The 72089-nt window shown below is 30.9% G+C and overlaps 3 protein-coding genes across 3 annotated transcripts; all 3 read left to right on the top strand.

Annotated features, from left to right (window-relative positions):
• The first annotated feature begins 15961 nt into the window (after window positions 1–15961).
• LOC124370949 (putative gustatory receptor 28b) lies at window positions 15962–19031 on the top strand. The gene is made up of 3 exons (XM_046829255.1): window positions 15962–16030; window positions 18666–18755; window positions 18893–19031. Exons 1-3 carry the CDS (start codon window positions 15980–15982, stop codon window positions 18959–18961), a joined length of 210 nt encoding a protein of 69 aa, XP_046685211.1. The 5' UTR covers window positions 15962–15979; the 3' UTR covers window positions 18962–19031.
• A 36592-nt stretch (window positions 19032–55623) lies between these two features.
• Window positions 55624–62335, top strand: LOC124370948. The gene is made up of 4 exons (XM_046829254.1): window positions 55624–56068; window positions 57438–57712; window positions 58386–58454; window positions 62267–62335. Exons 1-4 carry the CDS (start codon window positions 55624–55626, stop codon window positions 62333–62335), a joined length of 858 nt encoding a protein of 285 aa, XP_046685210.1.
• Window positions 62336–66698: 4363 nt separating this feature from the next.
• Window positions 66699–70347, top strand: LOC124370951 (putative gustatory receptor 28b). The gene is made up of 4 exons (XM_046829257.1): window positions 66699–67282; window positions 68375–68443; window positions 70037–70126; window positions 70264–70347. Exons 1-4 carry the CDS (start codon window positions 67013–67015, stop codon window positions 70330–70332), a joined length of 498 nt encoding a protein of 165 aa, XP_046685213.1. The 5' UTR covers window positions 66699–67012; the 3' UTR covers window positions 70333–70347.
• The last annotated feature ends 1742 nt before the right edge of the window (window positions 70348–72089 follow it).

The following is a 72089-nucleotide window of genomic DNA, read 5'->3' on the forward strand; positions in this document are numbered from 1 at the left end:
ATCACCAGAAGATATATTGGTCACGTTCTATAAGAATAAGTATGGATATTTTACAATGAGGTGATATGTTGATCTTGCATCACCAGAAGATATATTGGTCACGTTCTATAAGAATAAGTATGGATATTGTGCAATGAGGTGATATTTTGATCTTGCACCAGAAGATGTATTGGTTATGTTCTATGAGAATATAGATATTGTACGATGAGGTGATTATGTTGATCTTGCACCAGAAGATGTATTGGTTATGTTCTATGAGAATATACATATTGCACGATGAGGTGATGTGTTGATTTGCACCATGAGAAGATGTATTGGTAATTTTTTATGAGAATATAGATATTGTATAGATATTGGGGAGTGCCGATGGCCCAGTGGACTAAGACGTTGGACTTTGGGTCTGAGTTAGAGATAGCGCTGGTTAAAATCCTGTCTGTGACCGTTGCACTTTTTATTCTGTTTTATAAGATCTTCGCACAGGCCAGTGGCCCATGAGGACGGGCAGAATGGCATACAAGGAGATCGGCTTCTCCTTTAAAAAAAAATTGTACGATGAGGTTATATTTTGATCTTGCATCACCAGAAGATGTATTGGTCCTGTTCTATTAGAATAATTATAGATATTGTTGTTCCAACTCTATGTGCATGACGCTTCAATCAAAATTCACGTAAGTATTTGGGGTTTAACTTCGGTTTTGTGTGCTTCTTACTGCATGCTGTATATCTATATACCATGAGATTATATGCTGATCTTGCATCATGAGAAGATCTATTGGCCATGTTCTATAAGAATATAGATATTGTACCATGAGATAATATTTTGCTCTTGCATCATAATAAGTCTGTTTGTTGGTCATGTTTTATAAGAATAAATATATATATGTAACGGTTGGTGTAAAACAATTATCATCTTCTGTTTATTAATTTACTAAAATTCGTAATACCTTAAAATTGTAAATGTTTAGAAAGAAACGCACTTGTTATACATATAAGTATATAAATGTCAGTTTACTTGAATTAATAAAATATATAAGTTAAAAATAATATACAGAAAGTATTGAACAAACTTATAACACTCCCTTAAAGCTATGTAAATCTCATTAATTGATTCTCTAGAACACAATATTTTTTATTATTATTTTTATAAGCATCCAGAACTTATAAGGGGTTGAATCACTCTGTTGGTTCATTTTTCAATGTATAATTAATTGAAAAAATAATTATAAAAACAGAGATCAACAACTAGTATTAGGTATACAGAAGTCATGAATAAAGATAAAAGATACCCAATTTTTGTGTATTAGTTGGTATGCAGTATAGTCTTGACCTAGCGTTAAACTTTTTTGGGGGAGATAAAGCAATATACTGTAGTTAAAATAAAAAATAAATAAAGTTCTATTCCACACACCCATTAAAATATTATTCAAATTAACAATGTGCGTTTACTCAACAAATTAACAACTCTACGATTTATTGAAATTGAAAACTAATAGCGTAATGTACATTAGTTTTTAAGTACGAGTTATTATAATTTATTAATGAACCAGCATCTTCAGAATAAATGATTGAATTAATTAAAGTTGTAAAGGTATACATGTGTAAAAATATAATAAAGCTTAAATGATATACAACATTTTATTCTTTATCATTTAAATACTTTTATTCTATTTGAAATATTGAAATAGGTGGTTTTTGTAAAAAAAAAATTTTACTCTGTTAAACTCAAATAACACACACGACTATTGGTATTATTGTAGAAATAACATAACTTTACAATCCATTTTTGTGCAAAGACAGGCACAAGATCAATTTGTAAATATTAGATGAAGTTTTTCTGCATGACTTTTTTGCATGGTGTGATTGTGTATTTTATATTTTTAGACGTTTAAAACAACAACATAGTTATTATATTATTTAATTCTAACAGAAGTTCCTGTGTGTTGATAAAACAAAGTAGGAGCATTAATAGGTCGTATTTAACAATAAAACTGTATATAAACTCGTATAACCCAGCGATGGCAAAAAAGGAAGTTTTTGATGTCTGATATTTCTAGAAAAAATGTAATCAGTTCATATCGTTTGATGTGACAGAAACAGGTGTCAAAAGCCGTTGTCACCTGCGTCGATTAACGAGTAATAGCCTTCTTTGATAAGTACCCAAAGCAATCGACATCATGAAAACTGAGATAAAGACTTTACGATTTGTTAATTTCGGACAGTGGAATTATTTTAAAAGTGGCATTAATATATATTTACACCACGATCTTCGTATTACATGTGTGTCATAAGGCATCTCGGTTTCGTAATAAATGCAACTACTTATAACAAAATGCATTTCAATACTTGTATACAAAGTGCAGTACTTAAATGAGAGGTATACACAAGTTAAAAAAACATCATTTTCATTACCTTGTTGCATTAACTTTAACTCTCTTCTCTCAAGAACTAATAGTTTCATAAACTATCTTTCATATTTACCTTCAGATAATAATGAATGCTCTCAATTTTTACTTATTCTCTTATGAGAATACAAAGTTGAACACAATGTAAATACAGTTTGGAGGAGTTGCTTTTAATCTTTTCGAGACTTATTCACTTTATAACATCTATATATATACATGCGAATGTTTGTTTGTATGTTCCGTTATAACTCTGGAACCAATGCACGAAACATCGTGAAATTTTGTACAGTGATTCTACACGTTCCTGGAAGTAGCATAGGTATACTTTTAGAGAAGTGGCTGTTTCGCTGTTTGTATGTATGTCCTTAATAGAATCGTAAACTATTTGACCTATCATTATGAAAATTTGTATGTATATTTATTTTTCGACGGAGAAGGTTTATATGCTATGCCTATAGATGTATCTCGCCACCAGGCGGCACTGAAAAAGTTACAAGTTTTTAAATTGCCTGTACACTATAAACTGCGATTACGAGACAGTTAAGTATATTAAATAGCGAAAAAACTATTTGAAGGCGAAAGCTTTGATGTATATTTGTCTTCAAAATACATTTCTGCTTGAACTTAAAGCTTTAGTGTTAGACCACTTTATAATAAAGTACATGTACGTAGACAATGGCTATAAACATACACTTTTGACAGAGTTTCTTGATCGTGGCAACAATACAAACTCTACATCGTCGTTGGAAATATAATTCATTTGAACAAGAAGTGCACATACACGGGCAAAGCTTACGAAAAGCGTGCGAAGCCGCGGGAAACAGCTAGTTATATACATTCTTTAAAACTTATTCTGACACTGAATATCCAACTTATTTTAACTACAGTATATTGCTTTATTTCCCCCAAAAAAGTTTAACAGTTTAACTGCATAACAACTAATACACAAAAATTGGGTACTTTTTATCTTTATTCATGACTTCTGTATTTACTCTTATGAAAAAAAGCTTTGGAAAGTTAGTGACTGAAGTTTGTATTTGCAGTTGCCTTTATAATAATACCCATTTCAATTTACTTAACAGACAACTTGAACTACTATAAAAATCGTTTAAGTAAGGAATAAAAACATATTTTTAATTGTTCTTGAGTTAGGTTATCAGCAATAAAGAAAATATAGAATGGAAATATACTTACTAATATATAAAAAGTGCAGACTATCGTAAAGAAATTAGCTGAGATAAGGTTGGTTAGTGAGTGTTATATTTAATAAGTTGCCAAACATTTTTTTAGTGCAATGATACTGTGCTGAGTAACATATTTGTCTTTTAATAAGGCGTTTTTAAACCAACCAAAATAATTTCATATTGCTGAAGTAACATTGGAATTTTTGAAACCCATAGTGCAGAGATATTCTAATATAAAAACGATGTAAAAACTCTCATGTGGAAACGATGTAAAGAGGATCATTTGAGTATCTTCCAACTGACTGTTATTGGAACTGTTCAGACGAATATTGTTCCAGATTCCAGGAGTCGAGATTGTGACAGGGTCAAACGCTGTACTAAGGTAAAGGTGTACTGGAGCTGAACTAAATATTCGTATTCAAGTGGATTTCAAATCCCAAAAGGTACATTTAGTATGACATATTTCGATATTAATTGAATTTCGTTGATTCTATTGGTATCAATCAAACATGTATATATAATAACAGCCTTATATACCTAAATATCATAACAAAAACTCAAAGATTTTGTAATAAATAGTAGTATTACAGGCTAAGATGAAATTTTGAATTTTCCGGTCTAAAAAATGGATATTCAGTGTCGTAATAAGTTTTAAAGAATGTATATAATGTTATAAAGTGAATGAATATGTCTCGAAAAGATTAAAAGCAACGCCTCCAAACTACATTTACATTGTGTTCAACTTCTTTAACTCCCACTGCTACAATAAATCTAACTGCTTATATAAAAAGGAATTAGTTCAATTCTTGAGTTTAAGTGGTAAATAGGAATATACATGACATTTTATACTGTGAACTTGGTTTCGTCTTAATTATAATGTGTAACTTGACAAATTCAAGTTATCACCTAGGTAATTTAATCTGTTTCCAGAAAGTACAGATGATCGTATAAAAGCTGAAAGCCGATTTCCATAGATTAAGCACACAACCTACTTTTTCATAAAATTAAAAAAACATTTTTCCTTACCTAAGAAAAATTGAAAACACAAATAAAGAAGTATCAATAGTATGTTGTTAATAATGATTGCAGGGGAGTAAATTGGATAATTACTAAGAAGTATATTGGTTTGGTATTCTGTTTTACTTGCAAAAGACGTATTTAAATGATTGCTTGTTTTGATAGTTCTATTCATTATAATAAAACTCAATGTGAAATTACCAAATCCGCACACAACAAAACAATAAGTTTTAAATTGGTTATCGTTAGTATCGTTAACCAATTTTAGATGTTCCTCTAAATTGGCAGCCGTTTCCATAAAAAATGAATTAGTTGATTTGATATCGTGGTCGACTGATCCGGCAATTTACTAGAGTATAGAACTTAATCTACCCCACACCACCGCAAAACTATTTCAGAGAATTATACTGATGTTACGTAATTTAGCAATCATTGGTTTACACTCATTTCCATTACGAGGTATTTTATTTTTTCCGCTTCTTGCCACACATTACTTGGATTAATATTGAATATCAATCAACTAAATATCAGCAGTTAATAAACTGCGCACGGAAATTACCTAATCGAATTGACAAGAAAGTAGAATAATAAATACAATACTAGTCAGGCTTTCGTGGAGTGTATATCAGGAAATCAGTTGCTATATTTAAACAATGATGATAAGTTTCATTTGTATGATTGTTTTTACACATGTCTGGACCTAATATTGAACAGCAATTGCTAGCAATAACAAGTGGCTAAAAATCACACGAGTTATAAACCTCGTAATACACAATGACAGAAAAGTTTAAATCCTGCGGAAAACATATTTTAAATACAAATAAATTCAACTAATACAACAAATATTTCACAGAAAATGAAAAGTTTCCCCAAAATGATGCTTAGCTTTTGCAGAGTAGTCGGAGGTCTGCCTATAAAATATACCTCAGACACCAGAAGAAACAAAAGAATCACATTTTCTTATGTAGCATTCATGTGGAGCTCAGCCTTTTTTGTGATACAAGAGGTACTCACCAGCATCGTCCTGTGCATGTATTTCCTAGGCAAACTAGAGGGTCAGTCATTGCGGACACTGAGTAGAACCGCTGATATTGTGTTAACACTGGACGTGGTCTCCCTACAAGTAGTGGTGGCTGTCGAGTTTCTCAGCTCCGCCTGGAAGTACCCAAGACTTGTCAGAGTTTTTGCAACTCTGGAGCGCGTCTATTGTGGTCTCCAGCACAAGATACCAGAGGTTAAAGCCGCAGTAAAGGTTTTGGGAATCTGTGCCGTCACAGCAATATCAACCACCATATATGAGAGAATTGGCTCAGTGATAAATGATAAAATAACGGCTGGACGAATAAGTTCATTCGTGCTATCATTTATTCCGATGATTCTGATGCACTGCTCTCAAGCTGCTCTGTTCGTCCACTTTACACATGTCACTCAAAGTATTGCAAAGTCCTTCAGAATGGTCAATACCAGAATGGAAAAAGAAATTGTCAGTTATATACTTGAAGGGATTGAAACAAACCACAGTCTGCCCGATGTTAACGTTACCCATCCAGCTGGTAAGCTTCAACTTGCTAATGGTGTTTTAATTTTGCATGATACGCCATTAACTAAAATTTTTTTATTTAATTAAAATATAATTAAAGAATTGCGCAAATTGGTTCTAGACACAGCTTTTGTCACCTCAACAGGTTACTGATTCAGTGTTTAAATATATTAGAACATTACGTACGTCCACGTTTACTGATAACTGAGAACCAGGAATATTAGGTCCTGCTATTTATAAGATTTTCACATACGATAAACAAAACTATTTGTAATTGTTAGTTAAGCAGCAAGCTGTCATTTTCTCCCAAACGTTGGCCAATGAGGCGGTGATAGTGGAGTAATGAGAGAATGATGGGGGGTATTTTCCCTTCGTGAGACCAGGCATGCCTGTGATATTTTCTGAAACAAACATTTTGAAAAATCTCATATGTTTGCTATTTTTTCACCTTTTGAACATTCTCGAATATTTGGATGAGTTGTAGTGATGGGATAGTTACATTTTCAATAATGTAAGATCTGAACCTTAAATACTATATGTTGCTGAGTATAAATATTGTTTCTAAAAAGGTTTGAATTGAATATTAACCATTTTCAACTATATTTATTGTGCATTCGCAACTATATTAACTAAAATATTCAGGTCAATAGTTTATAAAATTTTAAAAACTTAAAATTTCAAGTACAACAAACTTTCTTTTAGATCATACATTTAAATAGTTTTACTGGAAAAGGTTGTGTTCAACATTTTCGTTGATATGTCCCTTAAAAACCTAAACCATGACATAAGTCATGGTTATTAATATTTGTTCCGTAAATATGTGTGATTTACGCTCTTCAAATCACAATTCCATATACAGCTGTAACGGCATCCAACCAACCCGTCGTCACATTAGACCATATATGCTAAATTTGTGTGTACAAAAGATTACGTTTATTAGGATACTACTAATATCGTCATATAATAATTTCGCTACGGCTAGCATTCAAAATGTGCCTTCAATTTTATTCATTTCACTTTAATTGATCTTTACAAGCTACAATACGGATTTTCCATCGTAAAACAATACTTTATTTTCTGCTAAGTTGTATATCCTCGACATTTATCTCAATTAAAAAGTAAATTCGTGCATAGTTTATGCTTACACACCCTCCTAATTTCCAAAAAATACACATTAATAAAGGATTGAATTAATTCGGAAAGGTAAATATTAAAAACCATGACATTCACATACAACTGATAAGTGAACTATAGGTATCTTTTCAACAGAGAGATAACCCATAAATTACAAATCAAATGTAGAATGTTCTTGCAAAAATGTGAAATGTAAAAAATGATAAATTGTGTAAACATACTCGTACACATTTTTTTTATTTTCAGGCAGAGCATTTTCCAAGATAAAAAACTGAGGACTCTGATGAACACCTACTGGATGCTGTGTGACGCCGTACACCAGGCTAATGTATTCTACGGTGGTCAGCTGATGGCTGTTATTTTCCCCGCATTTATCCACATTACTATCAAGTTCTACTTCTTGTTCTTGATCGTCACAACCGGTAAAGTGTTCTTAACTATCTCTGAGGGAGCCTGGATCCTAACCTACATCTGCTTCCTGGTTGTGTTGGTTAACTCCAGTACAGACGTCACTAACTCGGTAAGTTTTACATTGATACAATTCTACTGAAACCGTTTATTTAGTTTTTGAGCTTGACTTACTTTCTAAAAATAATAAATTTTAAAAAGACAACTACGAAATTGTTTTGTTTTTTAACTTCTCGAACTTCCCTGACGTGATATAATGCATTACATATGATTATGTTTTAATCTCTGGAGATTTCATCAAACAACAAACATATTCTGCCCAAATTGATATAGACTATAAATTGATGTTTTATTAACATTCAAGTTCATAGTATAAAAGCTGCAGGGATAAGTATTTCCAATACATCCCCAGTTAGAGACCCTAATATTCCAAATCTATTCAGCATATCAGGATTTAACGTAAGGATAAGAATTCCCTTCCAAGCCTTCAAGGAAATACATCAGAGATGCTACGAGATATCTCCTCAACATCCATTCAGGATCTTAGATCACTCTTAGGAATATTCGATTATGTGACAGATAGACAACTTTTTGAGTGGATGTGGGGACTTCTCCAAAAACTTACTGATATGAGATTTACCTAGAGAATTCTTATCATACTCGCAAATGTGCTTGACGACAGTCTTGTTTGAGTCAATATACTTTCAAGCCAATTACGATGGAGTTACTTTAATTGTAAAATCATAGGTAAACCTTTTATTTATATATACATGGTATTCTTCTAGGCCGATGAGACAGGGCAGATTAATCAACAAAGACCTTGATCCAATCCTGAGCAAACAGGTAATTGTGATAATACTTTAATTAATATAGCTATCGCTACTTTCATTAAAGCGCAAATTCATAATGGTAGTATAATAATATCCCTTAACATAAAGTTGAGAAGCCCATATAAGCTCTTAAAAATAAAGAGTTGAGATTCTTTTCGAATGAATATACCCTAATAATAATACAATTCTGAATTTCTTCAAATTTAGTAGCCTTAGTAGCTACATTTTGGAAAAAATAAAATGTTTCCATACTTCAATGATTATGTTTATTAAACTCTTTAAATTAAAATTAAATAAGTTTTGTTTGGTCTTAGAAATTATCAAACATTACTATCAAAGTATTTTAAGACATATATAGATTTTCCTTAGAGGTTTAGAATATAACATAACATGTATTTTTAACCATAACGTGATTAAATATAAACTATCTAGGTAAGAAATTAAAATAAATCTAAAATTGTTACTAACATTTTGATAGATTGTGTACTGTTTTACAGCTAGAAGGGTTTCTCTTGCAATTGCCTCATCACAACGCAAGATTCTCTGCTCTTGGGTTTTTCCAGATCCACAACGAAACACTAACAGGGGTAAATAACTACTTTTGTAGTAAAATCTCTTGTCGTTTTAGTGATGTGTATTGTAGCAACGTTGTATAGGTATTGTAAATTTAAACTCTTACATGAATATTGAAATAATTACTAATATTTTTGTTTATTATAGGTTTCTCAAAAATTTTTGTACAGGAATACATTTTAATATTACAACAATGTGTCTGAAAAGCGTTGGAAATAACATTAGAGTAATGTTTAAATTTATGAAAAAACAATGTCAGATTATTGAAATTGAATAAAAACTGTAATTTATTTTGTATTTATTATTTATGAATGTATTTTTATTGGTTAGTTTATGTCGCACGAGTAATTTTTAATTTTAAGAAAATACTTACAAATGTGAGTTATATCTTGTAAAATCTTAAAATAGAAGTTTAAAGCAAGTTTGGAATATTCTGTGATTTAATTTACACTTTAGACATTTTTAGAACGATCGTGTTTTAACTATTTTTAAGATTTTGTGTTTTTAATTAATAGTTAACTATATTTATACAGAAGCTAATAACAATAAGACAACAATTTTCATCTCACTGAAGTCTATCTCTATCTCTCCACTACAACATTCTTTCCTCTACAGATATATTACCGAATAACATAATAAATCCTCGGCTACCAAACATGTTATACTATAGCATGTAGACAGACAATAATTAAGTTTTCTGTTCTGTCTGTACAGATGGCTGGAGCGGTGACAACTTACCTGGTGATACTGATCCAGTTTCAGGCTCCGCCAACATCTACTTAGAATTTTTTTCCAAATATTTCCATATAATAGACTAGAATTACATATAGAAACTTGTTTTATTTATGGAATATTATACTAAGTAGTCAATAAAAATTCATTGCATATTAGATTGCAAAACACGTTATTAATTTTGTACTATGAATGAATACATTTAGTACTACGTTTTTTAATAGAAGACGTAGCACATTGGAATTGATTGTTCTTGCAATAACTTACGTGTGAACTCATAAGTGTTTAACGAATTCCTATATTTGTTATTTATTAAACAGGTTATATATTTTATTACTAAATTATTTTATTTTACAATACTTAGTTTGTATATTCAAATGAGTATTAAATATTGCATATAATAAGATCAAAGGTTTAAGATGTTACATACTATTGAAAATCCCTCTCCATTTTATTGCGATGTGCTCTACAGGGTATCATAGGAACTTGGTAGGAGACGGTCAAATCAACTAAAGCTTACCTATCCTTAATAACCTGTACAAAAAAAGTTACACTCCTAACGATCCAAGGATCGAGCAGAATTTCTTATTAGAGAAGTAAAGTCGAAGGGAGATTTCCCCAGATTCTGGCTTCCAATAAACAACAAAAAAGTCATTAGTGTAAGAATACATGAATTTGACCATCGTCATTATAACGGAAAAAACTAAACAAAATAATATATAATAGAACAAACATTAACAAGTGCAGAAACTCAGCCTAGTAATGTTCTTTAAATATATAAAAAGATGTGTTATTAGTTATTACAATTTAAACACAAATGTGAAAAAAGAAGAGAGGTTAATTAAAAGTAATCTATGAACAAAAAATACAGTCTATATAGTGTAATGGTCAGTATTCTTGCCTGAAATTGAGAGATCCGGATCGAGTACCGTCAAGCAAGTACTTTTTGTTTATCAATCTTTCTTCCAATCAAATAAGGCAAAGTACCATACATAAACGTAATTAGTGCATATATCAATGAATACAGTTATAGATATCTCCAAAGTTTAAGGACTTCATGCCATAATAGAGCTTATTTAAACTTAATAAAGCCCAATACTTTACAAAATCATAAGAAATAGAGTTAACAAAAGCTTAAAAAATACGAATATCGTGCGAAAGATTCAAGCCTCGTTAGTTCCAATTTCTTATTAAATAACCTCAGTAAAAATACACAGTTAAGAAAACCATTATATTTCAGTTTGCTATGAATATGAAATTGTCGGTTAACCACGGTTCTAAGCATTACACTCCAAAAATGTTATGTTACGAGGGTTGATGTCACAAAGAAACGTAATACGATATAAACAATTTTTACTTTCTTTACTAATTTCTTTATTCTGTATTTCTGTATTCCTAATATAGTTACCCATACGACAAACGTGTCATTTTCAATGCCGACTTACGGGAAGTAGAGTTAGAGTTACAACAAATTTCAACCTTCTAAGTAGCATTATTTTACAGTTATCGTGCGTACAGACAAATATAAATCTGATTTCAGCATTAACAACCGGTGTTAGAGGTTTTGGTAAAGCTTCAGCTAATAAGGCAGAATCTCTTTTGTCAATAATCAGTAAATTACAACAGTACTCCTCTATTCGGCTCCCTTCAAGGTCAAACTGAAAATTGGCCTAATTGATAATAAGTGCGTGACCTATTTAATAATAATTTATTCCGAATAATAAATCACCAAAAGGAAAATAAAATGTTTCACCAGGAGCCTTAATAGAGTAAATATAGAGTAAAATGCATGATAATAATTCAATTCATTAGATGGACACAATTTAATCAAAACCTTCCTCTAAGTTGAAAACCATTACAACAATAGTCATAATTGATGGTTGGGCACTTTCATATTTTGAATAATAAATATTTAATTATATTAAAGTGTGTTATTTTTATTATTTTCTTCACACACAATAGTTGCCCTAACGATACGTAATTGGCTGGCAAACAATAATCAACGATGTGCCTACGCGTCAAATATACAAGAGTATTGAAGGAAGCATATTATGCACAACTTGGTCTAGACTTATGTCAAGTCACCTACAAGGAACATGAATAGTTTTCCTAGTAAAATGCTAGATTTTGTCGATTTGTTGGTGGTCTGCCACTGGAATATACTTCAAGTACTACAGGACTTACATTTTCGGTTACAGGAGTTCTGTGGAGCTGTATCTTAGTTCTACTGGAAGAATTATTACCGAGTATCGCTCTGTACTGGTATTTCAATGATATACTTGATGATAAGTCATTGCATCCATTGGGAAAACCACTGATGTTGCAATGACATTGCACATAGTCTCTCTACAAGTTATGGTGGCTGTTGTGTTCCTCAGCTCTGTCTGCAAGTACCCAATACTCATCGACGTCTTTGACACTCTAGAACGAGTTTACATAGATCTTCAGCAAAAGGCAACAGAGGTCACGGCTATAGTGAAGTTTTGGGGAATCTGCATCTCTGCATCATTAGTAGTCACCTTCGTTGAGCGAATCTCTATGACGAACGGTAGGCTAACAGTTGGCCTAGTAATATCCTCAGCCGTTCGATTAACCTTGGCGGCACTGATGTACTGTTCCCAAGCTGCTCTCTTCGTCCATTTCACACATGTCGCGACAAGTATCGCAAAGGCCTTCAGAATGGTGACCGATAGGATCGAGAAGGAACTCACGAGTAACATAATTGAAAGGATGGAAACAACACACAACCTGACCAATGTTGACTTCACTCATTCAACACGTAAGGGTATATCAAATATACAGTAATCTGTATTATGAAAATAATAAAAGACATTTCGATCTAACCAGGAGAGAGCGCCTGAAAAAACTACTTCAGAGGACAAGCACGGTCCTTTTTTCAGGCGAGCAATTTTTTAATTGGAAATAAACTAATTTAATTTACTTAAAGTAATAAATTTAAGTCATAAAGTATTCATCTTTTTTTTAACTTATACTGATGGCAAATGTCAAAAATCTAATCATGCTTTCAAATCATACTACTTTGTTAACAATAACTTTAAATAACAATAACAATTCTTGAAATGAATAATCTTGTTTCATGTTTAATCTAAGGACAAAACTAATTATTTATTTTAAGATGTTGTGTACGTACTCTGATAATTTGTATGGGTATATACACATTTTTATCGTAGCTATTGATATTGATTCCAGTTTTTTCTTGTAAACGTATTTAATAATAAAATATTTTTATTTATAATATAAATATCTGAAAAGTACCAACTATTAATAGCTGCTAGTATTTAAAAATAAATAGTTTTATCCTGTGAGGATACATTTTTTTATTTTAATTACACATCTAATCACATTAAATGCAACAGCACTTTTCTTTATTTTAAACTGTTTACCCACCATTTTATTTTAAAGTTCTAAGTACAGTTAACTCGATAATTGATTATTCGATTAAATTTATTATAATATAGTGTACGTATTAATTCCCGAGTTATTTAAGTGTAAATCTTAATTTATATTATTATCTTTTTGATAACACCTTATACATTTCTTTCTATAAAACTTTACACACACACATAAATATAAGTGTCCTACAATAATTGTAGGAAAATAATTAACTATAACTATTATAGTTAATTTTGTAATTCTTTATTCAATAATTCTCACTGCTCCGTTATATTTTTTTTATAAATAACATAAATTTATCCTATTTTGTAACTTCGTACAAAGGTTTTCTAAGTAGGCAAAAATTTGCATCTTATATAACTAAATAATTTCTTTTCTTTTCTTTAGCTCAACCCACATATAGATTTATTATATTTCCGTAGTTACTATTATAACTTTTTATTACTGGAGGATCTGTCGTAATTTGTCCTATGTATTTCTTTTCTTTTCAGGAATACAGTTAACGTGAAATTTTCATAATAAAGATTATGTAAGGTATATAGATTGAACCTGTTTTTGAAGGATTACAGTTCTTATTATTTATTATTATTTTATTCTTATTGTTATTTTTTCTTCAACATTTTTAATAAAAGTTTATTCTAAATCTACCGTCAATAATGTTTTCTGCTTCAAACTATTTAATAAAATCTCAAAAAATATGAATAATTTAAAATTGGTTTATTGTACACTGTTGGAAGATAATACACTTTAACATTAAATTTCTCCAATAATATAGTGTTTGTAACATTTGAATTCTACTATTTCTTTTTATTTTTTATATATAATTTTGATAAATCTTATTATACATTCGATTATTTAAAAAGAATTACCTATGATTTTTAAGAATCATTACAAATTATATGCACAGTAATAGAGGTTTTTATTTATTTATTTTAAATTAAGCTTTCATTAAAAGAACAAAGAAAGAGTATTAGTTTTGGTTTCTGGTTACTTAAAAAAATTTCGTACATATTGATCTCAATAAATAAATGGTGTATTGTTGTCCATGTCCAATAATTGGATGTGTGTTTCACTATCTGAAAATTTGGCATATTTACGTTTATTCCTAAATTAAAATGGACATTATAATAAAAGAATGCATTGCATAAATATACAATAAAAAACAAAATTACAAATTTCAAAGAAAACATTTTAGTACGTCTACGGTCAAAGATGTCATAGTTTCATTAGAAGTAATTTTAAGGAACCTATTCAATTTATCACACCAATGTGAACGAATTATATTTTATTTTTAGGCAATATGCTCTTGACGATCAAGAAACTGAAGAGTCTGATGAACACCTACTGGATGCTGTGTGATGCTGTACACCAGGCTAATGACTTCTACTGCTATCAGCTGATGGCCATGATCTTTAACTCATTTGTTCACATCACTATAACGTGTTACGTCTTTTTCTTGTACGTCAGAGATGGCAACATGTTCGCCATGATTACTGAAGGAGCCTGGTTCCTTACTCATATTTACTACGTGGTTGTGTTGGTAAACTCAAGCACAAACGTCACTAACTCGGTAAATGTGTAGCAGAATCTCCTTATTTATTTTTACTTAGCGTTTTATATAACTCATTACACGTAATACCTCTACTAACCAACGTTTTATAAGAATCGCTTTTTTCATCCAACATAAAGAGAAGATTTTCTATAAATCTTTTTATGTGTTTTAGTCTACTCAACGTGATGACAACTGCAAAGAAACTATGTACCTTTATACAGATTAGGAGTATAATTTAGAACTGAAATGTAGATTTAATTAATAGATTCCAATACATCGCCTGCTGGATACCTTAATTCCCTAACCAGATTTCATGCAACAAAACGAGATGGGTTGCAGGGATAAGGTTTCATCTCACTGGTGAAAACTTAGTTCATGGATCCTTGTAGACATCTCGTTATTCTTGGAATAACTGATGAATTTCTCTTTCAAGGCAAGAAATATGAAGTAGTTTATATATAGCTGAAATCGACGTAGTGTGGAGAAAAGGATTAGCCCCAAGATTGATACTGACGTAAATACTATCTAGGGATATCCTACTGTTACCATACAAAAAAATAACCGATGATTCCCCTCACCAGTTTCCAGGCCAGTGTAAAAGTTGGAGATGATAGAAATTTCATCCAATGCACATAACGGAACTCATGTATTTTTGGAGCACAACTTCTAAAACAAATGTTTAATTGTTTTAAAACCCCGTGGTTATGGGCATGAGAAAGAACATGATTCAGAGGTAGACCGATAAATAAGCTTATTATAATTGCTACTGACCGGAATATGGTACTTGAACTCTACAACCTTAGAAATGTGGTAAATTTTCAAATTAAGATTTGGAGTTTTTAGTTTTTATGATTAGTTTTGCCCTCAGAAATGGTAAGGAATATCTAAATGCAGTTAAATATTAATTGGTCGTTCTCTATACGTGTCCAGTGCTCTCAAAGTGAAATGGAGTCTGAAAATAAATATTTCTTAGAATGCACATTTCATTGATAGTTGCTAATTTCTTAAAGTTTTAAATACAGATGTTTCTTTAAAGTTACAAATACAAGTAGTCTTGTATCAATTATAATAATAGATTACATATGAATATCTTGGTTATTTTAATTGGTTAATTTAAAGTAAAATATGGGAGTAAACTTCATTTCAAACTTTTCTAATTTTTAATTTTGTTATAGGCTGAAGAGACAAGCCAGATGATATGCAAGTTGATCAACAGTAACCTGGACCCGGTCCTAAAAAAACAGGTATCAATACAAAAATGTTGTACTCATAATTATTCTACTACTGTGGTACCAATCAAAATACTTTAATATTTATACGATTTGTATTTTAATCCAGACGTGAATAATCAAATCCATAACATATCAGTATTGACATTACAATTCAAACACAAACTTATTCACTTTAGGTGATAATTTTTATGCCGTTTACATCTTATGATATGAAAAGTATTGTCAGTATCATATTCCCAATTATATTGTAGGCCAAATAAGAACCTAAAGACAAATGTGTAGAATATAAGATCAAAATGAGTTTTTGAAAATTTCCTTCGTAAATATTTTGCATTCTGAACATTTAGTTTGTATTAGAATTACGATTAAAACTCCCAGAAGATAACACAACAGTCAGGGGGAAGTATTTGTAATCAATTCTATGTAGGATTGACTATGTGATTATTACAAAAATGAGCAGTCTGTTTGAATGTAAGGTGTATGTAAGAAACACATATTCCGAGCATTTCCTATAAGATGGTGTCAAATCAAGGACTTTAAGGACACGGCTAATAGTACAGCAGCGCCCCCTCAACCGACCGTAACGGGACCAGAAATTGGTCGGATAACCTATAAGCTGGTTGAAACGGAAATTATAAAAAGCAACGACAGAAATGTAAAAACCTTTCAGTAATAATATAATGGATCATTGAAAATATACGATGTATTATTATATGTATAAAACCGGGGTATAATAATAATAAAATAACCCAATATTCACTACTTGAAGTATCCAATTACAAAACAATAATATGTTTACACAGGAAGACGATTAATGATGACCAGTCTGTTTTTTCAACATCCGGTCTTGCGCTGCGGGTGTCAATTAAGACCATCAATCTTTAAAATGCAGAATTTTACATATTGAATTAAATTCACTGCAGGTGTGAAGAAATAAATGTTTTATTTTACATTAATTTCCATGATGAACTTGGGGATATTTTTTAAACGCAATAATAATTTAAACAAAGAAATCTTCTTGTCCTTTGAATCCAATTAAAAAAAAAATTATGGTTGCCTGTAAAGTCGGTTTTACGGGCGAAGATTTTACGTGACAACGTCTTTTTCTCGGTAGAATATTTATTGATATGAATATTATTAAATTGCACAATAGGAACAAGGAATTGAATGAAAATAAGAATTGCACAAATTTTAACTATAGAAATATATTTTGTTTACTAAAAACATTGTACATAATTTGAAATTAATTAAAATTTGTTATTGTAAATGGTAAAGTTGAATAAAACATTTACTAAAATTGGAATTTGAAATTCTTGCTAAACACAGTTAAATTCTAACTTCGCGCGTGGTGATTGGTCGGTTTGGTTTCGTTTGTTTGGTCGCACTGTTATGACAGGTTAGAGGTTATAATTTGTTATTTTAAATGTTTGACTAGCAATACGCGCTGTTTCTTCTCAATCGACTGAATTACGATTGATTGCAGAGTGATTTAAACTAATAATTTACTTAACACTATCAACATTTGTCAATAGTATGACATAACCTATAAACTCAGTTTCTCAACTTTTGTGTCAATCTAACAATTAATCAATCAATCATAGTTTACGATAATGAAATATCAGTGTACAATTATTTACCTTTATTGTTGTAGTTGTTGTAAATGACGAATCTAAGCACTCCACATTTTCACGAATAAACATAGTTATCTGCTTTATCCCGTGCGGCGGACCCACAGTTATCTGCTTTATCCCGTGCGGATCCCGTGCGGCGGACCCACTGGACGGGCATCGTAACGTTACCGGGCGTTAAACTTTTTCATGAGTGACTCCGAGCCGCAACCTAATTTAAGACGTTGTCACGTCAAAATATATTAACACTATTTATGATAACTGAAACAATATTGACATTATTTTGTGGTACTTTAAAAACCAATCATCTTGTGTTATAAACCTGTTTAACCCCACAAAGTATTCACATTAAAGTTAAACATTTTTAGTTTCATATTATCACGTTTTAATTTTATAATACAATAATTAAAAATTAAATTTTAAATAACAATTATATTATTGAGCTAAATTAAAATTTTTCTAAATCAATACAAACACTATTTAAAACAAATATTTCATTATTTTTAACTATCAATTATTTCTCTAGTCAGCAATCAGTTAATTATGTTCATGTTAAACTTAAAAATTTAACCAATTTTTAAATATTGTTAACTAATATTTTTTTAAGTTACACTAATAACAATTTTCTATTTCCATAAAGTTATTACAAGTTATTAACTATCACCAATTTGAAAATGTAAATAAAATAATATTTTTATTTTTAAAGCGATATTAAACAAATAATAATAATAATGAATACTCTCAATGTATGCACTAAATTAGAATTTCCTACCTTAAGATATTCTAAACATAACATGTTGATTCTAAAAACAGAGTTACATAGAGACAAAGTGAAAGCAATTAATTATTTATCATATATACACAGTTACATTGACTATTTTGATTTCATGATCAATACAAATGTCTCACATACGGATGGCCAGTAGCAGATTAAACCCCATTGCAACCCTTTCGATATAAAATTAAATGCATGAAAATGTTACAATAAATTGGTTAAAATCTTTGGGGTCTTTTTCCAGCTGGAAGGGTTTCTCCTGCAGTTTCCTCATCACAACGCAAGATTCTCTGCTCTTGGATATTTTCCGATCCACAACGAAACCCTCACAGCGGTAGATATTTACTGTTGTATGGAAACTGCGCAGTCTAATTATATTGTATATACTGTAATATCAATCCTGAATACTATTCTATCTATATGTCATATATGACACAGTATGTAGACTGACAGTGTATTCTGTGTGTACAGATGGCTGGAGCGGTGACAACGTACCTAGTGATAATGATCCAATTCCAGGACAAACCACCATCCACCTAGAGCATCATGGGGTTTAGAACCACGCCACTATACGTAAACTTATATTTATTAGTTATTGTTTACGCGATGTAAGCACACGCAGTTTTATAAACACCTGTGATGACTAATTTGTTTTGATCTTTACTACTAGAAAACTTAGGTTATTATTTCTCTGAGTAAGAATTCTTTGTGTAATATTACATACTTACTGATATATGCAGAGGTCTCTTAAAGATTGAAAACTTGCCATTTTGTAACTCATGTGTCTTTGCTAGAACACAATTCATTGAGTCACATGGTACTGTAAGGGATATGTTATTCAAGTTATAACTGTACTAAAGTGCATTAATTTATCTTTGTTGTTAGGAGTACATTAGCTTTATTTCTTCAGTTAAATTTTCATTCATGTTGTCATTCAAAAAGTAGAGTTTTCCATTTCGTGTTGTTGCAAAAATACTAATGCACAAAAAAATATATTGTAGTTTTATTCACTCACCTACCTAAAAAAAACCATAGGTTTTCTCACAAATACACTACAACAATGTGGTTTATTCATTTCAATAGCTTAAACAATAAATTTTTTGATCAAGAGTTCGGTTTTGGCACGTAAAAAACCTTTGATTTTCTTATTGTCAGTAGACCTTGCAGAGCTTGATGTTACACTTTTCAATACTAGACAATTAAATTAAAAATCATTAATTCTAGTAAACCAGTGACATAATTGCAAAATATAAATAATTACGTAATTTTTTCAATATTAACAAAGAAACTTAGTATTGTTTAAACACACCACCATATTTAATAATTAATTGCATAATTCATTAATAACCTAAGGGACGTTAGATAACATATACTCTCGATAAGGGTTGGATCTGCACGCCGCGCCGATCATCATTCAGTAGCAAGTATTCTATTGCAGTGGATCAGGATTGGGAAAGCTTGTCGTACACTACAATAAATCCACAAATCCTTTTACAGCAGAGTCACCGCTTATCAAAGTGCGGTTTTAGAAATGGAAGAGGCTCGGGCTTAACTAAATTTCATTAGTATCGCTGTTTCCTGAAAGGTACCTCACTTGGCCCCTATGCGTTTATATATAAGTTTGAATATGATAATAGTTTTTTTTAAGAGATTATTTGTAACCAACAATTTCAAATTGCCATAGTGCCGAAACAATTACTGGATTCCATTAAATAATTAAAAAAACCAAGAAAAAAATCATTATTTTTTATGATAACGGTTTCTTGTTTCATGCATTCGGTGCCGTTACTATCATATAAATCTTTCCGGTTCACACCTTCTCGAATTATCACATCAATAAATAAATTTTAGAATATTTTGATTTATCTTTGTAGGGCAATATTTACTTCACAAGCTGTAAACCGATCCTCCAATAATAACCTCCACTCATACAGCTGGGAGAGTGCATCGTTATTACCCAAATAACCAACAAAACTAATAAACTTTCAATATGGTTCTTTATCACTGGTAGCTTTCATTTTGTAATTTACGGGTTTATAAGTATACAATGTCTTTGTAAAATTCCACAATAGCCTTACAGTTCATTTTCATAATTTAAAAGAAGTATTAATTGCATGTTTACGTATTTTAAAATTTCGAATAAATAAATAATTTATAGGACGAAACAAATTCAACGTATTTTTAGATATTTTTATTAGCTTCCCATATTCTTTTATTTGCATGTACAAGCACGAAGTAAACTTAAGCATTTTCAGATATTCTATAAATATGAGTCACATTTGGTACATTGGTTGGAAGCCTCCTAATCAAACAAATATAGTAGTAAAAAAAATCAACTCTGTAACAAATTCGTTTATGGTTAACGAACTACCAAATAATGAACGTAGAAAATTCACGTATTATACACCAAAATTAGCTGTGTAGACATTTATATCAAGTTTTATGATACTTAACTTCTACAAATACTACAAACAGTGAGCGTAAGGAGTTTTGTCTATCACTGCACGATAATATAAATTTTGTAATACAATTTGAAATTAACAATAATTAATTACTTTTATCAATGGCCTAATCAATATTTTTTATGTTCTGAAGGAAGCAGCTGTCAAGAATCCAGGAAAAATAAATAAATAAACAATATTAAATTGTGCACGGCATATTTGAAGTTTTATTCAGAATTCATGTAGTATATAACATTTGTTATAATGAGTTGATTTTTTTTTCTTACTACTATATTTTTATGATTAGGAGGCTTCAAACCATTGTTTTGACAAATTTTTAAAGTCTGATTACTTAACCAGAAGATTTACGTGGTAGCACATTCACCCAGCAAGTGAGAGATCCGGGTTCGAGTCCCGGCGGTGCTAGTACTTTTTGTGATTCAATGTCTATTGAAATTATATATATATATAATTATATATATATATATAATTATATTTATATATATATATATATATATATATATATGCTATTAAAGCTTAAACACTAAAAGGAGCTTTATCCTGCTTTTCACAACATAATTTTTAGATAAGTGAACAAAACTATTTCGATCCGCAATAAATAAACGTAATGAAGATTGATAAAATAACACAAATGGGACAGTCAATAAGATCTCATCCACAAATGTTTTATTTGTAGGCGTGGAGTAAGAAAACAGCAAAATACACTCAACTTGGCACAAGTGCTCTTGACACGTGTGGAAGAAATACAATTCAAAACGTAATGGTTTTGTTCGAACCAAAACGCAGAGAATCCATTTACATTATCCAGTTTTAGTTTGAAGTCCAACCATAAGCCTTGTGATATTTTACCCTACATTTCATTGTTTACGTTTGAACCCATATGTACAGACAATCCAATCACATTATCCAGTTTTAGTTTGAAGTCCAACCATAAGCCTTGTGATATTTTACACTACATTACATTGTTTACGTTTGAACCCATATGTACAGACAATCCAATCACATTACCCAGTTTTAGTTTATATAACAACCACAAGCCTGACGGTATTGTAACCCTTATTACAGCCTGATACTATAACGTCTTTCAGACAGAAATTCAGGAGTAACAAATTTCTATCATATGTAAAGTTTTTAATTAATATGCTTTTGTGCAAACACTGTATACCTATTTATTTGAAATTTATTTTACAGAACTCCTGTTTTCTCGTTAACAAGCATAGTGCAAACATAAAAAAATTCAGATAATCTTGATTAATAATATTTTTCTCTTGGATACATTTTTAGTGACTAATTACGGGTAAATCCTAAAATTATAAAGTTTCGAAATATTAAAATAAAAATGGAAATCACTGGTTGTGATACCATTAAGCCTTTTTAAATTCACCTCAAAACTGATAATCTATCTTCAATTTCATTTTTTAGTATGACTATCACATACGAAATGTACTTTGTTCCAACTGAACAAGTAGCATGATTCTGGTTGAATTTATTATCATCTCTAGAACATTCTGAACTAAATTTATGTGTACTGAGTAGTTGTGAGAAACAAGTAAACTTAGAATGGTCTTTTGCCATAAGCAACGATTTATTGTGTAAAAGATTTGAAAGTTATAGTTGATACCAAACAACAATAACAAACTCTGTTTAGTAATTACTAATAATAATTTTAGAGTCAACTTAAGAATCAACTTGGCTGCAACTAATATATTATCAAAACACTGTTGTGAAAACAGCATTGAGGAAAAGATGATAATGATTCTCTGTTGTGCAATTAATTGATTTCATTAGAAAATAAGAACGTGAAATAAACAATATAACAAAAGTAGATTTATCCTTGCGTTTAAAATGGGGAGATTGTTTAAAATGTATTCACATAATTTATATTGTTTGACACACAATAGCAATTAGTAGCTTATCAACACTATTATTTCTAACAGTGTGTGTGTGTGTGTGTGTGTGTGTGTTTTGTATGTTTGTACGTAGAAACAGTTATATTATTATTATGCCAAATTATGTGCATGCAGAGTCTCAGCGCAATTTTTAAATACTCAAACTGCATGAATTGTTGGTATATTAACTCCTATAAGTGGAGTAAATTATACATTTCTCTGACGAAACATTTCATAACAAATCTTAATCATCTTAAATAATCTTACGATTTTATAATTAATGCTCTCTGGCTTCTTAAAAATTTTAAATATTTATATATCTAAATAATATGATAATCTGAAAATGTTTCATACGTTCAGATGTGTGTTTTTTATTGTTAATAGAGCGTTATTTGTCATGCATGGAAGTAAAAAAATTTTACTGCATCGCTGAATATTTATTCTCAACCAATTTCAAACTCTACGTGTAATTACTATATTAATTCTTTACAATACTAGATCCAATTTCGATTAACTTTTTTATAAAAAGGAGACCATCCCCACGGTGGTTCTACTTTCATATTGTAAGGGCAAGACGACCGTATAACGAGTACATCAATTTGGTACTATAATGCACAATATCTCGTTACAAATAGGTAAGTTGAACGGCTACTGTTTTTATTAATTACTAAGCTTTCCCCAGTAATGCATTATTATTCTTCTATAGTTTTCGAGAAGACGTCCCTGTCCCTGTTGATGTTAATGTGGAATCCATCCAGGAGCAGTGACAAAGGATGGAGTGCATAGATTGGAATTCTATATTAAAAATACTTTACTTCATAGGTTCTATGAACAATTTTCCTGTTTACTTCAGTGTTCTAGATGATACTTCTCAAAAAGCGTTCTATCTTGAATTACTCTTTATATTCATATAAGTGTTTATATTTTTCAGTACCATATTACACTAATTGTGGATTAGTTCGTGTTTTACGCCCGGAGCAATTTTGAAACTAGTGAAATAACATATTTATACAGGATCGACTCATTTATTATGGCACCTTGAATATTTCACTGGCACTGTGATATCCTTTGAATCGCGTTTACACGAGTATTGCTATGATCCCAAGAAGAACCTTCTGATATCACAAGAAGAAAATGTCTCTTGAGAGGATTCAATTATTGTGGACAATTTATTTCCACATTTATTAAGTCCTTTCCTTTTTATTAATACAACTATCTGAAAAGACGATCAACACTCTATATTTTATCATTTTTGTAGAATTTCCTTCCTTTTCTATCCTTTATCTGATAAATGAATACAAACGGAACGTTTAACTGTTATAATGGAAACGATAGGACAGCTAAGACCTTTCAAAGAAAATTGTTCCGATTAGACATCAGGATAAGTTCTATTTCCATGTTTTCACAGGTCCTATTTTACTTTTCTGTTCTGAAAGTACCCCTACTGAAAGTACCCCTACTGAAAGTAATATAAATTCACATGTACGAACTAACAGGTATCAATGATGGCAAGACTATCAAAGTCGCCAGATTAAAATATTTGATTTCGCATCTGAAATTCTTGGTATGTATTTAGCGTGGTTAGACAAAAATAAACTACTAAGAAATAAAATTGAAGAAGAATTTCGTTTAACTCCACTTGGAAATGTGTGTTTGTCATAGTAGTAGCAAGGTAATCAAAAAATCAATGTATACAAGATTCTCAACTATGAGACCACATGGAAAACTTACTTTAATGATACACATTTTATTTCTATCCTAATTACTTTATTCGTATTCAAACGTCTTATTCTGTTATTCTATGCCTGTTATACTCTTGGCACATGTTGTAATCTCCTATGGCATTTTTTTCATAAACGGATACTTTTCTAATTTAATGAAGAAAATCATTATTGGTTAATCGATTTAAATAAACAAAATACTGTTCCACATTCTTGCATTTTTGCTGAATTTTATACAAAATATAGTGTCATTATTGTATTTTTAACCCTTTATAACATATATACTAAAGTTCAGTTAAAAGTTCTCACACAGATGCATAGAGACGGATATATAGTATGAAGGACAGATAAAGAGACGATTTTAATGATCGGTAGAGTACTCTTAATAAGGAGAAACGTTATAACAATAATTGCTCAAAATCCCTCTCTTCTTCCGCAAGTAGTACTTGGCTCAGCTTCATAATTGATGACCCTTCTCGTTCTCTGTGGAATCATTTAATTTTTCCTCTATAAAATATTCATATAATTATAGTCTGCTCGTTTTTCGTTTAATAAAACACACGCTAATATTGTTAAATATGACCATTGTAGATCTACATAGATGTTCTAATAGATAACTCAGATATAAATAATATTTTCTTTCCAACGTAGACTGAATCCGCTCAATCAAATTTGTATTGTAAATTCACTTAAGGGGGCAACGTACCCAAAAAATTGATTTTGTCTAAAAAAAATGTTATTTTATTTTTTGTTTCTAAAATGTTTGGAAACAATAATCAATTATTGGTTTTGCATTACCATTGCCAAAAGTGTGTTTTTTTTAAATAAAATCTATTAGCGTGTAGAGCTGATCTTTCCTCCTCCAGGTGGCCATTATAAGTGACAAGCTTTATATCATATATATATCATATAACAATTCATTACTAATGTATTTTATTGCTGTATTCAGTATATTAGAATGTCACAGTTTCATAATTAAGATCCTAGCTTTTTTATGTGTGGTAATCACTCAGTAGATCAGCTGTTGTCAGTGACCAGCTGTTAGTTCCAGTTAGTGTACTCTAATCTCTTTGTGAATGACATGTGTTTGTTGTGTTTTGTTGAACAATTTAGTGATTTAGACTATTAGTTTTGATTTAGTCATGAAGCAATCAACTCAAAATCAATACTAAGAAGAGTGTTGCAGTCAAAGAAAAGCCTGAGCTTGAAGTATAAAAAATACCGTTAGCAAGTTAAATTGAAAAAGATGAAAAAGGAAAAAAAGAAATTAAAAAAAGAAGGTGTTACCTATGGGCTGGACTCTTTTAAGTGAAAATATATTTACACTAAACACAAAAACAATGATTATGTAAATAGTCTTACTTTTCATATATAATAAACATTTGAAGTTTATTGCCTTTTCCCGTAAGTTTGTTTCTTCCGTGTTTTCCAACACGTTTTACAAAGTAACTTCTTTATTTATTGACCTAGAGACCTCATATTTTGTACATATGATCTTCAATATATAGTGCACAAAGTGTAGTATGGAATCAAGTATATTTTAAATTATACTCCTAATATAATTTTTTCCATTTATATAAAATTATAATTTTTTTTGAAAAAATTAAAATAAAATGTCACTTACCTATTTTGATAACTACACAAAATTCCATACTACACTTTGTAAGGCTATTTATTACCTTTAAAACAATATCTAAAAATTTGGAATAGCTGCAATACAAAAAACCGCTATAGTGTAAAACAAGAATTCTAATTTTCTTGAAAAAACCCCTCCCTTTCCCCTGAAGAGTAGGGGTGGGAGGGGGTTAATAATATATTTTCTTTAAACCCTGTCCTAGGGAGACACTTTAATGAACAAAAAGATTAATTAGTGGCAGAAATTAAAAAAACATATGTTTTGGGTACATTGCCCCCCGTGATGCAAACTAACAACTTTATGTAAATCAGTTCATGGGACATAAAAGAGAGAGTAAGCAATTCAGGCATAAATGCTGAAAGCGTACTTTTGCTGAAAACAAACCGTCTGGATAATACGATAAAATCTAAACTGAAATTCATCAACCAACTACTCTTGTTATTAGAAATTTAAACTTGGTTGCTATTATACGGAATGCCAACACAATTTTCTAAATTTATGATTGTTCTTCTAATGTGATCAATGTTAATCATTATTTAAAACAAAAGTGTCAAGTTGTTTGAGAACAAACGTTATAACAGTAATCGCTCAATATACCTTTCTTTTTCCACAAGCAGTGCTTGGTTTAGCTTCATAATTGATGACCCTTCTCGTTCTCTGTGGAATCATTTCATTTCTCCTCTATAAAATATTCATATACTTAAAGTCTGCTTGTTTTGCGTTTAATAATTTAGACACACACTAATATTTTAAAACATAGCCAGTGTAGAGGAAATGGGTGGTGGTCTAATAACATGGCTCATTAATTTGAAGAGCCCTCTGTTTTATATAGAATAAAATCAACTGTCAACTAACTTATTTAAAAATTAAATTTCATAAAATGACCTCAAACTAAAATTTCCAATTGAGTAGATGTGAAGAAAAACAATTTCCGGATATTGGACGTCCTTCCTCAATGTCATCTCTTCCTCAGGTGAATAAAGAACTTAATAATTAACTACAGTCTATCTTAAAGTAAACAAATCATAACTAAGCGTTGTGTCACGCATAATTCAGGAACCACAACAGCAATGTGCGTCAACTCCATGCACACCAACTATAAAATTTGCTCTTGATAAGAACAAAACACGACAAGAATTATTAAAACTGAACTACAGAATACAGATCATACTACGTCTGCACTCACTGTTTAACCATATAGAACTGACCAGAGACCAATAATAAGTGACGATCGTCAGAGCAGAATAAGATGGTGGCAAGCAAATGGTGGAAACAGAAGGGTCCGTGATTCATTTCAGTTTTAAGACTACGTGATATGTATGAACAATAACGACAATATTCAGGAAAACATAAGCCAAACCTGTGGCTGTCAAGTTATTGTTGTCAGGACACCCTATCAGTCTTGTGGGGAACTAAAGCGTCTTTGTGTACCCAAACAATGGAACAATACAGTACTAAACAATAAACGGTATTGATATAGTAGAACTGGTACACGGGCTTTCATACAGACCAATAGTGAATTTATCCTATTGATTAAAATATTATTTGTGACATTATATGAGATGTACCTGTAAGCTTTATTGAAATAAATGATAAAAGTATTTGATTTAGTATAGTGTTTCTTGTACGATACAAAATAATTTGAATACTCGGAGTAATTCCCAATGAATTAAAATAACAAACACATTTTTATTATATTTTTCTAAATATAAAACTTTCCTCTTGGAGACTTTAAGTATTTATACAGCCAATATAAAGCATATTTTTAATAGTACTTCATTTTTTTTTATATATATTTAGTCAATTAGGAAGTTACACTGGAAATTTATATTTTAGAATACTTCATGTATCATGTCAATAATTTTTAAATGACATTGTCGAAGGAAGAACGTCAGATTTACTTACCGGTTATCAGTTAAATCAAAACTACCGCTAAAAGCGTATAATTACAAAGTTTTCTCTTCCTGGCTTTTCATTGGTCGGGAGTCCATGAAAGGGATGCAATATTAGAGCATTGTTCTCATTCACTACTGAATATTACAGTATTCCAGTAGGGTTTTTATTATTACTAGTATCTAGGATACTATATACTTTGTATTACTTTTTCGTATCGCACGTTTTTAATAGGTACGTATTAATAACGTCAAGTTAAACATATTACACAATCTTTCACTTTCTTTGGTTATGTATACATATAAACACCAGTTATATGCTGTTTGGATATGCTGTACAAAATAAAACGATTGGGTGGAATTTAAATCGTCCTCCGTACTAAATAAAATGTAATGTACATATTTAGATATATCTGAGATTTGAACTAGTTAAGTTAATTAACAAAATCAAATAATATGGTAACAATTCTACCTCATTAATTCTTTATTTTGAGTTTCTGTACTGATGTTTATACTTATAATGTTCTTATGCCCTTCTTTCTAATATTTATTTTAATTTTCAGAAAACGGTTTAAACCTTCTCATAGGAATTGCATATTCATATTTTATTATTTTATATATAGTATGCTTTAGCTTTAGTTAGTAATATTTCATCTACGGATAATTACCTGTCATAAATATTAATATTATATAGTACAGTTTAATAGGTATAGTTGACTACCCTATAAAGAATATTATTCGTCAACAGAAAGGAACTATCGTTCTTCTTTCTATTGCCATCAGAATAAGGGAATTACGAATAACAATGTTTGAATGAGTTGTCACATAAATGCATAAAATTAATAAAACAACACTAGTACTTGATTGTTGGATGACTTATAGAATTTAATTGTTATAATATAAAATTATAGTTATAGTACTTTTGAATTGTTTGTCCAGGTTTGACTACTAGGGATGGATAATAATCTCAGGAAAGATCTACACCCATTCAAAAATATAGCGATATTAGGATGTGATTAAAAATATAATTAGAATAGTACTGTATTATAAGAATGGGTTCACAACGGGTTTAAAACTAAATAAATATTATTGCTCATTACGTTTATCAATTGACTCTTAATTGTTGTAAATTTTTCAACTCTGCTTGTAGGGTTAAGTCTGAGATAGGGTCAGATACCAGACTCTCCAATAAAAGGAAGGTGAACTGGAGCTAAAAACAACATACAAATGTTTAAATGTTAAAATTAGTAGTACGTGTAGCACATATAGCTTCACAATTGTTCTATTCACATATTTTTGATACAACTAGTGTGCTAGTTAAATAATATGGTAAAAACTGCTGTCTAAAGTTCTAATTGATTCAGAGTACTTGTACCTAAATAATGTTATTTACAATCTGCTGGGAAAAATTTTCTGTCCCACTTAATATTTTCTCTGGATTTATAAAAATACATTATTGATCAGATGCATTAAGGCATATGTCAGCTTTATTTATTCCAGCGGGAGAGTGTGTTTGCATTTTATAAAAACAGTATTGTGTTTCATGTTATCACAATTTCATTTAAGAAAAATCTTGATTTCTTAATCTTAGTTTTAAATCTTATCCTTTAATCCTAATTCTTGTTGGGGATAAAATTGAAGGGTACTGAACGGGTTAAAAAATAATAAAAATAATTGCCCTCAATTACATGTAATTGTTAGCTTGGCAACAGGATCAAGACTTTGAATACAATGCTTGTATTTCAAGTATGCATGCATTAAACCTTAGGTATTGACACAAAGTACGCATTGTAACCTCAGTTATGAAGTTATAACTTGAAAAATTATATCAAGAACCCTATTGGGAAAAAGTTCTTGGCTAGGTTGCAGCGTTACTTGGTAATGATCAACTGTTGAGCAATAACTCCAACACGCCAACCCTGCTTGTTCTAGGATATTAATTAGTTAGGTTTTTAGTAAATAAATTTCCAGTATAACTATTTATTTGAAATTGTTTTTTATCTAGAAAACCTATATTAATAAATCTATTAAGGACTCCTCATTAAAAAATTCTTTTTAAATTTTTTATTCGAATGTTTCGTTATGATCTATCTTGTTGAAAAATTAAATTAAATGAGCCACAGGAGTTCATTTATTTTTCCTTCATCAGTTGTTAGAGCCAAATTTACTCATTATCAGCCATAGACTTAAGCGGAATACATAGAAATTTCGATTTAATTTCTTATTACTAGAGATGGCTACCTACACCGAAATTGAATTATTTCAACATTGTATTTTTGTTAGTCCTTAAAAATGAAGCATATCGATAAACTTTAGATTCACTCAGAAAGAACGTTTAAACAAGAAAAATTAATTACTATGGCGTACTTCGTAGCAGCAACTTTGTAGATTATTTGTAAACTGATACGATATTTATACGGCTTATAAATGCTGCTGCTGAAATTTACTACCTTGCTTATTCCATACTCGCAGAATGGTAGGCAAATTCTTTAAACCAGGAAAAAATGGAAACCAGTTACATCATTTTTGGTGTAGTTAATTCGCTAACAAATGATACGGCACAAATTTATATTCCATTTTAATTAAACTTTCGGATGAATCAAACTATATTGATAATTAGTCAGAATGCACAGGCCATTGATAGTCATAACACTGTGACGTCATAATAAGAACTAAACAGTTAGTGCAAACAGACTGGTACTTCATTTAATAAGTTTATATTTCGGAACTTAATGTAAACATTTGACGTTGGATACTTTTGTAAGTAATATTGCAACGTAAATTAAACTTAGGACAATGTGTAACAAGTCAGAACCTGTCGATAAGGAAGATGTGTCCATGTCATTCCTTGTCTCCGTACTCCATTTTGAGCCATTATTACATGTGAGATTTTCTATACTAGTCCCTATTACATAAAAATCTAATTGTGCCTGGCCGTGAGTGTGTGTGTGTGTGAGTGTGCGTGTGTGTGTGTGGTGTTTTATTCAATTACCTAAAAACTACTGGATAGATTGTTTTGAACTTTTACATGGACATTATTAAGGTCCCTGATTAACATTTAGCTCTATTCTTATTTCTAAGACCTTCCCTATACGTATTTTCTTAATCGTAGCAACAAGGCAAACTAAACAATGACGTCGCTAATATAACTCACTTGAACTAAAAGTGTTCATATACATGCAAAGCCTACGAAATTGTATGCGAAGCCATGGGTAACTGCTAGAACGTATATATTAGTAACGTGTATATAATTCTTGTAACTTGACCTTGGAATTATAAAGCTATCTAATTTTTAAAGGACATCTCAAAAACTAAACTAATTAATTTGTTAGATAAAAGAACTGGTAATAAGGCATATGCAAATATTTATCATTTATATATTTATTTATTAGAAGTTGAAATAAAATTTTTGTAAATTTGTTCATGTTACCTAACACCTCGAATATATAGAAATTTGTTATATAATATAAAAAATAGCATAAGAATGGTTTTATATCTATAGTTCTCAAGTGTATAAGTTTCTTTATTGGTTGTCAACATTTTTATTCTTGCAGTAATATCGATCAACATAAATTTTTAATGATTTTTTCAAATTGGAACAGTCAGAAATACTAGAAAAAACTTCCGGGAGGTAAGAGCCAATACCCACTTTATAAGAGCACAACATAATTTTTCGTGGAATTTATTAGGGATTTATATTTGAGGAAGGAATAAAGGCCTATAGGAACCCATTGTACGAGTTTCCAAGTCTCTAGGAACTTCCTGTCGAGAGTAACACACATACGGGAGACCTACAGACAAGAAGACAGAAGTACTTATCTTTGACTTTCTGACTCCCAAATCAATAGCGTTCTTCCCTGGACCAAGTAGAGTGTACGATGTGTCCAGTCTCTAGAACCTGTCTCTCAAGAGTTAACGTACAAGATGGACAACGACACGATTTCACAGAGTTCATAGTATCAACTGTTGGTCAACGAAATAAAGAAACTAAAAGTTTCCGTTCCTCCTCTTTTCCCAACTTTCACTATCCTGACCTTTCCCTGTTAATCTACGCTGCCGGTATCTAATCCGTCAGATTCTGGAGAACAGATAAGTACCTTTTTTCTTCGTCCCCATTGTTGCGTGCATTGTGGTGTAGCAGTTCTCCTGTATTGTGTTATGGATTTTACTGTGCTTCTTCCGACTTTTACTGAGTCATATTTAATGATTTATAACTTGCTAGGTGTTCATCACCATATTTTTTTGACCTTTATATTGTATATTTTATGTCATAAGCGACTTACACTTAGCGAACGAGCTCAAATCGAAATCATCACCTACCTTTCAGTCCCAGATATTTTAATCTGTTTCTTTCCTCTCATGAGTTAGAATTTATGGAGGAGGATATAGTTACATTAGGCATTTTAAAATCCAAATATACTATTTTCCATATTTACGTGTAAGCTATTTTTACTCAGCAATAAGGAAAATGTAGTCATTTATAACTTTTCAGTTTTTAAGCTGGAGAATCTGTATCACAACTGTTGTTTGAATTAGGAGTTGATAGCCGCAAATAATTTTCGTACTCATTATTTACGAAATTATATCCCTCGTACTATACTTTACTAGAGTCCAACACGAATGAAGATAGCCATTTTCTCAAGTTCATCTCAACAACGCGAAAACAAGAACTTACAAAACTAATATTTTTTTTACAAAATCTTAAAACTCTAAAACATTTCTATCAACCCTTGCTACGTCGTGCCTGCTCGTGTCAAGGCACAAATCAATAATTAATTTTTAGGTCTTTAGCTAACAATAGAACCTTAGTAATATCTTATTACAAGATTTCTTGATCACAACTAATACAATCTAAACTTTTGTTTAGCCAGTGTTTGATAAATATAAGAAAAGTTACCTTGAATTAAATAGACTATTATATAGGACCACACACGTTTTTCTGTCAGTAAAGACAAAAACCTTTAATAAAGATGAGATCTGAAAATCGAACGCTACTACATCAAACATGTGCAGCAATATTGCTTCTAACCCCCAGGGGCAGGCCATTCCCAATGAATACAGAACTTTATCTCCAAAATTAAACAGGCTGACTAGCAATGAACGGTCGCTCTTTAACATGTCATATTACATTTTTACTGATAAACTGATAATTTGAGTTCACATAACATTTTACAATACAAATTATGTTTTATACAAATTATAAAAATTTTTCAATTACAGTCTGGGAAGGTTTTGTTCTAGTTTTTGTTTTAGAAAATCTGTAACAACATAATTTATAAATATGTAATAGAGTTGTAGATTTTTAAAATTCAACAACGTAAATTTTCAAAAATAAACTTTACCAGTACCACACGATGACAATGAGATGAATTCATTCTATTTGTCTTAGTTTCGAGTAATATAATCCTTGGAAATGTATAATCACAGGAAGTCTGGTAGTCCAGAAGCCGACAGCCAATTTGCGATGTATTTTTCACACGTCATGATTTTTCTTGAAATCGATAGAGAAATTTCCCCCTGGAAAAAATCAATCTTCCGCTGCACGGATTTTTATGAAGGTTGAAATGGGAGGGTATCAAAAGAGGGAAACATAAAAATGGTAAATTTTTCTCGGATCATACTTTTTATATACACTTCAAACAACCGATCAGACACGTAAACACATGTTAAAACAACGTCAGCGTTCACTTAGTGACCATGACATAGCTTATTTCTGTATTTTTACGTAATTTCTCTGATAGTGTTACAACTAATGTTTACGTATCTGATGGTATGTTTTCATCAATTGCATCAATTATGTATCTATTTTTAGGTTAACGCGGACAGTTTTGAAACTGCCTTGTTTAGTGAAAAGAACAGAGCCAAAATATTTCAAAATTTTAACTCGACTAACGATGTTTCCTCACGGTGTGGACTGGGAGACTCCCGATAGTCAATTATTTATTGGATTAACAACTGTACGTTCACAGGCAATAAAGACAAAGCACACCGATAAAACTTATCTCTAAGAGATCCTGTTATTCGAATAAACACGCTACATTTGGGGTGTATCGAATCCTATTACCAAATAACTCCAAGGGGTCTGTTACTGTTGTCATTCAATAGTCTCAATTAACCACACTTTGTCAGATCCTACAGGTCATTTACTGAAACTGTTTGTATTTTCATACTTGTGTATAAAGTAAATACTATATTTCAGCATTTAAATTAAACTTCTGTCAATAAAGTAATGTTCATTCATATTCATGTAAAGATACCTGTGTTAAAAGAGGCCATAATAAGCTGCTGTTAAATAATGATAACGTTTTCACTGTGTTATTTTGTGTTTACTAATAAATACAATAATATTATATTTAATATTTTGTATAAAATAAATAGGAATGCTTTAAAATACGTAAATTATATTAAAATTTAATAGTAAATTTGTAATGATAACGTAATAAATGTCTGTTAAATATTACAAATTCATCCTAAATTTTATATAACTTTGTATTTTATGAGTCCTCTCTTTCGCAGACGTGTAGTCTTTGTGGAGATTATTATTCCTCAAAATAAATTTTGTGCACCCTTTTCATATTTGATTAAAAATTTCTGAATTTTGATTTGATTTGACGTATCAAAAAGTAAAAAAATAATTTGGGAGCGGAAAAATTAAATTAAATAATGGCTGTTTTTCCGTCAGAGAATACAGTAGATATTGAAAGTTCCAAACTTAAAATGTGTCAGATATGATATTTAGTATCTTTAATGTCAAATAGCAAAACCTACAGTGGTAAAATGTTATTGAGTTCTAATTTTCTCGGTTCTCTGGGATAAGGTTGAATGAAAAGATTAGAACCTGTTAATATGCAATAAAAACTACAAAAAATTAGAATTAATTGGTTGAAATTAACGTTGATTCTGTCTTTGATCTCTTGAATAACGCAGAAGCATTTTTATATAGATATAATGTGTTTTATTTATGTATATGCAATGCTAAGTTCAAAATAATTTTAAACCATCAGGGAATTAACAATATTACTGTTGGCAATAGATTACAAAAAAAAATAAATAACATTTGCATCGAAACGAAAACTTTTACCTAAAAATTTACAAATTAAAAATTCAACTTTATCTCATAAAATTAACTTGCTAAGGAACTAGAGTACAACACTAACAGAGGAAGTAAACAATATTTTTATCTCATGTCAGAAAATTCCAGCTAATTTTATTGATTTCAAAATACAACATATATGTAAATAAGTGTATAGTAGTAACTACGTGTAATATAATTAGTTTATTAATTTTATAAACACAAAAAGTTATATACTTTTAGCAACCTTTAAACTTTTATATTACTTCAAATAAAAATAAATGTAGTTTTAGCAAAGTACATTAAACTTATAATGGCGTAGATGATTCAAAAATATAATACAAATTATTTAAAATCTACAAATTTATAAATAAGATGTAAGACATCTAGTACCATATGTTCATATCTACAATCAAAATAGATATTTTGGTAATTCCTTATATAAGGTAATCTCTTATAAGGTGAATATAATCAAATTAATTTAGCAAAACCTATCCATCAAAGGAACAGTACAACCTTTGTGTTTGCGTGATAATTCTTCATTAGTCACAGCCTCAGACACAAACCGGGGTTATGTGCCTACGATCATCAGTTCTAGAACAATTTTTACAGTAACACATTTTCTTCCCATTTAGTTTTACCAAAAAAAAATAATAAAAATAAAGATGTAGTAAATAATTATCTAATAAATTACCTTATTTATCAAGCACTTATCGGTTACAGCAGAGGCTCATAGAATAACTCAGCCATACCATATAGAACCCCATTAGTTCTATTATCTAATTTCAAATAAAATAATTCTAACATATTTAAATAAAAATAACAAAGTACTTAATAACAAACCTCTCAATAGTTAAAATAAATTATATTTTTTTTCTCACAGGTAAAAATTTTACATTGGTCAACTTATTGGGAGAAGTGTTATTATATTATTTAACGCAAAGTATCAATTTTTCCTTCCAACTTCAAGCTTGAAATTTGAAAACAATAATAATAGCTGGTGCTGAGTTGGGAAGGCCATACTTCGGTGAAGGTATGGCCTTCACTGGCGTTTGGTGTTGTATGGCAATAACTGGTGTTGTGTTTCTGGGCCACACATCGGTGAAGGTAACAGTAATAGCTGGTGCTGTGTTGGAAGGCCACACTTCGGTGAAGGTAAGAGTAATAGCTTGTGCTGAGTTGGGAGACCTCACTTCGGTGAAGGTAACAGTAATAACTTGTGCTGAGTTGGAAGGCCACACTTCGGTGAAGGTAAGAGTACTAGCTAGTGCTGAGTTGGAAGGCCACACTTCGGTGTTATAGCCTCTCGCTGAGGTCCTACAGGTCACTTGTGTTCGTACCTCCTCCTAAACACGAGTTTTAAATCTTACATCTTAAAATTAATTATCCCTCATTTTGTAACATTAATATTTTGTTAACATATCTACATCACTGACTGAATGTTTTGTGTCCCATAGTGTAATATAGTATTTACTTTTCAAAACCAATAAGAATAAAGTCAAAAATATAAAAAGCATTTATTGATTATATTTATATTTATTTGTATTTAATTCATTCAGTAACATTACAACTTTTTAGTTATCTAAGCTTTGGCTAATCCAAATATATTGACATTCAGATTTCATTGTATTGTTTAATAATTTTTTAAAGTATTCCATTTTAGACTATTTCGAGAACAATTTATTAAAAGAGACAACAAATACGAGATTAAGATATCTTAGATAAGAATATTAAGGTACGCTTGAAAGATTTTAGCACGAAACTTAATAAATGTCATAACGCCATCAGAAGGCACTTTTGAATTTTATCGTTGGAAAACAAGGTAAAGATGTTATCAACCGATCACATTTGGATTGCATCAAATATTTTGACGGAGATAGGAAAATAACAATAGTAAAAAAGTGTGTATTAGTTTTTATATCAAGATTGAAAGCAAGTAGAGAAATGTAATCGGTAAAATTTCAATTAACAACATAACAGTAACATATTTATACAGATAACTTGAGATTAGTCAACATCATTCAGATTTTTCAAAGGTGAACCAAGTTAAGTAATTTGTAGGAGACGCATTTTAAAGAAAACATAGTTAAAGTTTGTGTATATGTAAATCGTGCTTGGTAACTTGCAATGATACCTTATTTACGCAGTGATGCTTTTCATTCATACACAATTTCCGTTCTATCTCAAATTAACTAAACAGAGAAATGTTGAACAAAATCTAAAGTGCAAAACGATCTGACAGTAAATGGGTTAAAGTATAATTACGTATTCACCCTTGTCTGGTTCATGAATACTTAATGACTTTGAGAGATTGTGTCTGACGTTACTGAAGAGAAGCACAGTTCTGTTAGACGAGAATGAATATTTGTCACTCAATCACCGTGGTCACTGTCAGACAATGTATGTATGTATTTGGCCTGTGATAAACTTTCACGTTTCTGACACTAACATCCTTTTAATGATTTGAAATTATCACAAAACTTAAAAAGAAAACATATCAAGTATTTTATAAAATTTATTATAAGAGACCAAACATACAAAGGTTAGGATATCTTAGATTACAATATCAAGGGATGTATGAAAATTGTTATAACAAAAAGTTGTTAAGACTCTTTTGATTTAAATAATTTTTTAAACCAGACTAAAACTTCAAAGCCCTTTCTTCCTTTTCAGATTGGTATAAAAAAGTGTTCTGCCGACCATTTAGACAGAAGTCTCAGTTCTAGTTCTAGTTCTTTTACCCTCGTGCGACATTTTAACACACACACACACACACACACACACACACACACACACACACACACACACACACACACACATATATATATATATATATATACGTTTAATATACGTTTATTAAATTTTATAAGTGGCAATATCCTAATTTAATTTCAATAAACATTGAATCACTAGGCATATTAAATTTAATCCAAGAGGGCAGTAAAACCTTTTCTATCGAAGAATTCGACATCATTTACGTAGTTTCAGTGAAAGCGATAATAACTAGTACGATATGAATTATTAATTATTCCTGACTACATTTTAATTAGTGTTGGAACATCTCTGAGACAAACATCAAAGGGCTTATTAGCTTTATCTGTCTGAGGCAAGTTCTAATCATTTTACATATGGTGTTATGAATTATAAATCATTCCAGACTACATTATAATTAGTGTTGGAACATCTCTGAGACAAACATCAAAGGGCTTATTAGCTTCATCTGGCTGAGGCAAGTTCTAATCATTTTACATATGGTGTTGTAAATTATAAACCATTTCAGACTACATTGTAATTAGTGTTGGAACATCTCTGAGACAAAGGTCAAAGGGATAATTAGCTTTATCTGGCTGAGGCAAGTTCTAATCATTTTACATATGGTGTTATGATTTATAAATCATTCCAGACTACATTGTAATTAGTGTTGGAACATCTCTGAGACAAAGGTCAAAGGGATAATTAGCTTTATCTAGCTGAGCCAAGATCTAATCATTTCACAATTATTAAATAATTATCTCGTATGCACCAACGTAATAACAAGACAACCAATGTAATATAATGTATGTGATGTAATGTATTATTTAACGTAGATTAAATTACTTCTGCTCAAACGTGATGGATAATTAATAATCAGTTCCGAATTCTTTTTTGAATCCTATAAAATATGGTTCTATTATCTCACTTACATATTAATCTGAACAAATACCAACTCAATTCTCAGCGAGCCAGATTTTCTCTTGGACTTATTTTTCATGAATTTAAATGTTCTACCAGAGCATTGTAGTCGAATAATTTCCCGATTACCTTGTGTTTGGTGATTGTTTTAAACCGTACATCCTTTTGTTCATTCGTTGTGTTTTGTGTCGTATTAATAAATTTTTAATTATAAAGACTCCAGATACTCACTTATAATTTTATTGACGCCAGAAAATGTATTACTAAATGTCCAAAATGTAATACTGTTTTCACTAGATTTGAACTCTATGACTAAGGCACATTTTATTGTTATTAGTCAATCCACAGTTCAGGGCTATGTAATATGGAAAATCATTTAAAATCTCATATGGTTGTACGCAGTTTCTTTATAATTTCAGTCTGTTATTTTCTCGTTGCTACAATAATACCTATGTAAAAATATTCGCTAACGCTCAGCCAAATCCCATGGAGTGACATACACCATCACTAAACTCGATGTTGCCTTTGTATAAATGAAGGTTCGTGAACATTTCATGTCTACAGGTCAATAGACCAAATGGTTTTCGAAATTTTGTGCTCTCATTTAGACAGACAAATATAATAAAGTCAGTTTCTCTATATCTCAGCCAATTGCTTCCAATGTCCTAATTTGCAACACTAGTACACATTTTAAGTCTCAACGTCGATTTTATTCTCATCAACACAACATATATAGGTCAATAAAGTACCCGGACTGAAGCACGCCTGCATAAAGGTAAATGTAAAGAAACGAGAGCGGTAAAAGCTGACGTTGAATTATACAGGCGGCCGGATCAGTCGACTACATCTGTTTGAGGGATAAGCTTTTGAGAGAAACGTTATGACCCATCTTCCTTTCTTCCTGTTCGGCGCAAAATGTATAAGCCACTAGACATCATAGGATAGTTACAAAAATACTATAAACACATAATTATTTATTTTTAATGAACTCCGATTCTTTAGTTGCATAATATTGGACTTTGAATGGCAAAATTTTTGTAAATACGTCAGACTATGCAGAGTTCTGAATGATTTAATTGCATGTGATTTCCAATTAGTACTATAGTTTTGTGAAACATTATCCATATCACAACGTATATAAATTTGAATTGTGTTTGTACAATAAAGGAGTACGCCACACCATGTGTCGTGGAATAAACCTAGCTGAGAATACATGCATAGATCTATCTTTATACCTATATATTGATCTCAGATGGAAAGTAAATGTTTACTCCCCCCACCTACTTTGAAATGAAGTTTCATACAAGTATTAAGGTCTTAATCATTGACATCATAGTTAATGATTATATCAGTTTAAAACTTTTCTTTACACTCAGTCAAATGCTATAGTCTATAAGTCTTTTCATTCTCGGAATACCATAGGGACAGACAGACAGAATGAAATTGTTGCAGCCTTTCGAGGTCATAAGCTTTCTTAAATTTCAATTTTCCGCGTAAAAATAGTTAAGTGTTTATTCCGTCAACATTTAGAAATGCTTTACGTTGTTAGTTTTAACACAATAAAAGATTGTCATCTATAAAATATAGAATACTAAAACAACTTAATAAGGAACATTCCTGAAAAAAGGTTTTATAAACTGTAACCATCATGATTTAGAGATTTTAAATGTTATTATAATGAAATTATACGTAACCGCACAACCGAGTGATATTTATTAACCAATCAATGCCCCGTTATTGCTCTAAAGGATAATTATCTATCCTAAGTTATTGTAAAATACTGTCACTCTCTAGATGTGTATTTCAGACCGTACTTCAACTTGTTACAGGTCAACTGGTATATATATATCATTTGATGTTTGGGTGAGATAAGTAAACATTATGTATATGTTTATGTACATATTTGAAAACATTTACTAATAGTTAAATTAATTTCGATTCATTTAAGTATTGGATCAGCAAAAACATAGACTGTAGTAGAAATTTCATAAAAACTAAAACATTTACATGAAAAGTTACTTCTTTGCTTTCAAAAAAGGAATTTGAATTTTGAATACTATTATTTCTAAACTTGTCAATAGAAGTCAACACTATGAAGTTTTGTTTTTACGTAATCAGTAACGCGTACTTTTTCACGTTTTAAAATATCCTTATGTATTTTATTGTGTGTAATTAATATACCTGTGGTTTACTTCTATCTATTAAAATTTCTGAATAACAAAGCATGCGAATATTATTTATAAACATATAAAATAAGGAAAGACGGTGTTGTTTGCTTTCTTCTCTTTCACTCAAGAATAGCGGTGATAAACATCACATGTCGTTACTATATCTGTAATTACAGTTGACAAGTTTAACACCTTTAAGAAGGACGGTAATTATATGCCGGATAGTAATTAGCTGAGCGTTAGCGAAGCCTATTATCCCAAGGATTAGAAGAAGCTAATTTCTATCTATCTGTCCGCACGATATTTCGTGAACGAACCTAGTTATAGACTGGGAATGTTGCATACAGCTTTATTTCTATATAAGAAACACCGAATTCGATTATGACACATGTCACTTTATGAAATTTGGATGATGAACAGTAAGTAATAATTTACATTGGTCGTATGAGTAAAGATAATGGCAGTGCAGTAAAAACATCGCACTAAAAACATATTCGGAAACAAGTTAATAATACAATAATGTAACATATTAACATGGTGACACAGTTGTTACACATGTAGTCGAAATGTCCGCAAGACAATTCGAGAATCATTTTATCTCTAGACTTTAAAAGTGGCATGAAAATCCATTACTACACAAACAAGAAGTGAGGTCCATAATGGTGCATATACATCGATGGGATTTAGCTGAGTATATTTGAAGCCTATTGCCAACGAAGCTGAAGATAGTCTCTTGTTCTATCTGGAGGATATAAAATTTATCTTATGATTGTGTGATTGTCCCCAAGAGATATTGTGAAAATTAGCTAAAGACCTAAATTTTGCATTAAACATAAGTGTATTCAGTTACGCATCATGTGATTTAGTGTACTCATATCTTGTTCAAGTAAGAGAATATGTGGAAAGAGAAAAGAAGCATAACATTTATTTTTCAGCGCAACCAACGCAGATCAGTGACAATTATTCAAGGATTTTGAATCTATTTCAAGACTCATTTTCATGTCGTTTGATGTAACTGAAAAGCTTATTAAATGGCGGCATGTCATATATGTTGTTGACAAAGTAATGACCTCGTTTGAAGCATTACGTAAAGCAATAAACTAACACAAAGCTGGATTGTGATTGCATAATTTATTTAATTGTGAGGGGTTACAGAATTTTCAGGAACAATTAAAATTAAATTAAAAATAAATTACTTTTTTATATTTCTAATGAAAAGTGTATACAAATTAGAAAAAATTAGAATATAATCAATTAGGTTAAAAAAATGCAAGACAGAATAGCTTTTTGGAGAAGCAAATAGCTTTACACCCACCTTATTGGAACGACGACGGACCTCTTTCGATCTATTTTGATTACTTTACTGAGAACCTTCTTTATTACTTTAACAGTAATCTTCATTATACCTGCGTTAAAAATTGCTCTTATGATAAAGTAATAAAGTTAATTGAGGCGTAATAAATTAACAGAAAACATACGATCCTTCTGATATTTGAAAAATTATAGTTTAGTACACTTAGGGCAAAAATTTGAAAACAGTTCTCATTGGATTTATTCATATGCGTATTTTGCTGCTGTATAATTGACAGTATATTCAGAATGAGTAAGGATGGAGAGTGGGGTCGCTCTCTTCTGGAATAATCCCTTACTAAGTCCCTCATGAGGTTGGATAATTGGCACCAGCTCCGTTCATATGAAATCTTGGGAGTAGGGGTAGCAAGCTCAGTTCCAACATATTCGGATCAAAGGGGTTAAAGGAAGGATTCTCACTCAGATGTAAGGTTGAACAATCTTTAAAATGAAGGAATTTTTCCCACTCCGCTAATCTTCTTCAGGAAACTAGACATGTTTATCAATCCTTTACTTCAGTAGCTTGCTTACATTTGTGGTTAGTTGGGTAATCTTTCTGGAAGTCCCGTTGGGCTGCCCAAACGTAAAACTTTTTTGCTATACCCAGATACGTTCTACTGGCAACTAAAACTAAAACATCTTTCTACCGGAGGAAGCAAATGATTGCTAAATCTGAGCCATTTTGATGTTTGGCCTCGATCATAGTAAAAGCGTACGTTTAAAAATCTTTACTAATAATGATTTATTAATATTAATATTTAAAAATCTTTACGCCTTAGTAAAACAGAAATTGCAGTTTTATTTTTAATTTTTCAGTTTTATTTACGTAGTAAAAACAGAAACAGTAATAGTATACAAAGGATTATAAGAGAAAGCTTATATTGTGGTTTTAAGGTTTGAAAATAGTTTGAATAATAGATAGCAACGAAATTAAAATAGCAACATAAATAATCATTTCAATGTACAAATATGTGTTAGTAATTTTTTGTTACTTTGTCGCTACTTCAGAACTAATTATTCTATTTTAAATAGTAATTTTTTGTTTTTAATATTTATAAATAATTATTTTTCCAAGATTTTAAATAAACTTCATTATATAGCAATCGTGTATAGTCATATAGCATATCATAATGTGTTTCGGTTTATATATTGTGTTTATTTTTTAACCAGGAAAAATGGTAAAAAATATAAAACGCAATCATTTATTGTATTTTTGAAATTTTAATACAGTAACATTACACATCTTCAATGTGAATATTGAGTTTAGCTCCAGTTCACGTTCCGCTTAGTGCAGCGTCAGGAATCTGACGATGTCACAGACTTGACTCCTGAAATCTGGAGTCATGTTCGTTTGAAGACATCTCCCATTGTTTCGTCAGGTGCATAAAAGGTAAAACAAGTGTTTATAAATTTTATGGCGTTATTAAGAAAAAGTACATTTTCAGATATGTATATTTTCAACTGCCAGTTACGAACCATGAGAAATCAACATGTTTATACAAGTTACTTAATATTATACAATATAATTCAGAATTTTCAAAGGTAAACTACGTTAAATAATTTCTAACGTACGCATGTTAGAGGAAACATTATGTGCAACACGATCCAATAGTAAAAGGGTCAAAGTATAATTACGTATTCAGCCGTGTCTGCTTCAAAAATACTTAATGACTGAGAGCTTGTGTTTGACGTTACTGTTGAGAAGCGCAGTTCTGTTATATGAGAATGAATATCACTGCGGTCATTGTTAGACAATGTATCATGAATGTACGAAACAAACAACCCTCCGTTGTTTAGCTTTGTCCTGTGACAAACAGTTATGTTTTCACCCTCACAAGTTTTAGTTATTTAAAATCACCATCAAACGTAACGAGTAAAGATAGCATAGATACAGTTTTATGTAAAATGTCTTACAGAAAACCAAAAATGCAAAGATTAAGAGTTTATTTGACAGTGAACGCACTGCATATCACATTCTCTATTAAAATAATAAAGGCATAAAACTCTTTCAGATTTCTAAGAAATTAGTAAAAACTATTTTTTACTTGTTACGTCTCCTTCTGTACTTATATTTTAAGAACCAGTTGATAACTTCATCCCCCTTCTTACTTTATCAAAATGGTGTTAAAGATGTTACTGTACATACGCATTTTAACAAAATCCTCAGTATACTCAGGCAAAATATAAATCATGTATATATTTTTACATTTTATTTTGTGGTAACCTTAAAAATTTAAAACTCAATTATGGTACGTTCCACACTGTTATAAATAAATAAATAAACTGCACCTTGAACGGAGAAAATTGAGTTTTTTTGCAAATGACGTTGTGTGCCAAGATGCAATGTTGATATCCAGCGCTTGACCACAAAAAAATTAATATCAAAATGCTCATCATCAAATCATTAGAATACGTTTTTTAATATAACACAATGTACTTTATAAATATGATTGCAGTGGTTACTAAACATCTAAACAATTCTTGCTTCAAAATTTAATATTTGGCTTGTATCTCTTCTGTTAGTCTGTCCGTACTAAATCTCGAGAATAACTTACCTATAGACTAGACATGTTGTGTTAGGCTTCATTTCTATATAGGATAAACTGAGTTCGATGATGGTGCATTTCACTTCATGGGATTTGTCAGAGTTTGGTCTTGTGGATAACCATGATGGTAACTCAATAAACTTAACTTGGTATCTGCCACGCAAAAAGCTTGATGCACAACACGTTGTATAGCATACGCTTACTGCATACATAATGAATACGGTATGAATTCTGTTTAAACTAGATATACTTGAAATATGACGCAAGGGTTTTGAATTTTATATCCCAAATAAACTTTTAAGCAAGGAATTTATATTTATAATTAATAATTTTTTTTACTTAGTGTTTAAAAATATTTTTTCCGAATATCCGATTTCTAGGTTTGATTCGAGTGTTTTCCATAACCAGGTTACACCAGAACTAATGTTATTTTAAGAATTAGAACTCGCTTGGATTTCTATCTATTCAAAACTGCTAGCTAATTCTATAAGCCAGCATTTTCTAGGTTTATACTGTGTCTAGCATTGGGGTACAGTATAGACCAAGGCCCCCCCCCGTATAAGTTCTCGCTAATGTTACCGTATTGAGTCACGGTGTTTATCTCAAATATCAAAGTTGTAACACAATTCACAATGTTGGTGGACCGATACTTTTGGTTAAAACAGTAAGTATAAATAACATTAGGAAAATATATTATAACAGGGTAATTTATAAAGTATTAAAAATTTAACAAAGAATAGGTCTGTGCTAAATTTATACAACGAGTGAAGCATCTCAACAATGTTAACAAAACATCGAAGTTTGAGTAGCACATTTCCCATTACTCTGGAGGAAAGAGGGCACTAAAGCTAAGTGTATGTTTATCACTAGTATTTTTGAGTGAAACTCATATAAGTTTATAGACTCGAATTCGTAACCATATAGGTGTAAAGTGATGAAAAACTAAATAAATAAATAAAACAATTTTATTTAACACATTCTTTTAACATTTTGCAATGATTCAAACATTGTTGTACAAATATATGTGTAAAAACGCAAAAACTAGGAATTAGATCAAATGTTTAACTAAACAATACAACATAAAACTTTTGGTTTTAAAATAATGAACTATTCTTTAGTGCAAACAAATTTGTTTGTGTTGTCTTTTTAATGTAGGATAAAAAGAGTACACGTAAAAATCCAAACTCCAAATTTAAAGTTAAAAATTCAATCCATATCAGTTTTATCTACGTTTTTCCTATGATCAAATAGCAATTTTTATCTGTTTTTTTATTCTTTCTCCAATTGAATTGTGACTTAGTTACAAGCAACACTTTTAGCGCAGATTGCAAAACCTCAATTGAATTTCAGTTTCGTTCCATTTGTCTGTTTTTAACAAATACACTATCATTCCCACGTTTGCTTTTTAGTGTGTCCAGTTAATGACCTAAAAACTGATTTGAATCATACCTTTTTAAGTAAAACGTATGAGTCGCCTGATGAGGAAACCTTTAGTTTTGAAAGGCCTCGAACGAAAAATAAATAAATTGGAAATGATATGTATTATTTACATTTATTAATATTTTTAAGTAAATAGTAGCTACTATTACCAGGAATGTAATAGAGGTTATAATAACTGCTAAAATTTGAATAAATTGTGAATACACGCTTCATTTATCCAAACAATCTGAATTATACAATAACCAAGCAGTAATGCAATAACATTTCCTCGCAGTTTAAATGGGTGTAAAATTAAAATTTTTAATTGAACATATAAACCACTCCAAAGTATTTATGAATACAATATTCATACCTTGTTTGCTTAGAGTTAGTTACTGTACTTGCCACTTTCACTCATATACTTGTTTGTATTGCATATTTCTTTATACCTTCTATAGAACTTTATAAGGCTGTTTTAGAACTTTTTATAGCTGCTGGAGAAATTCATACAGTTGTTGCAGAACTTTATTCAGCTTGCTAGCGTGAAAATTAAGTAAATTTTGAGTGTCCTTACAGAAAGCATTTTACAATATGTTACGGTGTTATTCCAAAATTATTTTTAATAAATATAAATGAATCGGTAATTATTGGAACTATTTTGGGGATTATATTATAAGAATTGTTTCAATCATCAGTTATATGGAATCTAACTGACACGAGAAAATAACAAAATATTAAACTACAAAATTAATTGTTATTACTATTAAATGCTCAATATTATCGGCTTCAATCAGCAAGCTTCTTAGTATGTAGTAGCTGATTGTTAAAATTCTTTGAAACATTACACTATATAATTGATTGAAATAAACTATATTAACATTTACAATTTTTAAATCAAAACTTAGTTTCATTTTTTAATAAATTTTATTTAAATATCTTTCTAGCCCATTTAGTATATTAAAACATCCACACGAGTGTTCGATATTGGATTGTGTCGTTGTATTTGTACATAAAATCAAAAGGCACTTAGTTCCCTCCAGAACTGTGAGAGGGCAATAATTTTACAGTCACAGGTTTGGCATAAGTTTCCTGAACACTTCTCAAAATTACAGCACGTTATTTATTAAGAGCACAATGTATTGCGTACACGTTGTGTTTAATCTGCAAGAAAAGTAATGTGGCGTGTGCTTCTCCATAACGTTTTATACACCTCTCGATATTTTGTTCCTGGTCAGCACTTTACAGATTTTCAATATCAAATAAAGGTAATTTTTTAAATGGAATACTTCAATGCATGCTTAAAGAAAAGTTTATTTTTTAAAAGTCCTCAGCAATGTATTGTGAGATATTTTGAACACCAAATTGCAAACCATGGTCAATCATATAGTGCATAAGATGTATTCTATGAATAGTCAGGTTGGTTGAAAAGGGAGTGTGTAGCATCGGGATACCGACTTAATAAGTGATTAGCGTTTAAGAAAGACAATAGTGAATCAATAAATTATTTCGAATCATTACTTTAAATGTTTGGAGGACCAGTCAGACCCCGTAGTTCCCGACAATTTAATGAATCAGTTTAAGGAATAGAATAGTGTGTGGGATAACGGAATGTGCCAAATCACCAACCAAGAGAAGTTGTCTTTCACGAGTTCCTTGAGAGGAGTTCCTGGACCAAGCGTACAAGATCAGAGGTAGACACGGATAATTCCAGAGGGGCTCCAGAGATCCACACTGACGGATAGTCCACGTTCGCGGGAGAACATAAATTTTAGCACGCACGACGTGGCACATAAAGGGTGAACAAGACATAACAACATAGATAAAACAATAGGGAGAATGGTAAGCTAGAGAGAGAGTGAGATGAGGTAATAAGCAGAGAAGTGAATATGTGCAGAAGAGAGAGACATAGATACAGGAGTAATATATATATATATATATATATATATATATATATATATATATATATTATAGTATGGGGGACAAAGACAGCTAACCATAAATAAATAAATTAAAAATTACAATTATTAGAAAGTACGTAAGAACAAAGTTCTTGAGTCATAAATTAAAAGTAGTATTAAGATCTCCCGTCACAAAGCTAAATCCAGATTACTGAGCTAGTTTAGAGACCCATTCTCTAAACCACTTAGACCAGCCAGACCACCAGAAAACAATCGCAAAGGGCAGTCGTTTACAATGTGCTCCATTGTCTGAGAGTTTGCGCCACAATCACACGTCTGGTTGTCAGTAATACCCCACTTAAATTTCCAGTGATTGCTTCTCCCAGTTAGCATTAGGCGTAAAGTTCTTCTCTATCAACTGGGATGCTGCTCGTAGTGATGGCTTGCGTGATTTGAGCCGGCTATCTTGCTGAGAAAGGTCGCGCGTAACGGGCAATTCGGGATTGGACACGATCTTATTGAACTCTCTCAGAAGAGCCTCTTTGCGTCTAATCTCAGGTGGTGCTATATTGCTCAGCACTGGGAGCCAAGGTGTTGGTGTTGCCATGAGAATTCCAGTAATTGCCCTCATGGCCCTGTTAAGAACGACATCGACCTATCGCACATGTGCACTATTAAGCCACACAGGAGCACAGTATTCAGCAGCGGAGTACACAGGAGTAATAAAGAGGAGAGGTAGGTCGAGACGGAGACCGTACCGGGGAGAAAGCTGCAACGTTACTGCCGGCCATCCGAGTGGCCAAGCTGTGGTGGATTGACCATCATAAATTTATACTTGATCAGCTGATTCTCTCTCGCTCTCGCAAATTGATTAAATAATTGAATAAAAATGTTATAAATGTAATTCAAACAAAACCCTCACGACTTGCGTTTCTTATTGTTACTGTTCTTTTTATGGCCAGTACACTCTAGTGTATCGGTGTTTTTCTATTACCAATTTCATATTTTGCTTGTGGAAAAAATACAGTATAACAGGCTTCGCAAAGGTGCACGCAATCTACTGCTTATTTTAATAAGGTACATAATATATCATATGTTTTGTACCCAGTTTGCTTAAAAATCTATTTGTCCTGCAATTATTTAGTTTCCATTATGGTAATTACGAGAACATTTACAAGATCTTAACTGTCAATCTTGAAAATCCAATGGAGTGACAAACAACATCATCTTAATTCGATGCTTCACGCAAAATCTCAAGTCTATGGTCCAATTTGTGTTCGATATAACTTATTGTGCGGATAGTCAGACAGATAAAAAGAAAGGTAGATTGAATTTAATTTAAACGTTTCCGTCTTTTGTAATAGGCTCTATAAATAAAAAGTAAATGTATTTTCCTATTAGATAATACTTTTTAGAACCTATTGGTTCTTATCTGGACCATTACATCTTGGCATTGTGCAAATAATTCACCTTTATCTATAATCTTTTGAAAAATGTTGAATTGTTCTTTATATAGTTTTCATAAAATAAGAATTTTCAAACACAAAATTAATAACATGTGTTATTGTTCCTTAATCTAAATCAAGTTGAAGGAAACATAATTAGTAATACTACGTTTCGAAATCTAAAATTTGATCTCTAAACTAATGTATGGCTGTAACCATGATTAAAGTAAACAAAACATAACAGAGCGTTGTGACACATATAAGTCAGCCATGTTGTGTGTCTATTCCATGTCCTATACGTTGTGTTTAGTTTAATTAAGTGCACGTTTTAGGGTTAGTGTGTTTTTAGGTTACAAATATTTATTACATTATTTCTAGTTTGGAGCTTTATAAAATAGTTACTTTCATTCCTTCATTTTTAGGAGTTTACGAAGGTATCATTTGTACATCCTGCAGTGAATAATAACAATGCAGAATAATTAGAATCTATAAATATAACTGAGAGTTGTATTTTATTCTATAACACTATTTTATATAACATTTGATAATCAACATTTTGCATTGCTTTGAAGTAAAGAGGGCACTCAGATAAATGTATGTCATAGATGTTAGTATAGGTATGGCGTCTCTCTTATTTATGTCGTCGTATTACAGCCTATTTATGTGAAACTCCAAAACACGAATTTTCGAGTAGCACATCTCCAATTACTTTAAAGTAAAGAAGGCACTCAGTTATGTGTATAGGCTGTACAAGGTGGTAAGTGTATGGCAGCATCTTTTTCATGTGCACAATTTTTATTAATCATTATAAGGAAATGGTCTAACTGTACTATAAAATTAAACAAATTTTAGATACCTAATAATATAAAACTTACCACTCATACATCATATTGCAATCGATCTATCCTGAGGCTGTCACAAGGCTCTTGGGCCTTGCCGTACTATTCTAGTTTGTATTTAAGTTAATTATAGTAGATTAATGTTGATATTGTAGAGCTATTCAAGCAACTGTTTTATTACATGGCAGAACCACATTGTCCGCATGGTCTAAGGCGTCGAATTTGAATCTCACTTGAAGACAGCATGGTTAAAAATCCTTGCATCGTTTGCATTCATATTGTGCTATATTTAATATCGTACTCTGTTTAATTATCTCACAGGTCCTTAAAGAGAATCTGAAAAAGCCATAAACTGGACTGGTATCTTGTTAAAAATTAATTAACTATTTAATTTCGAGTCTTACACACACGCGCGCACACGCACACACACACACACACACACACACACACACACACACACACACACACACACCAAGCTGGCTAACGAGCTCAATCCGTATATGTATAAGATCAATGTTTGTACCAACGTGACTGAGCATTTTTGGGACAATTATCATTTCCACATGCCGCGTCCTATAACATTGTTAAGTGTTGCCGTGAGCGCAACTGCAATACGCTGACTGTTTTTACAATATCTACCCAAAAACGCCATCACGCTATTGTACCCAAATACGCCAACACTCTGTTGTACCCAAAAACGCCAACACTCTATTGTACAACAGTACATTACGGTCGGAATGAATTCGATGAACTGAATCCTGACATGATCCACAATGGTAACTTTTTGTTTTCAGAATATGACAAGGATTAAACATTAGTAAATGATTGTAGTTCCAATACACGCATAGATTGAGAATACAAGCGTTGAACTTTGTATTGTGAGTACAATAGCAAATGGCGAAATCGTTAGTAAAGGTTAACCAAACATTTGTTTATTATTATCTCATCAAATATTTCATTGAGGTATTACAATTCTGCAACTATAATTTTCAATAATTAGCAATACCTAGATACATTAACTGCTTTGAAAACTTTAATCGGAATATTTTTAGTTACAAAACCGCCGTATGAATAAAATAAGCAGAAACAATAATGTATGATATTTATTTCTTTTATGACTTTAGGAATTGTGTTTAATTTAATCCATAAGGTACTTTCGAATATCAAAATGTCAAAGTTACATTAATATTTAACTTCTTTATTCTCTCTATGAAACGAACCGTTTGTTTGATTACGCTTTGGCTGTAAGTGTTCCGCTTCCCGACATAAACATTGTTATTTTAATGTCGATTGATAGCATAAAATGACATTATTCTCTGTGGACAAAATAAAGTTAGTTCTTTTGTGGGGTTGGGCTGTAATTTGGTAACAATTTCCCCTCTGAAACATTTTGGATAGATATTGAAAATGTTAACCTTTAATTCCTATTCTAAATTATTGTTGTGTTTCGAAATACGAGTACAATCACATTTAAAGTTTACACGGTAAATCTGTTATGGTACAATAATAACATGGAAAATTTTATTTATAAAGCTTTTCATCGGTGACTAAAATAATAATTTACTTAATGAAAATAGTGTTAAGACTTTGATGATTGAATAATATTTTGCCAATTTTGTTTATACACAAAATATTAAATAATAAAAACTAAACAAGTCTTTATTTGCATCCAAAATACATATCATGACTAATGAAATAAATTCTTAGTTTTTTACCACTTTACAAACGTCCTCCACAAGTATTGGTCCGTTACAATAAAGGAACTGTTAGTAAATACAAATCGGGAAACCCATGGACACCAAAGTTACTAAATTAAAATGCAAGTATTCGAAAGTGATTTAGAAGATGAGTATATTTGATTTTATTTTACTTCTTTGGTTTACAGCGAAAGAAAAATTCATTAATTTATGTTCAGGCAAAACGAGCAACAACTTTTCAAGGAACAAAATGGGGCCTTACTCTTTGCTCACTACGGGAAAATATTAGTTGTCTTCCTCTCCCCCCACTGTTTTCCTGGCTACGACTTGCACAGATGAGAATGGCTCACCTTAAAAAGGTTCATTGTTTAATGCTAAATATCTATCTTGTGCAAGCCTACTTAAAATTTTGCCTCTGCACAAAGTTTAGTCTGGATCTATAAACGACGTTTGTGGCTGCTTTATGTTCAAAAGTTCGCATTATATTGCATTATCACGTATGTACGACTACAATGATTGTTTTGTGTCTGGTGGCCATGATCGAAGGAAATTTGAAAATTCTCCCGGAAATTCCGATATGAGAGTGAATGCAATAAGCAGATTTATATGAAATGTACATAATGGAGTGTATGCATGCCTTGGTGTCAGGTACTGATCTAGGACATGTGGATTTTGAATGTTGAGTCCGGCTCCAGTTCACCTTCCTCTTAGTGGAGCGTTTGGAATCTAACGCTGCCACAGACTTAACTGCTACAATCTGGAGTCATGTTGTGAAAAGAAATTCAAAAAACGTTTGCTACAATGAAGCTCAAAAACAAGTCCCAAAGTGAATAAATAACTTCATTGTCTCATCTAGTACAAAATAAAGTTTACTAAGGTGTCTCCAAGTACGATAGAGTAATTAAGTTTTCCTTCCATAACGAAGCTAATAAATCTACCTCAAATGAGTGTCTAAATATCTTGGACCCATATGCTAACCTAGGACTTGTAGAGTGTTTGAAAGAGTAGCTGTGTATCTGTGTAGTGGTAAATAACCGTATGGTCTTTAATCGTTTGTGGACCATGGCTCTATGGACGGAATATTATAGTTTTGAGGGTTGTGTTTAAAGAACTGGTAAACAAAATAGATCACTTTAAGAGCTTCTGAAATACTATTAACCAAATCCATATTCAATATTTTGGGTGATGCTGTAAGTTTGGTATTTCTATCTCACTGTAAGAAATATTTCAGTGAAAATCAACTGCATATTTAGCAAAAACTTTCTTCTTTGAGAAGAACCTGTATCTTATATCATTGGTCTCTTGAAAGGTAAACACGTTTTATTCATTGCACTATTGTTCCATTTTTGAAAGCTTACAACAAATATTTCCAGTCCATTACTTGTTTAAAATGCAAGTTCCCTTGAATAGATTATTACACCAATCTCATTAAATCAGTAAATACGTTTACCTCATTCACAAAGAGAACCTTATTTACAACAAACTGAAAGTACTACAGTATAAAGTTGCTCTTTACAAAATTGCCAAATAAACATCGTGAAAATAGCGCGCTATTAATTCATTTTGTTCATTTACATCAGCTGTGTATTAAACTGTATAAAACTAGTTCATTTAAATTGTGACTTTAATCAGAAAGGGTTGTTTATTTTACAACCTAAATCCTGCTATGCAATGGTATCATGGAATTCTTCCTTTATAGTTTATTATGCCATTGACCATAATGTAGGTCGTAGGTCATAGCAAATGAAAATAATTCTTTTTAAATAAATAGTACTCAAATTTTCATATTTCATAAAAAATTCAATTGCACATTATATGTGATAGAAGAAGTCACAAAATCTCATTCAGTTACATATTTAGGAAGAAAAAAAAGTAAGATCAGTTTTCACCACGTATTACTGGCAATAATTTTATTATAGTTTGCAAATTTGTGCAGTAGCAATTTTATTAATATTAAATTTTTGATTATACACGGTTTTCTTTGGCTGTTTTATTACCAACCAACCTGGTCACTAAACAATTTCCTGTATCTCAAAGAAGCATTAGTGATACAGTAATTTTGTTTACAAATTTATCAATCCGACAGTTTACTTGAACAACAGTAAATACGGATGTTCTTCAATTCTACTTTAACAACGGGATACTTACACGTCCAATATGAATCCGTTCCTTAGCCAGAATTTAGATTGCACAGGGTTATCGACTATCCGATCTCTTCACACTCACAGATGCATTCAAGAAACAACGATTTTATTTGCAATTGTATCACCTAGGTAATTTAATCCGCTTGCAGAAAGTACAGTGTTTGAAGGCTGTATAAAGGCTGAAAGCCGATTTTCACAGATTAAGCACACAACCTAGTTTTTCATGAAATTAAAAAAAAAGTTCCCTACCTAAGAAATTGAAAATACAAGTAAAGAAAATCAATAGTATGGTGTTAAGAATGATTGCAGGGGAGTAAATTGGATAATTACTAAGAAGTCTATTGGTTTGGTATCCTGTTTTACTTGCAAAAGACGTATTTAAATAATTGCTTTTTTGATAGTTCTATTCATTATAATAAAAATCAATTTGAAAGTACCAATTTCGCTCATAACAAAACAATAAGTTTTTATTGGTTATCGTTAGTATCGTTAGCCAATTTTAGATGTTCCTCTAAATTGGCAGCCGTTTCCATAAAAAATAAAATTAGTTGATTTGATATCGTGGTCGACTGATTCGGCAGTTTACTAGAGTATAGAACTTAATCTACTCCACACCACCGGAAAAACTATTTCAGAGAATTATACTGATGATACGCAATTTAGCAACCAATGGTTTACACTCATTTCCATTACGAGGTATTTTATTTTTTCCGCTTCTCGCCACATATTACTTGGATTAATATTGAATATCAATCAACTAAATATAACCAATCAATAAACCGCGGACGGAAATTACCTACTCGAATTGACAAGAAAGTAGAATAATACATACAATACTAGCCAGGCTTTCGTGGAGTGTCCATCAGGAAATCAGTTGTTATATTAAAAATAATATGATAAGTTTCATTTGTATGATTCTTGTTACACATGTCTGGACCTAATATTGAACAGCAATTGCTAGCAATAACAAGTGGCTAAAAATCAAACGAGTTATAAACCTCGTAAAATATAATACAAAACCACAGAAAAGTGTAAATCCTGTGGAAAACATATTTTAAATACAAATAAATTCAATTAACACAACAAATATTTCACAGAAAATGAAAAGTTTCCCCAAAAAGATGCTTAGCTTTTGCAGAGTATTCGGAGGTCTGCCTATGAAATATACTTCAGACACCAGAAGAAACAAAAGAATCACATTTTCTTATGCAGCATTCGTGTGGAGCTCAGCCTTTGTCGTGATTCAAGAGGTACTCACCAGCATCGTCCTTTGCATGTATTTCCTAGGCAAACTAGAGGGTCAGTCATTGCGGACATTGAGTAGAACCACTGATATTGTGTTAATACTGGACATGGTCTCCCTACAAGTAGTGGTGGCTGTCGTGTTTCTCAGCTCCGCCTGGAAGTACCCAAGACTTGTCAGAGTTTTTGCAACTCTGGAGCTCGTCTATTGTGGTCTCCAGCACAAGACATCAGAGATCAAAGCCGCAGTAAAGATTTTTGGAATCTGTGCCGTCACAGCAACATCAGCCACCATATATGAGAGAATTGGCTCAGTGATAAATGATAGGATAACAGTTGGACGAATAAGTTCATTCGTGCTATCATTTATTCCGATGATTCTGCTGCACTGCTCCCAAGCTGCTCTGTTCGTCCACTTCACACATGTCACTCAAAGTATTGCAAAGTCCTTCAGAATGGTCAATACCAGAATGGAAAAAGAAATTGTCAGTTATATAGTTGATGGGATTGAAACAAACCACAGTCTGCCCGATGTTAACGTCATCCATCCAGCTGGTAAGCTTGAACTTGCTAATGGTGTTTTAATTGTGCATGATACGTCATTAACTACAGTTTTTTTTTTATTTAATTAAAATATAATTAAAGAATTGCGCAAATTGGTTATAGACACAGCTTTTTTCGCCTCAACAGGTTACTGATTCAGTGGTTAAATATATTAGAACATTACGTACGTCCACGTTTACTGATAACTGAGGACCAGGAATATTAGGTCCTGCTATTTATAAGGTTTTCACATATGATAAACAAAACTATTTGTAATTGTTAGTTAAGCAGCAAGCTGTCATTTTCTCCCAAACGTTGGCCAATGAGGCGGTGATAGTGGAGTAATGAGAGAGTGATGGGGGGTTGTTTCCCTTCGTGAGACCAGGCATGCCTGTGATATTTTCTGAAACAAACATTTTGAAAAACTCATATGTTTGCTATTTTTTAAGCTTTAGAACATTCTCGAATATTAGGATGAGATGTAGTGATGGGATAGTTACATTTTCAATAATGTAAGATCTGTTCCTTAAATATTATATGTTGCTGAGTACAAATATTGTTTCTAAAAAGGTTTCAATTGAATACTAACCATTTTCAACTATATTTATTGTGCATTCGCCACTACATTAACTAAAATATTCAGGTCAATAGTTTATAACAATTTAAAAGCTTAACATTTCAAGTACAACAAACTTTCTTTTAGATCATACATTTAAAAGGTTTTACTGGAAGAAGTTATATTAGAGTGTTCAACATTTTCGTTGATATATCCCTTAAAAACCTAAACCATGACATAAGTCATGGTTATTAATATTTGCTCCGTAAATATGTGTGATTTACGCTCTTCAAATCACAATTAATTCCATATCCAGCTTTAACGGTATCCAGCCAACCCCGTCGTCACATTAGACCAGATATGCTAATTTTAGTGTACAAAAGATTACGTTTATTAGGATACTACTAATATCGTCATATAATAAGTTCGTTACGTCTAGCATTCAAAATGTGCCTTCAATTTTAGTTATTTCACTTTATTGATCTTAACAAGATAAAATACGGATTTTGCATCGTAAAACAATATTTTAATTTCTGCTAAGTTGTTTATCCTCGACATTTAGCTCAATTAAAAGGTAAATTCGTGCATAGTTTATGCTTGCACCCTCTCCTAATTTCCAAAAAATGCACATTAAAAAAGGATTGAATTAATTCGGAAAGGTAAATATTAAAAACCATGACATTTATATACACCTTATGTGAGCTATAGGTATCTTTTCAACAGAGAGATAACCCATAAATTACAAATCAAAGGTAGAATGTTCTTGTAAAAAATTTGAAATGTAAAAAATGATATATTGTGTAAAATACATTTTTTTATTTTCAGGCGGTGCATTTTCCAAGATCAAAAAACTGAGGACTCTGATGAACACCTACTGGATGCTGTGTAACGCCGTACACCAGGCTAATGTATTCTACGGTGGTCAGCTGATGGCTGTTATCTTCTCCGCATTTATCCACATTACTATCAAGTTCTATTTCTTGTTCTTGAACGTCACAACCGGTAAAGTGTTCTTAACTATCTCTGAGGGAGCCTGGATCCTAACCTACATCTGCTTCCTGGTTGTGTTGGTTAACTCCAGCACAGACGTCACTAACTCGGTAAGTTTTACATTGATACAATTCTACTCAAACCGTTTATTTAGTTTTTGAGCTTGACGTACTTTCTAGCAATAATGAATTTTAAAAATACAACTACGAAATTGTTTTATTTTTGAGCTTCTCGAACTTCCCTGATGTGTTATAATGCATTAAATATGATCATGTATTAATCTCTGGAGATTTCATCAAACAACAAATATATTCTGCCCAAATTGATATAGACTATAAATTGATGTTTTATTAACATTCAAGTTCGTAGTATAAAAGCTGTAGGGATAAGTATTTCCAATACCTCCCCAGTTAGAGACCCTAATATTCCAAATCTATTCAGCATGACAGGATTTAACGTAGGGATAAGAATTCCCTTCCAAGTCTTCAAGGAGATACATCAGAGATGCTACGAGATATCTTCCCATCATCCTTTCAGGATCTTAGATCACTCTTAGGAATTTTCGAGTATGTGACAGATAGATAAGTTTTTGGGTGGATGTGGGGACTTCTCCAAAAACTTACTGATATAAGATTTGCCTAGAGATTTCTTTTCATACTGGCAAATGTGCTTGACGACAGTCTTGTTTGAGTCAATATACTTTCAAGCCAATTACGATGGGGTTACTTTATTTGTAAAATCAAAGGTAAAGCGGTTATTTTTATATACATGGTATTCTTCTAGGGCGATGAGACAGGGCAGATGATCTGCAAATTAATCAACAAAGACCTTGATCCAATCCTGAGCAAACAGGTAATTGTGATAATACTTTAATTAATATAGCTATCGCTACCTCCATTAAAGCACAAATTCATAATGGTAGTATAGTAATAACCCTTAACATAAAGTTGAGAAGCCCATATAACCTCTTAAAAATAAAGATTTGAAATTCTTTTCGAATGAATATACCCTAATAATAATACAATTCTGAATTTCTTCAAATTTAGTAGCCTTACTTGCTACATTTTGGAAAAAATAAAGTTTTTTCATACTTCAATGATTATGATTATTAAACTCTTTAAATAAAAATTAAATAAGATTTTTGGTCTTAGAAATTATCAAACATTACTATCAAAGTATTTTAAGACATATATAGATTTTCATTAGAGGTTTAGAATATAACATAACATATATTTGTAACAATACCATGATTAAATATAAACTATCTAGGTAAGAAACTAAAATAAATCTAAAATTGTTACTAACAACTTGATAGATTGTGTATTGTTGTTTTCCAGCTAGAAGGGTTTCTCTTGCAATTGCCTCATCACAACGCAAGATTCTCTGCTCTTGGGTTTTTTCAGATCCACAACGAAACACTAACAGGGGTAAATACTCGTAACTACTTTTGTAGTAAAATCTCTTGTCGTTTTAGTAAAGTGTGTTGTATGGGTATTGTAAATTTAAACTCTTATATGAATATTAAAATAATTACTGATATTTTTGTTTATTATAGGTTTCTCAAAAATGTTTGTACAGGAATACATTTTTATATTACAACAATGTGTCTGAAAAGCGTTGGAAAGAACATTAGAGTAATGTTTAAATTTATGTAAAAACAATGTCAGATTATTTAAATTGAATAAAAACTGTAATTTATTTTGTATTTAGTTATTTATGAATGTACTTTTATTGGTTAATTTATGTCGCAGGAGTAATTTTTAATTTTGAGAAAAGACTTACAAATGTGATTTATATCTTGTGGAATCTTAAAATAGAAGTTTAAAGCAAGTTTGGAATATTCTGTGATTTAATTTACACTTTAGACATTTTTAGAACGATCGTGTTTTAACTATTTTAAAGATTTTGTGTTTTTAATTAATAGTTAACTATATTTATACAGGAGCTAATAATAATAAGACAGCAATTTTCATCTCGCTAAAGTCTATCTCTATCTCTCCACTACAACATTCTTTCCTCTACAGATATTACCGAATAACATAATAAACCCTCGGCTACCAAACATGTTATACTATTAGTCCGGTAAAATAAGGATGCAACCTCGGAATGAAAGATAATAAGCTGAAAATTTGCATACGTCTTTTTTTTTTGATGGTATAAAACTTACCTCAAAAGTCTCATATAATCACGTGTACGCGTCCTTTAGATATTTAAGGTCAAAGTTCACGAAAATCAGTTTTTTGCAAATATCTCGTTTCCCTTACGCTAAATGACTTTGAAGGTGGTTAGAGAAATTGTAGAATGGAAAATTCTCTTCAACTTTTGTATAAAGTAATTTTATCTACGTTCAACCCTTTTTGAGATACAGCGCAAAGAGTAGGGGACCGCTTACCTGTATATACGATAATGCGAGGTCAGCCAGTAGAACACAATAAATAAATGAGTTATATTGTTAGTTATTCACTTAATATTATTATTATTACTTAATACTATTATTATTGTTAGCATTATTATTAAATTTTTATTATTATCATTATTATTAAATTTGTATTATTATTTATTATTTAATATACATATTTATAGATATTTATTATAAATTATATATTCTCTAAATAAATACTTATTTTATTTTTACCAAACATACAATATTAAAAGAAATATTTCAAATGAATTTTAATTAAATATTTATTTATTGATCCAATAATCAATTTATTAAAATTACAAATATAAAATATTTGTTTTAATTTTAATGATTAATAATTTTGTTTTAATTTTCTTCTTGTTCATCGTTTTTTCCTTCTTCTTCTTCTTTTTCTTTTTCTTCTTCCTCTGACTGTTCAATATCGGATTCATTATCATCATTCTCGTTTACTAAAGTATCAGAATGGAAGGATTCAAGAATCTCAGGTGCATATTCACTTTCTTCATTGAAACCATCTGAAGTTGATGAAGCGTTGAGGCATGATTGTCCAGTACACTGCCCACAAATTAAAGTGCATCGCAATCCTGATTTCCTTCATCGCAATTAGAACCACAACCTTTCTTGCAATTGCAAAATATTGTATTCAGCAGTTCTTTTGGTGCTGGTGGTAATAATGTTGTTATTGGTTCCAGGAGTCCATTTTGAACTATCCAGCTGAATTCCTGGGGTTCTAAATCATTTCCCAACCAAATTTGGGTCTGATAATAGACACGAAGGATATACTGACGAGCTGCTGTACTTAAAGGTGGAAGAATTGATAACTGCACTGGTTTGTTGAGTCTTGTTGATTTGATGAACTGGGTGTATCGAAAAGACTTCTGATTTCGGAGCATTATACGTTGCTAAGAAAATACGTACTCCATTTTCAAATAATACTTGTACAGATCAGTTTTTTTTTGTTTAAATAATTGAGCTGATTGATTTAAATCGTGATTTTTCGAACATTTTAATAAACGATATTTTACCTTTTTTATAAAGCGCAGAAGTCGTATCACATCCACTAAAACGCGTGTAAAAATAATATGTGTTTCCTAGAATGAGGATATTTATCAAAACTTTTCGATGAATTCAGTTTTTTGTCTCCACATTACCCTTACCCATTAAAAAAAAATTCTTGTTGATGTGATTGAGCACATCCTATCAAGATAACTAGCAAATCAATATCTTCTCTTATAATGACAGAAGTTTTTTTTTTTTAAGTTCAGACTCTGCAATACCTGTTTCTACAATGAGAACATCAGCATCATCTCTGATATTAACAGAGATATTAACAGTTTGTAAAACTGTTGTAGTGATATTAACAGTTTTTAAATTGTTTGAAAAGCATGTCTATAAATATTTTTTATTAGATGAATGTGATAAAAACTTTTCTTTCTTGGCTGAATGCCACCTCCATTGTTTCATCAAAGCGGAGTTCGTAAGATTTTGAAATACCAGCAGTTCTTCTTAATTGTTACATTGCTTTCATGTCCTTAGTGTAGTCTGAGTAACCATCAAATACAACAACGATACTAATATGTTTGTAAATATTTGACGTATTTATTCAAAATATCAGAGATAGTAATCATCTTTATTGCATTCAACGTTATGCAAGAGGAATCCACCATCGATGATATATGTTGTAGTAGTTTTCGTCTAGGTATATTAAATAATAATAAAAATTTAATAATAAATGATTAATAATGCTAACAATACTAATAGTATTAAATAATAATAATAATAATAATAGTAAGTGAATAATTAACAGTATAACTAATTTATTTATTGTATTCTACTGGCTGACCTCGCATTGTCGTACATACAGGTAAGCGGTCCCCTTACTCTTTGCGCTGTATCTCAAAAAGGGTTTGAACGTACATAAAATTACTACATACAAAAGTTGAAGAAAATTTTTCCGTTTCTACAATTTCTCTAACCACCTTCAAAGTCATTTAGCGTAAGGGAAACGAGATATTTGCAAAAAAACTGATTTTCGTGAACTTTGACCTTAAATATCTAAAGACGCGTACACGTGATTATATGAGACTTTTGAGGTAAGTTTTATACCATCAAAATAAAGACGTATGCAAATTTTCAGCTTATTATCTTTCATTCCGAGGTTGCATCCTTATTTTGCCTTATTTTACTGAGTTATATAGCATGTAGACAGACAATAATTACGTTTTCTGTTCTGTCTGTACAGATGGCTGGAGCGGTGACAACTTACCTGGTGATACTGATCCAGTTTCAGGCTCCGCCAACATCTACTTAGAATTCTTTTTCAAAATATTTCCATATAATAGACTACAATTACATATAGAAACTTGTTTTATTTATGGAATATTACACTAAGAAGTAGTCAATAAAAATTCATTGCATATTAGATTGCAAAACAAGTTATTATTAATTTTGTACTATGAATGAATAAATTTTAAACTACGTTTTTAATAGAAGACGTAGCACATTGGAATTTATTGTTGTTGCAATAACTTACGTGTGAACTCATAAAAGTATTTAACGAATTCCTTGATTTGTTATTTATTTAACAGGTTTTATATTTTATTACTAAATTATTTTCTTTTACTATACTTAGTTTGTATAGTCAAATGAGTATTAATATTGCATATAATATAATAACATCAAAGGTTTAAGATGTTACATACTACTGAAAATCCCTCTCCATGTTATTGCGATGTGCTTTACAGGGTATCATAGTAACTTGGTAGGAGACGGTGAAATCAACTCAAGCTTACCTATCCCTTATAACCTGTGCAAAGAAAAGTTATACTCCTAACGATCCGGGGATCGAGCAGAAGTTCTTATTAGAGAAGTAAAGTCGAAGGGAGATTTCCCCAGATTCTGGCTTCCAATAAACAACAAAAAAGTCATTAGTGTAAGAATAGATGAATTTGACCATCGTCATTATAACGGAAAAAACTCTAAACAAAATAAATATATAAGAGAACATTAACAAGTGCAGAAACTCAGCCTAGTAATTTAAGTGTTCTTTAAATATATAAAAAGATGTGTTATTAATTATTAGAATTTAAACACAAATGTGAAAAAAGAAGAGAGTTAAATTCAAAGTAATCTATGAACAAAAAGTACAGTCTCTATGGTGTAATGATCAGTATTCTTGCCTGGAATTGAGAGATCCGGATCGAGTATCGTCAAGCAATTACTTTTTGTTCATCAATCTTTCTTCCAATCAAATAAGGCTAAGGCCCATATATAAACGTAATGAGTGCATATATCCATGAATACAGTTATAGATATCTCCAAAGTTTAAGGACTTCATGACATAATAGAGCTTATTTAAACTTGATAAAGCCAATACTTTACAAAATCATAAGAAATAGAGTTAACAAAAGCTTAAAAAATACGGCTATCGTACGAAAGATTCAAGCCCCATTAGTTCCAATTTCTTATTAAATAACCTCAGTAAAAAAACACAGTCAAGAAAACCATTATATTTCAGTTTGCTATGAATATGAAATTGTCGTCAACCACAGTTCTAAGCATTACACTCCAAAAATGTTATGTTACGAGGGTTGATGTCACAAAGAAACGTAATACGATATAAACAATGTTTACTTTCTTTACTAATTTCTTTATTCTGTATTTCTGTATTCCTAATATAGTTACCCATACGACAAACGTGTCATTTTCAATGCCGACTTACAGGAAGTAGAGTTAGAGTTACAACAAATTTCAACCTTCTAAGTAGCATTATTTTACAGTTATCGTGCGTATAGACAAATATAAATCTGATTTCAGCATTAACAACCGGTGTTAGAGGTTTTGGTAAAGCTTCAGCTAATAAGGCAGAATCTCTTTTGTCAATAATCAGTAAATTACAACAGTACTCCTCTATTCGGCTCCCTTCAAGGTCAAACTGAAAATTGGCCTAATTGATAATAAGTGCGTGACCTATTTAATAATAATTTATACCGAATAATAAATCACCAAAAGGAAAATAAAATGTTTTACCAGGAGCCTTAATAGAGTAAATATAGAGTAAATTCATGATAATAATTCAATTCATTCGATGGACACAATTTAATCAAAACCTTCCTCTAAGTTGAAAACCATTACAACAATAGTCATCATTGATGGTTGGACACTTTCATATTTTGAATAATAAATATTTAATTATATTAAAGTGTGTTATTTTTATTATTTTCTTCACACAATAGTTGCCCTAACGATACGTAATTGGCTGGCAAACAATAATCAACGATGTGCCTACGCGTCAAATATACAAGAGTATTGAAGGAAGCATATTATGCACAACTTGGTCTAGACTTATGTCAAGTCACCTACAAGGAACATGAATAATTTTCCTAGTAAAATGCTTAGATTTTGTCGATTTGTTGGTGGTCTGCCACTGGAATATACTTCAAGTATTACAGGACTTACATTTTCGGTTACAGGAGTTCTGTGGAGCTGTATCTTAGTTCTACTGGAAGAATTATTACAGAGTATCGCTCTGTACTGGTATTTCAATGATATACTTGATGGTAAGTCATTGAATCCATTGGGAAAAACCACTGATGTTGCAATGACATTGCACATAGTCTCTCTACAAGTTGTAGTGGCTGTTGTGTTCCTCAGCTCTGTCTGCAAATACCCAATACTCATCGACGTCTTTGACACTCTAGAACGAGTTTACATAGATCTTCAGCAAAAGGCAACAGAGGTCACGGCTATAGTGAAGTTTTGGGGAATCTGCATCTCTGCATCATTAGTAGTCACCTTCGTTGAGCGAATCTCTATGACGAACGGTAGGCTAACAGTTGGCCTAGCAATATCCTCAGCGGTTCGTTTTAACCTTGGCGGCACTGATGTACTGTTCCCAAGCTGCTCTCTTCGTCCATTTCACACATGTCGCGACAAGTATCGCAAAGGCCTTCAGAATGGTGACCGATAGGATCGAGAAGGAACTCACGAGTAACATAATTGAAAGGATGGAAACAACACACAACCTGCCCAATGTTGACTTCACTCATTCAACACGTAAGGGTATATCAAATAAACAGTAATCATGTATTATGAAAATACTAAAAGACATTTCGATCTAACCTGGAGAGAGCGCCTGAAAAAACTACTTCAGAGGACAAGCACGGTCCTTTTTTCAGGCGAGCATTTTTTAATTGGAAACAAACGAATTTAATTCATTTAAAGTAATAAATTTAAGTCATAAAGTATTCATCTTTTCTTATACTGATGGCAAATGTCAAAAATGTAATCATGCTTTCAAATCATATTTATTTGTTAACAATAACTCTAAATAACGATAACAATTCATGAAATGAATAATCTTGTTTCATGTTTAATATAAGTACAAAACTAATTATTTACTTTAAGATGTGTATGTACTGTGATAATTTTTTAATGTATTTACACATTTTTATAGTAACTATTGATATTGATTCCAGTTTTTCTTGTAATCGTATTTAATAATAAAATATTTTTTATTTATAATTTAAATATCGGAAAAGTACCAACTATTAATAGCTGCTAGTATTTACAAATAAAATAGTTTTATCCCGTGAGGATAACTTTTTTATTTTAATTACACATCTAATCACATTAAATGCAACAGCAATTCTCTTTACTTTAAAACTGTTTACCCACCATTTCATTTTAAGGTTCTAAGTTCAGTTAACTCGATAATTGATTATCCGATTAAATTTATTATAATATAGTGTACGTATTTAATCCTGAGTTATTTAAGCGTAAATCTTAATTTATCTGATTATTTTTTTATAATACCTTATAAACTTTTTTCTATAAACCTTTACACGCGCGCGCGCACGCACACACACACACACACACACACACACACACACACACACACACACACACACACACACACACACACACACACACAAATATAACTGTCCTACATTTTATTCAATTACTCTCATTCTTCCGTTATTTTTTTATAATCACATTTTTCCTAATCTTTTAACATCGTACTAAGGTTTTCTAAGTATGTAAAATTTTGCATCTTATAACTAAATCCTTCCTTTTCTTTAGCTCAACCCACATATTGATTTATTCATTGTTCGTAGTTACTATTATAACTTTTTATTAGAGGAGGATCTGTCGTAATTTGTCCTATGCATTTCTTTTCTTTTCAGAAATACAGTTAACGTGAAATTTCCATAATAAATATTATGTAAGGTATATAGGTTGGAACTGTTTTTAAATATTATAGTTCTTATTATTTATTATTATTTTATTCTTATTGTTATTTTTTCTTCTACATTTTAATCAAAGTTTATTCTACGTACAAAAATGTTTTCTGCATCAAAATATTTAATAAAATTTCAAAAATATGAATAATTTAAAATTAATTCAATGTATGCTGTTGGAAGATAATACACTTTAAAATTAAATTTCTCTATTAATATAGTGTTTGTAAAAGTTGAATTCTTCTCTTTGTTTTTTATATCTCATTTTGATAAATCTTAGTATACATTTCATTATTTAAAAAAGAAATATCTATGATTTTTAAGAAATAATAAAAATGCTTTGCACAGTAATAGAGGTTTTATTTATTTTTTTTAAAAATAAGCTTTCATGAAAAGAATAAAGAAAGAGTATTAGTTTGGGTTTCTGCTTACTTAAAAAACTTGCGTAGATATTGATCTGAATAAATAAATGGTGTATTGTTGTCCATGTCCTATAATTGGATATGTGTTTCATAGTCTGAAAATTTGGCATATTTACGTTTATTCCTAAATAAAAATATACATTATAATAAAAAGAATGCATTGCATAAAAATACAACAAAAAACAAAATTACAAGTGTCAAAGGAAACATTTTAGTACGGCTACGGTCAAAGATGTCATAGTCTCATTAGAAGTAATTTTAAGGAACCTAATAAATTTATCACACAAATGTTTAATTTGAACGAATTGTATTTTACTTTTAGGCAATATGCTCTTGACGATCAAGAAACTGAAGAGTCTGATGAACACCTACTGGATGCTGTGTGATGCCGTACACCAGGCTAATGACTTCTACTGCTATCAGCTGATGGCCGTTGTCTTTAACTCATTTGTTCACATCACTATAACGTGTTACGCCTTTTTCTTTTGCGTCAGAGAAGGCAACATGTTCGCCATAATTACTGAAGGAGCCTGGTTCCTTACTCATATTTACTACGTGGTTGTGTTGGTAAACTCAAGCACAGACGTCACTAACTCGGTAAATGTGTAGCAGAATCTTCTTATTTATTTTTACTAGCGTTTTATATAACTCATTACACTTAATACCTCTACTTAACCAACGTTTTATAAGAATCGCTTTTTCATCCAACATAAAAGGAAGGCTTTCTATAAATCTTTTGGTGGTCTACTCAACGTGATGACAACTGCAAAGAACTTATGTGATTTTTATACAGATTAGGAGTGTAATCTAGAACTGAAATGTAGATTTAATTTTAACAGATTCCAATACATCGCCTGCTGCAGACCTTAATTGCCTAACCAGACCTCATGCAACAAAATGAGATGGGTTGAACGGACAAGGTTTTACCTCACTGGTGAAAACTTAGTTCATGGATCCTTGTAGACATCTCGTTATTCTTAGAATAACTGATGAATTTCCTTTTCAGACAAGCAATAAGAAGTAGTGTATATATAGCTGAAATGGACGTAGTGTGGAGAAAAGGATTATCGCCATGAATTGATACAGACGTTACCAGGCCAGTTTAAAGGTTTGAGGTGATAGAAATTTCATCCAATGCACATAACGGGTCTCATGTATTTTTAGAGTACAACATCTAAACCAAATGTATAATGACGAGTAGGTTTAAAACCCGTGGTTATGGTCAACTGATAGAACAGGATTCAGAGGTAGGCCGATAAATAAGCTTCTTATAATTACTATTGATCGGAATATGGTACTTGACCTCTACAACCTCACAAATGTGGTAAATTGTCAAATGATGATTTGGAGTTTTTAGTTTTTATGATTCCTTGGCCCTCAGAAATGCCAAGGAATATCTAAATGCAGTTAAATATTATATCGGTCGTTCTCTATACGTGTAGAGTGCTCTCAAAGTGAAATGGAATCTGAAAATAAATATTTCTTAGAATACCCATTTCATTGATAGTTGCTAATTTCTTAAAGTTTAAATACAGATGTTTCCTTAAAGTTACAAAGATAAGTAGTGTTGTATCAGTTATAATAATAGATTACATATGAATATCTTGGTTATTTAATTGGTTAATTTAAAGTTTAAAAATATGCGAGTAAATTTCATTTCAAAATTTTTTATTTCAAATTTTGTTATAGGCTGAAGAGACAAGCCAGATGATATGCAAGTTGATCAACAGTAACCTGGACCCGGTCCTAAAAAAACAGGTAATAATACAAAAATGTTGTACTTAATTATTCTTCTACTGTGGTGCCAATCAAAATACTTTAATATTAATACGATTTGTATTTTAATCCAGACGTGAATAATCAAATCCATAACATATCAGTATTGACATTACAATCTAAACACAAACTTATTCACTTTAGGTGATACTTTTTATGCCGTTTACATCTTATGATACGAAAAGTATTGTCAGTATCATATTCCCAATTATATTGTAGGCCAAATAAGAACCTAAGCACAAATGTGCAGAATATAAGATCAAAATTAGTTTTTGAAAATTGCCTTCGTAAATATTTTGCATTCTGAACATTTAGGTTGTATTAGAATTACGATTAAAACTCCCAGAAGATACCAGAACACTCAGGGGGGAAGTATAAATAAAAAAAACTCAACGTCAGAAATGTAAAAAAATTTCAGTAATAATATAATGGATTAGTGGAAAATATACAATGTATTATTATATTTATAAAACTGTGATACAATAATAATCATAAAATAACCCAATACTCACTACTTGAAGTATGCAATTACAAAACAGTAATATTTTAACACAGGAAGACGATTAATGATGACCAGTCTGTTTTTTCAACATCCGGCCTTGCGCTGCGGATGTCAATTAAGATCATCAATCTTTAAAATGCAGAATTTTATGTACTGTATTCAATTCACTGCAGGTGTGAAGAAATAAATGTTTCATTTTACATTAATTTCCATGATGAACGGGGATATTTTTAAACGCAATAATAATTTCAACAAAGAAATCTTCCTGTCCTTTGAATCTAATTAAAAATATATTAACACTATTTATGATAACTGAAACAATATTGATATTATTTTTTGTGAATTTAAAAACCAATCATATTGTGTTTTAAACCTGTTTAACCCCACAAAGTATTCACATTATAGTTAAACATTTTTAGTTTCATATTATCACGTTTTAATTTTATAATACAATAATTAAAAATTAAATTTGAAATAACAATTATATTATTGAACTAAATTAACATTTTTCTAAACCAATACAAACACTATTTAAAACAAATATTTCATTATTTTTAACTATAAATTATTTCTCTAGTCGGTAATCAGTTAATTATGTTCATGTTAAACTTAAAATTTAACCAATTTTAAAATATTGTTAACTAATATTTTTTTAAGTTACACTAATAACAATTTTCTATTTCCATAAAGTATGGTATTACAAGTTATTAACTATCACCAATTTTAAAATGTAAATAAAATAATATTTTTATTTTTAAAGCAATATTAAACAAATAATAATAATAATGAATACTCTCAATGTATGCACCAAATTAGAATTTCCTACCTTAAGATATTCTAAACATAACATGTTGATTCTAAAAACAGAGTTACAGAGAGACAAAGTGAAAGCAATTAATTATTTATCATATATACACAGTTACATTGACTATTTTGATTTCATGATCAATACAAATGTCTCACATACGGATGGCCAGTAGCAGATTAAACCCCATTGCACCCTTTCGATATAAAATTAAATGCATGAAAAAATGTTACAATAAATTGGTTAAAATCTTTGGGTCTTTTTCCAGCTGGAAGGGTTTCTCCTGCAGTTTCCTCATCACAACGCAAGATTCTCTGCTCTTGGATATTTTCCGATCCACAACGAAACCCTCACAGCGGTAGATATTTACTGTTGTATGGAAACTGCACAGTCTAATTATATTGTATATACTGTAATAAAAATCCTGAATACTATTCTATCTATATGTCATATATGACACAGTATGTAGACTGACAGTGTATTCTGTGTGTACAGATGGCTGGAGCGGTGACAACGTACCTAGTGATAATGATCCAATTCCAGGACAAACCACCATCCACCTAGAGCATCATGGGGTTTAGAAACCACGCCACTATACGTAAACTTATATTTATTAGTTATTGTTTACGCGATGTAAGCACACACAATTTTATAAACACCTGTGATGACTACTTTGTTTGATCTTTACTGCTAGAAAACTTAGTTAATTATTTCTCTGAGTAAGAATTCATTGTGTAATATTACATACTTACTGATATATGCAGAGGTCTCTTAGAGATTGAAAACTTGCCATTTTGTAACTCATGTGTCTTTGCTAGAACACAATTCATTGAGTCACATGGTACTATAAGGGATATGTTATTTAAGTTATAACTGTACTAAAGTGCATTAATTTATCTTTGTTGTTAAGAGTACATTAGCTTTATTTCTTCAGTTAAATTTTCATTCATGTTGTCATTCAAAAAGTAGAGTTTCCATTTCGTGTTGTTGCAAAAATACTAATGCACAAAAAAAATATATTGTAGTTTTATTCACTCACCTACCTAAAAACCATAGGTTTTATCACAAATACACTTCAACAATGTGGTTTATTCATTTCAATAGCTTAAACAATAAATTTTTGATCAAGAGTTCGGTTTTGGCACGTAAACCTTTGGTTTTCTTATTGTCAGTAGACCTTGCAGAGCTTGATGTTACACTTTTCAATACTAGACAATTAAATTAAAGGTAATTATTCTAGTAAACCAGTGACATAATTGCAAAATATAAATAATTACGTAATTTTTTTCAATATTAACTAAGAAACTTAGTATTGTTTAAACACACCATATTTAATAATTAATTGCATAATTCATTAATAACCTCTGGGATATTAAATAACATGTACTCTCGATATGGGTTGGATCTGCACGCCGATCATCATTGAGTAGCAAGTATTCTATTGCAGTGGATCAGGATTGGGAAAGCTTGTCGTACACTACAATAAATCCACAAATCCTTTTACAGCAGAGTCACCGCTTATCAAAGTGCGGTTTAGAAAAGGAAGAGGCTCGGGCTTAACTAAATTACATTAGTATCGCTGTTTCCTGAAAGGTACCTCACTTGGCCCCTATGTGTTTTATATATATATAAGTTTCAATATGATAATAGTTTTGTTTCTTTTAAGAGATTATTTGTAACCAACAATTTCAAATTTCCATAATGCCGAAACAATTACTAGATTCCATTAAATAATTACAAAACCAAGAAAAAAAGATTATTTTCTATGATAACAGTTTATTGTTTCATGCATTCGGTGCCGTTACTATCCGCAATAAATAAACGTAATGAAGAGTGTTAAAATAACAATAATGGAACATGCCAATAAGATCTCATCCACAGATTGTTTTATTTGTAGGCGTGGAGAAAGAAAACAACAAAATACACTCAACTTGGCACAAGTGCTCTTGACACGTGTGTAAGAAATACAATTCAAAACGTAATGGTTTTTGTTCGAACCAAAACGCAGAGAATCCAATCACATTACTCAGTTTTAGTTTGAATTCCAACCATATGCCTTGTGGAATTTTAACCCTACTTTACACTGTTTACGTTTGAACCCATATGTACAGACTATCCAATCACATTATCCCGATTTACTTTTATATAACAACCAAAAACCTGACGGTATTGTAACCCTCATTACAGCCTAACACTATAACGTCTTTCAGACAGAAATTCAGGAGTAACAAATTTCTATAATACGTAAAGATTTTAATTAATGTAAAAACTGTGCGAACACTATATACCTATATATTTGAAATTTATTTACAGTTTTAGAA

This window comes from Homalodisca vitripennis, unplaced genomic scaffold (assembly GCF_021130785.1).
Source record: "Homalodisca vitripennis isolate AUS2020 unplaced genomic scaffold, UT_GWSS_2.1 ScUCBcl_694;HRSCAF=3250, whole genome shotgun sequence".
NCBI classification, from domain to species: domain Eukaryota; kingdom Metazoa; phylum Arthropoda; class Insecta; order Hemiptera; family Cicadellidae; genus Homalodisca; species Homalodisca vitripennis.

Bases quoted from the DNA above. Each gene is read 5' to 3' on its own strand.
- LOC124370951 (XM_046829257.1), top strand. From the start codon at position 67,013: ATGCTCTTGACGATCAAGAAACTGAAGAGTCTGATGAACACCTACTGG. The intron at 68,444-70,036 runs GTAATAATACAA...GTCTTTTTCCAG, and splicing joins ACCCGGTCCTAAAAAAACAG to CTGGAAGGGTTTCTCCTGCA. The intron at 70,127-70,263 runs GTAGATATTTAC...CTGTGTGTACAG, and splicing joins ACAACGAAACCCTCACAGCG to ATGGCTGGAGCGGTGACAAC.
- LOC124370948 (XM_046829254.1), top strand. From the start codon at position 55,624: ATGGTCTCCCTACAAGTAGTGGTGGCTGTCGTGTTTCTCAGCTCCGCC. The intron at 57,713-58,385 runs GTAAGTTTTACA...GTATTCTTCTAG, and splicing joins GCACAGACGTCACTAACTCG to GGCGATGAGACAGGGCAGAT. The intron at 58,455-62,266 runs GTAATTGTGATA...CTGTCTGTACAG, and splicing joins ATCCAATCCTGAGCAAACAG to ATGGCTGGAGCGGTGACAAC.
- LOC124370949 (XM_046829255.1), top strand. From the start codon at position 15,980: ATGATATGCAAGTTGATCAACAGTAACCTGGACCCGGTCCTAAAAAAA. The intron at 16,031-18,665 runs GTATCAATACAA...GTCTTTTTCCAG, and splicing joins ACCCGGTCCTAAAAAAACAG to CTGGAAGGGTTTCTCCTGCA. The intron at 18,756-18,892 runs GTAGATATTTAC...CTGTGTGTACAG, and splicing joins ACAACGAAACCCTCACAGCG to ATGGCTGGAGCGGTGACAAC.